This window comes from Pinus tabuliformis, chromosome 8 (genome assembly GCF_031772625.1).
Source record: "Pinus tabuliformis cultivar Carrire ecotype Pingquan chromosome 8, CPIR1, whole genome shotgun sequence".
Classification (NCBI taxonomy): Eukaryota; Viridiplantae; Streptophyta; class Pinopsida; order Pinales; family Pinaceae; genus Pinus; species Pinus tabuliformis.
This window is the reverse complement of record NC_142294.1, coordinates 697,931,621-698,003,709: the sequence shown is the minus strand read 5'-3', so window position 1 is coordinate 698,003,709 and position 72,089 is coordinate 697,931,621. Positions and strand designations below refer to the sequence as shown.

Genomic DNA, 72,089 nt, shown 5'->3' with positions numbered 1-72,089 from the left:
ATTTCTATGTTACGGTTTTTCTTGCCTTTGTGCAGAATTCATCTTTCAAGAGAAGCCTGAGCAAGATGGGAAAGAAATCTAAGAAGACCGCGGGTTCCGCTGCTACATCAGTTACAGGACAAGCTGCCGCAGATAAAAAGAAGGGCTTAATATCAGATACTACATGCACGGGTCTTACCAGAGCTACATGGCAAGGCACGTACAATTTGATTGAAGCCGAACAACCAGAAAAGACAGTGACGGAAGCTACTGCGGATCCTACTCGCAAGTCTGATTGCACTCTCAAAGATTTAGGCGACTCTTTTCTTCACAGGATAGCGGCCAGAGAACAGATTCTCCCCTACACAGACGTTGTGCGATGGGCAATTGAGGAAATTCCAATCCTCGACAGAACTTTTAGCACCAGAGATGGGAGGATTTTTGGATCGTTCAAGCCAGAGCATCTAAGGCAAATGTATCATTTGCCTGAGCCAGAGAAAGTGTATAACAAGACGTTCCTGGAGAAATTTGCAAGTGATAATGAAGTGGAATCCGAACCCATCCGGGATTGGAGGCAGAATCCAGCCAAACACAAGCACGAGTCTTCCGGTAAGTACTCAGTCGATTCTTTGGCTTCCCCCTATTGTTATGCGGGGATAATGATGTGTAGGCTATGGGGATTACATGACTCTGCTAACTTTACCATAGAGATGGTTCCTCTAATGGAAGCAGCAGTAAACAGCATAATTATGGATTGGGCCACTATTCTCTCTGATAAGCTAGCCGTAGCTGTTCGTGATTTTAGAACTAATTCTGTTGTCACTGAAAGGAAAATTCCCCCGTTTTATTACAGTGCATATATTTTAGATACATTATGTTTCAATTCTGAGTTTCCCGTCCTCGGTTGGAGGTGGACTGCCCAAGACCCCTCACCCATTCATATATACCACCAGAAATTGTGGAAATCTTCTTACAAGCACCATTTGTACCAAATCTGCAATGGCTTTATGGTTCCCATTCATTATTCTATTTTTGATAAGCCCATTCCCAAAATCTCCTATCTAGCTTCCTTTGATTTACCGGCGGTAGCGAGTTGGTTTGGAGAAGAGAGATTTACCTACATTAGGGTTTTCGGCAGCCAAGCCAATCCGCATGTTCTCCCTTTGTATATTCCAGATAAACTGCTAGCAAGAGAAATCGCCTATCAAATTATGGCAGAGAGTACTACACAGACTCTCAAAAAAGAAAAGAAGAGGGGTTGGCCCTCTTTTCCCTTGAGAATTGGTGTCTATACTCTGCATGATCTCAAACATGCAGAAAAGGAAGCCACAAAGATTCAGTCCTTAACCCTGGCCACTATCCCAAATAGGCTATATGATCCAAAGCAAACTGCCTATACTGCATTGGAACAGGCCAAATTAACAAAATTTGACCATCAAGAGGATTGGTTTGACGACCTATCCGTTTCAGTCGAAACAATAGGTCAAGCTAAAGAACTTGCTCGATTGAAATATAATGATGAAGGGTTAACTGAGTTCAATAAACTTAGAGAGCAGAGGTTGCAAACTCTGCCTCTAGATTTACTGGCAACAACCCCAGCGAAATCTTCAAGCGAGCCTGGTTGGCAACAGTCAAGCTAGCCTCCTGTTATAACAAAAGATCAAAAGAAGCAACAGGAGGAAAGGCAAAAGAAGCAACAAGCAGAAAGGCAGAGAAAAGAACAAGCGGAAAGGCAAAAGAAAGAACAAGCAGAAAAACATCAGAGAGCACAAATGGAACAAGAGGGAAAAAAGAAAAAAGAACTGGCAGATAGGCAGAAAAGGGAACAAGAAGAAAAACAGAGGGGACAGCAAGAGGAGCAGCAGAGGAAAGAGCAGGAAAAAGAGTGGAGCGAGTCCCAAGCCGAGAAGCAGAAACAAACCACCATTGATCCCGAATTGCTCCAACAGTGGAAGCAATTTGACTCTATTATCAGTGGAATGGAATGTTCCAAAGATACGGACACCTCCAAAACAAATGACACACAGGACATCACTTCTCCTCAGGTTCTAAGCGGAACCAGCAGCCCACCCATTTCTAAGGATGTTGAGGTAATTCCTAAAGACCCTTCCGATCAAATCGTTCTCCAGGTGGAAGATATTCCTCCCTTGGATGTTTTCTACAGCCCAAGGCATAGAGCAGTTGTAAAGCGATCAAGGAAAAGACGAAGGACTGATCAACCTTCTATCTTTCCTGAGCAAACAGTCACGGGTAATGTAGTATGGAAGGAGGAATTGGACCCCTCCGATGACCTAACAAAGCTGTCACAGTATGCAGGTGCCTATTCTGCAGCGACTATTGATAAGGCATCAGAGGTAAGTCTTCTACTGAAGACTAAGGACCAAGAAATTTTTGCACTACAGGCAGAAGTGACCGAGGCAAAGCAGAAGGCAGCACAAGCAGAAGAGCAGTTGCTGGCACAACAGCAAACGAACAATTCATTAACCCAGCAATTGCAAACAGAGAGGCAGAGGATCGACCAAAGCGCGATCCAGAAACAAAAGGAATTGTCGGAAGCATTGGCACAATTGAGAGCAGCAAATGAGCAAATGATGAAAACAAAGGATGAGCAAATCGCTCAATTGTCATCGCAGCTTGAAATAATCAAAGGCGCTCCACAGGTGGATGAGTTCAGAAAGGAAGCATCACTAATAAACAATGCACTGATATCACAAATTAGGCTCCTTTGTCAACAACTCACTGAGGCAGAGCCATTGTGTGAGTTAACTACATCCATTAATCAGCAGGTAGAGAAGGCCAGGAATGAGTTAGACCAGGCCGATGAGATCATAAGTGGATATCTTGACTGGCAAGATTCTGATCAAGGGAGAGAAGCAAATTTGCCCAAGATTTCAGAAACATATAAAGACATACTTTTTACAGAATGGCACACACAGGTAATGAAAGCAGAAAGGGCAGCTTCAAGGTGTAAATCAACCTCCAGCAACCTAGTTGATCTGGTTAACAACACTCTCTACTTGGCAAATATGATCTCCCAATGTACGCCTGGAAAGATAACAACAACAAACCTGCTGGAGCAAACGTGTTATCCTGACTTGGAGGAAAAGGGGAGATTAATCGCTGGGGTTAATAGTTTGACCTTCGATGCATATTGGCTTTTCCTGATTAAGCCGCACACACAGAGAGTCGCCCTTAAGTGTTTAACAGATGCAATCGGGTGTATAATTCCCGACATTCAAGATGCCACCTATGCTGCCCAGCTCAGTTCGCTTCTCAACAAACCACCTGAAGTAGAGCCAATGCTTGCGACAAGTCAGCTCAGGTTTAAAGGCAAGCAGCCTACCTGATGAATCATGTCGCCGATTGCCAGATCGCTCCAGGAAATACGATCAATATTTATTGATGCCAATTATGTAGGATTTCTGTTTATTAGATATTTAGATTAGTTTAGTATTTATAGACCCTTTCATTGTTTTGGAAAGGGTCGTAAAATTTTGTAATAGACTTAAAGACTGAAGTTTGCACTACTGTGCTTCAGCCTATATTCTTTTATGAAACTCGACCAATCGTTCTTAATTTGACAAGGAAGTTTCTTTATGCAATTGCGCACTACTGTCTTTTGTTGGGGATGTTTTCTGAGTCGAAGGAAGAACTGCGACATAGCGATTGATATATGGGAGTGTTAAGCAGCTTATATGGTACTTTTATCTGCGTCTGTATTCATTCCTTTTATATGAATTGTTGTGTAATTATTCTTGCTATTGTTGAATACATGTATGTGCTGTAACAACAAATCTCTATCTCATTCCACTATTGGATGTTTTGCGATATGCCTTTTCCTTTAATCATGCATGTAACAATGATATAAATGATAAAGTGTGGTAATTTCGCTGTTATCGCTTTGCGTAACTATTTATGCACAGCAGTCTTGAATGATTTAATATCTATGTTTTAGAGATGGAGTCATCTATATGCCTGTCTTAAAGCACAGATCATCAAACGCTACACTTTAGAGCTCAATAAGTTCCCGGGATAGATCATAGTTATTATATTCTTGCTGATAGTTTTAGTTATTCGCTCGTCACTAGCGTAGTTTATAATCACCCATCCATCCCATTTATCCACTTCTGGGAAACTGGTCCCATTATCCCCAGTCGGAGCCACTATTCCAAACGGAAAAGGAGCTGTACTAAGGTCCGGACCGGGTGGTTATCCCCGATGTTGTTGCAGTGATTTTCGAGGCATCAACATTTTTGGCGCTAGAAGGAGGGCCATCAACTACGAATGGCACATAAGTCAAAACCTATAAGCCATTCTAAGAGTAATTCTCCCTCCGTATCCCCTCGATCTCCCCATTTACACACTGGTTCGCCGGTATCCAAACAAGGAGAAGGGGAATCAACTACCACTGCTCAAACCCACCATACTCCAGAACAATTGAGTCTTGAATCACCTGAAGTCCAATCTCTAATCCATAAACTTCAGAGCTTCTCGATTTCACCACAGAAATCTGAGGTATCACAAAGCAGTGCGACTTCGCAGTTCAATTTAACTCATCCTCTCACCAGACTTCAGAGCGAAAAACTCGGTATTGAACCCACTGAGTTCCCTTTACCCAAAAGGAAAAAGGCGAAGAAAATTACTGAAGGATCTGATAGTGGAGAGCTTTCATCCACATCTTCCATTGCATCTTCCCCTCTGCAAAGTCAACCATCCACTTCCCCATTACATATTGTCGTTCACCAGGGATTAGAAGCCTCAACATCCCAACCCGCTCACTCCTCAGCATTAATTTCTTCCCAAACATCTGGAATTCCAACAGTAGTATCTACTACTGCTGCTATTATAATGGCAGACCCATGGACCAGGCCAGGTGCAGTCAACATGCCTGCACCATTGCATCCTTTACCAGATGCTCCTGAAAAATGGCTACCTAAATTTAATCCAGATGACGGGACCCAGGCTGAAGAACACATTAATAATTTTATGTTAGCAGTTAACTTGAAAGGAGTGACAGAACAAGATGTTGTTGTAAGACTCTTCCCTTATACCTTGCAAGGATCAGCGGGATCCTGGTATTTTTCCCTACCCTCTGGTTCAATTACCAGTTGGAACACTTGCCAAGAGCAGTTTCTTACCAAATATGGAGATGATAGGTCCTTAGCTACTTTAATAAACGACCTCTCCAATCTGAGAATAGAGCATAGGGAACCAATAAAGGAATTTAACGCTAGATTTAATAAACTCCTGAATAAAATCCCTACAGCTTCCAAACCAAGTGAACAAATTCGAAGCGAATGGTATATTACCGCCCTACCTGCCAATATAGCCATTTTTGTAGACAGGGCTGGGAAACCTACCTTAGCTGAAAACATGAGAGAAGCACTTGCTGTGGAAAAGCGCATCAATGCTCTAGAGAAGAAAGCTGCTTTGGAAGATAGAAAAGCCAAAAAAGTCTCATTTAAAGAGGATTCCAAGAAGAAAACCCCAAAAGACCCATACGACATGGAGGGTTTGCAAAAGGTCCTGAAAACTTTGTCGAACGAAATGGTTGAAATAAAGAAGCAGGTGGCCGAAACCTCAAACAAAAGACCATTTAGGACTTATAAGAAAACTGAAACAAAGCCACCGAATGTTATATCTAACGCAGATTCAGAGCAAGAAGAAGAGGAAGAGGAAACAACCTCACAAACTGATGATGAAGAAGAAGTAGCTGAATGCCACGGAATGTGGGATTTTATACTCCCCAACTCTGATACCGAGAATGAAGAAGAAGCCTTTCCGGTTACTACAAGAAGTAAAAGTACTTCTGAACCTCCCCAGGCAACTTCAAAGAAAAGGAGTGCAAGTGCTACCACAACAAAGGAAAAAGTTCCTCCAAAGAAATCACCTGTGGTAGTTCCCCAAAGCCAGCCTTCAACTTCTAATTCTCCTTCAACATCCAAAACTTTAGTGGTATCCGATTCAATGGAATATAACATTGTTGATGACATGAAGAAAACTAAACCAAACATAACTATGTTTGAACTTAGTAAATTAAAACATCAGCAAAAATTACTTCTTAAAGAATTGAATGTTGTTCCCTCTACACCCCTTCCCAGTGCAAAAGCTGCTAATGATTCAGGCCAACCTCCTCCAGGTATGGTTGAAGCTACCGATTCAGTTCTAATTGGAGATAGATCGAATTCTCATACTCCACCCTTCCTGCTGACCTATGAGATTTATAACAGAAACCTGCACAACTGTTTAATTGACTCAGGGGCATCATCTAACATAATGCCAGCTTCAGTTTGCTCTAAACTGAACATAGAACCCCAGAAGTCTGCTATTCATATTGTACAGTTGGACAGGACCAAAGTGCAGGTTGTGGGAGAAATTAATTCCGTAACTATCAGGTTGTCTGCCGATCCTAGAGTTGTACAGAGGATTGACATCTTAATAGCTGATATACCTGAATTTTACGGTTTAATTCTGAGTAGGGATTGGTCCGAGAAATTGCATGGGTATATTTCCACCGATTGGTCCCATATGTGGCTTCCCTACAAGGGAAAGCCAAATCAAATAAGGATCGATCGAGAGAAGCACATGACCCACACAGTTACTGAATTTGAGCAAGAAAACCAACCTGTAGCATTCAACAACAACATTTTGGGGAATTATTCGTCAGAGTCATTTTTTGGCAACTTTCTTGCCCAACCATCTCCTTTTTCAGTCAATCATTTTACATCTCAGATTGAAATTTTTTCACAAACTGATAAGTCTAGATGTTTTAATGATGCTGAGGAAAATGTAAATAATTTTGTTAATACTTCTTTATTTTGGTCTTTATATTTTGATGGCTCTAATTCTAGCGAGGGCTCAGGAGCAGGTTGCATTTTGGTTAGTCCACAAGGAGAAAAGACAATGCTGTCTTGTAGGCTAGAATTTGAATGCACTAACAACACAGCCGAATATGAAGCTTTAGTCCAGGGATTATATAAAGCAATCGGCCTAAAAGTGCAATATCTAAAAGTATTCGGCGATTCGGAAATTATTGTTAAACAGGTGAGGAATGCAATTCATTGTCTTTCAAATCACCTCAAGCATTATCAATCGCTAGTACAGGATCTTACCTCACACTTTTCAGCATTTAACATTTCCTCCATTCCTAGGTCGCAAAACTCGGCAGCCGACCTACTAGCCAATGTAGCTTCCAAGCTTCTACCTTCTGAAGACTACAGCCCTGATAGATTTTCTGTAGAATTACTTTTTAGGCCTTCAATTCCCGACAATGTCACTAATTGGAGAGTATTTAACCATGATGAAGATATTTTGCAATTTCTAACTTCTGAAAAGTCCTATGACGATCAAATTATTGAGGAAAATGACCATGATCTACAAATGAAAGAAACACCTCAGGAAAATTCAATTCCTAAACCAGTGGTAAAGCTCGAAGATCTTTATGATATCAAAGACAGGTTTAAACCTGTAATCAATGCAAAGCTCCAAAGTTCTACCCTTAGGTTTGAATTGATAAATCTAGGTACTGATCATGCTCCTCAAAACATTAATTTAGGATTAGGACTTTCCTTGGAAGAAAAGGAGGCATTTATTAAACTGTTAAGAAAAAACAAACAGGTCTTTGCTTGGAAGTATGATGATTTGAAGACATATGATACATCCATTATCCAACATACCATTCCTATGCTTCCTGATCAGAAACCGATTCAGCAGAAGTTAAGAAAAATACATCCAAATTTAGAGAGCCAGATAAAGTCGGAACTCAACAAGCTCTTGAAAGCCAAGATTATTTTTCCTGTCCGACACTCAAACTGGGTCTCTAATATGGTGCCAGTCAGAAAGAAAAATGGCGACATTCGAATCTGTATTGATTTCAGAAATTTAAACAAAGCGAGCTTGAAAGATAACTTCCCATTACCTACTATGGAGCAAATACTCCAATCAGTAGCAGGCTCTGAATTGATGTCCTTTCTTGATGGATTTTCAGGATATAACCAAGTTCTGGTTCATCCTGATGACCAACTTAAAACCACATTCAGAACAAAATGGGGAACATATGCGTATCAGAAAATGCCTTTCGGACTTATAAATGCAGGAGCGAAATTCCAGAGAGCTATGGATATAGCCTTTAGAGGGTTGATTAATCGAACAGTAGTCGTCTATTTAGACGATATTACTGTATTCTCTAAGAAGAGGTATAATCATTTGCATGATCTAAATCAAATCTTTCAGCGCTGCAAAAGATATGGTATTTCTCTGAACCCTAAAAAGTCTTTCTTTTCTCTTGATCAAGGAAAACTCTTGGGATTTATTGTGTCTAAAGATGGCATTTATATCGATCCTGATCGGATCAAGGAAATCTCTGAAATCCCTTTCCCACACAATAAAAAGTCGATGCAGTCATTTTTAGGCCAGATCAATTTTGTTAAACGATTTGTTCCAGATTTTTCTCAAATTATATTACCACTTCAGACAATGATCAAGAAGAATTCAATCTTCAAGTGGGGATCAGCAAAAAAGCAAGCTTTTGATATAATCAAGCAATCAATAATCAATGCCCCAGCCTTGAATACTCCAAATTTTTCTAATCATTTTACATTGTATACCATTGCATCCGACGTGTCTTATGCTGCAGTTCTCACGCAGCTAAATGCTCACAATTTGGAAGCACCCATTTCATTCTTTAGCTCAAATCTTCAGGGTGCCGAATTGAATTACTCCGATGTAGAGAAACAAGCCTTTGCTGTATTTAAAGCAGTCAAACATTATAGACCCTTCCTTTTGAAAACCCACACAAAAGTGATAGTTCCTTTCCCGGCAGTTAGGCAACTATTAATCCAAAAAGAGCTGGGTGAAAAAAGGGCAAATTAGGTCACAGCGCTTCAAGAGTATGACTTAGAAATTAGGCCAGCAAAGATTGTTAAAGGCCAAGGTTTTTGCAGGATATTGGCAGGAGCATCCAACATTCCAAAATCAAGCGATACAGATCAAACTCAAGAAATTAATCAGATAAGTGTTACTGATTCTGGATCTCAATATGCAGATTTAATTTTTTATTTAAAGAATGGTTATGCACCTCCGAATTTGTCTTACAAAAACAAAAGGGCCATTAGGTTAAAAGCGAAAAATTTTACAATTATTGATGACGTGCTTTTTAGGCAGAATTATGATTCTATCTTGTTAAGATGCCTTGAGAAACCTGAAGCCCAAAAGGTTTTGCAGGAGTTACATGATGGACCAGCAGGAGGACATTTCGGAGCTGACACAACAGCTCACAAAATTATTCATGCTGGTTACTATTGGCCTACTTTGTTTAAAGATGCCCACGAGTATGTAAGGAAATGTCTCAATTGTCAAACTGCTAGTGGAAGACAACGTAAATCAGCCTTCCCTCTGCAACCAGTCAACATTGAACAACCATTTGAGCAATGGGGATTGGATATCATTGGGGAAATTACTCCACCATCTTCCAAACAACATAGGTATATCCTCACTGCTACTGATTATTTTACTAAGTGGGTGGAGGCTATTCCTTTGAAGACAGCAAATTCAGAGGCAATCATTGAATTCATAGACCAATTCATCATTACCAGGTTTGGTATCCCAAATGCTCTTGTTTTTTATAATGCTTCCTATTTCTCAGGCAATGCTATGTTTGATTTTGCCATTAAAAGAGGATTTAAGTTAAAATATTCTGCTAATTATTATCCCCAAGGTAATGGTTTAGCGGAGTCTACTAATAAGAATCTGATTAAAATCATCAAGCGAACTATCGAACAAAATCAGAGAAATTGGCACAAATCCTTAGTATTTGCATTATGGGCTGATAGGATAACACAGAAAGCTTCTATTGGAACTTCTCCGTTTAATCTTGTATATGGAAAAGAAGCAATCCTACCCACAAATCTTGTTATTCCTTCTTTAGCCCTAGTACAGTTTCTTGAGGAAACTCCTTCCTCTTCTATTCAGTTTAGACATGATCAGATTCTAAAATTAGAGGAGGAAAGAGAAAAAGCCAAGGTTATCCATGCCAAACATCAGCAAGTCATCAAAACAGCTTTTGATTCAGTCTCGTCCGGTTCAAAACAATTCCAAGTCGGTGATTTAGTTCTGAAACGGGACAAAGCCCATGAGGACAAAGGTAAACACTCCAAGTTCCAGAAGTTGTGGCTTGGACCATTTTAGATCTGTGAAAAGATAGGCCATTCAACCTTTATATTGCAAGATTTATCAGGTTTGAGAGATTCTCTCCCTGTTAATGGCCTTATCTTGAAGAAATTCTTCAACTGAGGAGGTAACCCCTTCTCCTTTCATTTCAGTAGGATTTTATAGTTTGTAGGATTTTTTAGAAAATAAGGTTGTGAGATATCTTCCATTGACCTTTTGCTGTGTTTGAAAAGTTGTCCCACAGAACTAGTATGAACATTTGCTTTTAAATAATAGAACTTTTAACCAAAAAGGATAATTTCTAGCAAATTAGATATCATTATATTCTGAAATCACAATTCAAGTTTTGTCAACTCCTCTCAAAGCATAGAAATATTGTAAATCATTTTCTGTTTTCAAAAGGTCTCAAAAGGTTATCAATATCAAAGATAGAAATCAATCCAATTTCAGCATCTTCAACTCTTACCCTGTCATCCATTTACTCGTAAGGAGAAATTTGTTCACCCCATTCACTAAAGTTTATGATTATTCAGAGTGTAATTCTAAAATATAAGATATTAAAGATAAGAGGTCTTATTACAAGCCTACTTACCATGTTCATAGGGAAATAGTTTATCTGACATTACCAATACTGCAAACCAAAACAGGGTAATGGCTTGAAATTACAAGACAAGGGGTCTCATCACGAGCCAGCTTGTTCAGTTAGACTACTACCAAGTGAATGGCATTGTCAATAGCTGGCCACCAAACCAGGACAATGGCTTTTTATCTTATCAACAACAGAAAAGGAAATAAAGTACAAAATATGAAATCATATTTTGAATTCATTCTGTTAATCACACTCTTAATTGGATGGGACAATGGACAATCACATGGTTAAAAGGTATCCCTGTCGAAACTATAGATGTTTGCTGGCAGCAGAGGCTCTACCTATGACAAAGGAGTTCATTTTAAAAGCTGATTTGGAAAGATTTTCTATTTTATCATTATAAACCAATAAAGGCCTATTTTAAACTTAGAATGTATTTATTTTCTTAAAAAGGGAGGAAGTTAACAAAATAATTTTACCTTATTCGGAATGCATAGATATCTAGTTATATTAGAATTTTCCCCTTCTGATTGAGACTCTATTTGAAAAAAGCTTAAATGTTTTTATCAGTTCCAGAGATAACTGGTTCTTCCAGCGAATCGCCAATTGTTGTGCTCTACAACAACCCCCCATTTCATATCATTTTTATTTATAAAGGTTAACATATGGAATGGGTCCCTTTGAAAGTTTAATTGGTATCAATACTTCTATATTTCAAAAGGGTCTGATAATCAAATGAGCTCATTTATTTAAGCCTTTTGAACAACCATTTTTCAACAAATAAAACAATCTTTTATTATTGTGATAAAGCGATCGCAAGATCGCATATCGCAATGACATGGAAAACGCATATAAGTGTCACATTGGTCTCCGCCGATGCGATTTCGCTATCGGCGACCAGCAATACTCCATACACATCTTAAAAACGCACATAACATAAGCTCCGACGCGACGCGATAGCGGGGATCGGCTATCGGCGATACTTTGTATGCGGTCAAAGCATCTTAAGTCATTTACTCCGATCCGATGCAATTGCGCAATCGGCAGTCGACAACATCCCATGCACATTAATAAGGCGCCCAGGTCTTACCCCCGATGCGATGCGATATCGACGATCGGGGAATCGGCAATTCACTCTAAATGCACCTTGTTATATTTCTTCACACTAATCCGATGCGACGTCGCAATCGGCGTTCGGGAGGATCCTATGCTTATGATTATATAATACCTATTCTCCTAAAGCGATGCGATATCGCTATCGGCGATTGGAATTTCAAAAGGCATTGCTTGAAGATCTAAAGTATTATTGATATCCGATCGATAGAGCGCAGATTTCGAAAAAGTCGTTAAATGGAGGGATAAGGTGATGTATTCGTATTTAAAGTTTTTCCCCTTCGATTAACGATCACCTGCGCTCAACCGCCAAAATATCCATTGCACGCTTAAGGGAGTCATTCAGCCAGATAACGGTGTAATAAGCATTTAAGGAGTAGCAGGCCTTAAACGACCATTTAATATATCTGTAATATCTTCTCATTGATTGGATCCGCAGCCATTTTTGAGAGTTAATCTCTCAGCACGCTTCGATTGATATATCTCTCCCACTATAAGTCCTCATTATTATATTTCTATGTTACGGTTTTTCTTGCCTTTGTGCAGAATTCATCTTTCAAGAGAAGCCTGAGCAAGATGGGAAAGAAATCTAAGAAGACCGTGGGTTCCGCTGCTACATCAGTTACAGGACAAGCTGCCGTAGATAAAAAGAAGGGCTTAATATCAGATACTACATGCACGGGTCTTACCAGAGCTACATGGCAAGGCACGTACAATTTGATTGAAGCCGAACAACCAGAAAAGACAGTGACGGAAGCTACTGCGGATCCTACTCGCAAGTCTGATTGCACTCTCAAAGATTTAGCCGACTCTTTCCTTCACAGGATAGCGGCCAGAGAACAGATTCTCCCCTACACAGACGTTGTGCGATGGGCAATTGAGGAAATTCCAATCCTCGACAGAACTTTTAGCACCAGAGATGGGAGGATTTTTGGATCGTTCAAGCCAGAGCATCTAAGGCAAATGTATCATTTGCCTGAGCCAGAGAAAGTGTATAACAAGACGTTCCTGGAGAATTTTGCAAGTGATAATGAAGTGGAATCCGAACCCATCTGGGATTGGAGGCAGAATCCAGCCAAACACAAGCATGAGTCTTCCGGTAAGTACTCAGTCGATTCTTTGGCTTCCCCCTATTGTTATGCGGGGATAATGATGTGTAGGCTATGGGGATTACATGAATATGCTAACTTTACCATAGAGATGGTTCCTCTAATGGTAGCAGCAGTAAACAACATAATTATGGATTGGGCCACTATTCTCTCTGATAAGCTAGCCGTAGCTGTTCGTGATTTTAGAACTAATTCTGTTGTCACTGAAAGGAAAATTCCCCCGTTTTATTACAGTGCATATATTTTAGATACATTATGTTTCAATTCTGAGTTTCCCGTCCTCGGTTGGAGGTGGACTGCCCAAGACCCCTCACCCATTCATATATACCACCAGAAATTGTGGAAATCTTCTTACAAGCACAATTTGTACCAAATCTGCAATGGCTTTATGGTTCCCATTCATTATTCTATTTTTGATAAGCCCATTCCCAAAATCTCCTATCTAGCTTCCTTTGATTTACCGGCGGTAGCGAGTTGGTTTGGAGAAGAGAGATTTACCTACATTAGGGTTTTCGGCAGCCAAGCCAATCCGCATGTTCTCCCTTTGTATATTCCAGATAAACTGCTAGCAAGAGAAATCGCCTATCAAATTATGGCAGAGAGTACTACACAGACTCTCAAGAAAGAAAAGAAGAGGGGCTGGCCCTCTTTTCCCTTGAGAATTGGTGTCTATACTCTGCATGATCTCAAACATGCAGAAAAGGAAGCCACAAAGATTCAGTCCTTAACCCTGGCCACTATCCCAAATAGGCTATATGATCCAAAGCAAACTGCCTATACTGCATTGGAACAGGCCAAATTAACAAAATTTGACCATCAAGAGGATTGGTTTGACGACCTATTCGTTTCAGTCGAAACAATAGGTCAAGCTAAAGAACTTGCTCGATTGAAATATAATGATGAAGGGTTAACTGAGTTCAATAAACTTAGAGAGCAGAGGTTGCAAACTCTGCCTCTAGATTTACTGGCAACAACCCCAGCGACATCTTCAAGCGAGCCTGGTCGGCAACAGTCAAGCCAACCTCCTGTTATAACAAAAGATCAAAAGAAGCAACAGGAGGAAAGGCAAAAGAAGCAACAGGCAGAAAGGCAGAGAAAAGAACAAGCGGAAAGGCAAAAGAAAGAACAAGCAGAAAAACAGCAGAGAGCACAAATGGAACAAGAGGAGAAACAGAAAAAAGAACTGGCAGATAGGCAGAAAAGGGAACAAGAAGAAAAACAGAGGGGAGAGCAAGAGGAGCAGCAGAGGAAAGAGCAGGAAAAAGAGCGGAGCGAGTCCCAAGCCGAGAAGCAGAAACAAACCACCATTGATCCCGAATTGCTCCAACAGTGGAAGCAATTTGACTCTATTATCAGTGGAATGGAATGTTCCAAAGATACAGACACCTCCAAAACAAATGACACACAGGACATCACTTCTCCTCAGGTTCTAAGTGGAACCAGCGGCCCACCCATTTCTAAGGATGTTGAGGTAATTCCTAAAGACCCTTCCGATCAAATCGTTCTCCAGGTGGAAGATATTCCTCCCTTGGATGTTTTCTACAGCCCAAGGCATAGAGCAGTTGTAAAGCGATCAAGGAAAAGACGAAGGACTGATCAACCTTCTATCTTTCCTGAGCAAACAGTCATGGGTAATGTAGTATGGAAGGAGGAATTGGACCCCTCCGATGACCTAACAAAGCTGTCACAGTATGCAGGTGCCTATTCTGCAGTGACTATTGATAAGGCATCAGAGGTAAGTCTTCTACTGAAAACTAAGGACCAAGAAATTTTTGCACTACAGGCAGAAGTGACCGAGGCAAAGCAGAAGGCAGCACAAGCAGAAGAGAAGTTGCTGGCACAACAGCAAACGAACAATTCATTAACCCAAAAATTGCAAACAGAGAGGCAGAGGATCGACCAAAGCGCGATCCAGAAACAAAAGGAATTGTCGGAAGCATTGGCACAATTGAGAGCAGCAAATGAGCAAATGATGAAAAGAAAGGATGAGCAAATCGCTCAATTGTCATCGCAGCTTGAAATAATCAAAGGCGCTCCACAGGTGGATGAGTTCAGAAAGGAAGCATCACTAATAAACAATGCACTGATATCACAAATTAGGCTCCTTTGTCAACAACTCACTGAGGCAGAGCCATTGTGTGAGTTAACTACATCCATTAATCAGCAGGTAGAGAAGGCCATGAATGAGTTAGACTAGGCCGATGAGATCATAAGTGGATATCTTGACTGGAAAGATTCTGATCAAGGGAGAGAAGCAAATTTGCCCAAGATTTCAGAAACATATAAAGACATACTTTTTACAGAATGGCACACACAGGTAATGAAAGCAGAAAGGGCAGCTTCAAGGTGTAAATCAACCTCCAGCAACCTAGTTGATCTGGTTAACAACACTCTCTACTTGGCAAATATGATCTCCCAATGTACGCCTGGAAAGATAACAACAACAAACCTGCTGGAGCAAACGTGTTATCCTGACTTGGAGGAAAAGGGGAGATTAATCGCTGGGGTTAACAGTTTGACCTTCGATGCATATTGGCTTTTCCTGATTAAGCCGCACACACAGAGAGCCGCCCTTAAGTGTTTAACAGATGCAATCGGGTGTATAATTCCCGACATTCAAGATGCCACCTATGCTGCCCAGCTCAGTTCGCTTCTCAACAAACCACCTGAAGTAGAGCCAATGCTTGCGACAAGTCAGCTCAGGTTTAAAGGCAAGCAGCCTACCTGATGAATCATGTCGCCGATTGCCAGATCGCTCCAGGAAATACGATCAATATTTATTGATGCCAATTATGTAGGATTTCTGTTTATTAGATATTTAGATTAGTTTAGTATTTATAGACCCTTTCATTGTTTTGGAAAGGGTCGTAAAATTTTGTAATAGACTTAAAGACTGAAGTTTGCACTACTGTGCTTCAACCTATATTCTTTTATGAAACTCGACCAATCGTTCTTAATTTGACAAGGAAGTTTCTTTATGCAATTGCGCACTACTGTCTTTTGTTGGGGATGTTTTCTGAGTCGAAGGAAGAACTGCGACATAGCGATTGATATATGGGAGTGTTAAGCAGCTTATATGGTACTTTTATCTGCGTATGTATTCATTCATTTTATATGAATTGTTGTGTAATTATTCTTGCTATTGTTGAATACATGTATGTGCTGTAACAGCAAATCTCTATCTCATTTCACTATTGGATGTTTTGCGATATGCCTTTTCCTTTAATCATGCATGTAACAATGATATAAATGATAAAGTGTGGTAATTTCGCTGTTATCGCTTTGCGTAACTATTTATGCACAGCAGTCTTGAATGATTTAATATCTATGTTTTAGAGATGGAGTCATCTATATGCCTGTCTTAAAGCACGGATCATCAAACGCTATACTTTAGAGCTCAATAAGTTCTCGGGATAGATCATAGTTATTATATTCTTGCTGATAGTTTTAGTTATTCGCTCGTCACTAGCGTAGTTTATAATCACCCATCCATCCCATTTATCCACTTCTGGGAAACTGGTCCCATTATCCCCAGTCGGAGCCACTATTCCAAACGGAAAAGGAGCTGTACTAAGGTCCGGACCGGGTGGTTATCCCCGATGTTGTTGCAGCGATTTTCGAGGCATCAACAGGAGGTAATATGCTTCACTAGTTCTGCAAAATTTGGAATAAACCTCCTGACAAAATTAATTTTTCCCAGAAAGGATTAGATGTCCTTCTTTGATCTAGGAACAGACAAGGTCTGTATTGCTTTTATTCTTTCTGGATCAATCTGAACACCTGCAGCAGAGACAATATGTCCTAACAACTTGCCTTCATTTAAAGCAAATTGAGATTTTTTGGGATTGACTGAAATTCCAAACCTCTTGCACTTCAGAAACACTTTTTTCAAATGCTGCAAATGATTTTGATGGATGCTGGAGTAAACTGTTATGTCATCAAGGTAGATAAGGACAAATTTGTCCTTCTCTCCCACAAATGCTATATCCATAGTTCTCTAAAAGGTAGCTCCAGCACTGATCAATCCAAAAGGCATTTTGGCATATATAAAAGTGCCCCAAGGAGTGGTGAATGCAACCTTTTCTTGATCATCTGGGTGCACAACAATCTGATTAAAGCCTAAAAATCCTTCTAAGAAAGACATTACTTTGGCTCCTGAGACCTTCTGCAACAAATGCTCCATCTTTGGTAAAGGATAGTTGTCTTTCTTGGAGCATTTGTTTAAATTTCTGAAATCAACACACAGTCTGATTTCTCCACTCTTCTTCCTCACCACCACTAGATTGGATACCCTTTTAGAATATCTAAGAGGAACTATGATTTTGGCAGCCAGCAACTTTTTAATTTCTTTTTCAATCAGTGGAAGAAGCATAGTGTTTATTGGTCTCAGCTTCTGTTTGAAGGGAATAGTATCTTTCTTCAGAGGAATTCTATGTTGAATTATGTTTTTACCATACGTTTTCAGATCACTATACTCCCAAGCAAACACATCAGCAAATTTCCTCATTAAATTGCAGTGTTCCGCACTTTGATCAGCAGACAAATGAGTGGACAAATTTACATATTTAGGCTGACCTGGACTTCCTATATCATGCTTAGAGACTGCAGATTGGTCTTCTTTTTGGGCAGCTTTGCAAGGCACATCATTCTAGTCAAACAATCTTTCAAGAGGAATTAGACCCTTAGGAATATGGTTACTAGGAAGCTGGACAATGTTGTTTTTATCAATTTTATTTCTAAGCTGGGATTGGGTGCTTTCTTGCAAGGCTTCATTTTCTTGGTCAATTTTCATTTCGAAAAACTCATCAATAACTTGTAGAAACCTATTTATCTCATCATCTTCTTCAAAAACTTTTCAATGGTGGACATTATCAGGTAAGGAAGGTCTGTATTTCATTTGGACTTCATAAACCAATTTGGGAGGCATGGGAGGTATAAATAGACTAGCAGAAACAGCAAGGGAATTAGCAAGCTGATTTTGGGCTCTAGGAATGTATGAAATACAGAAATAATCAAAAGAATATCTGACTCTCCATACCTCATCTTTGTATGCTTTCAGCCTTGGGTGCTTTACTTAAAATGTTTTATTTACTTGCTGGATAATCAGATCAGCATCTCCAAATACCTTTATACTCTTGATTCCTCTGTCTTTTGCTGCATTAAGGCCCAACAACAGAGCTTCATATTCTACTATATTGTTTGTGACTTGAAAAGCCAGCTTAAAAGACAACTGAATGCTTTCTTGTTGTGGAGATACTAGCACCACTCCTGCTCCTGCAGTTTCCCTGGAACATGCTCCATCAAAGAACATTTCCCAAACCTGAATTCCTTGCTCTTCTTCGGCCTGAACTGCTGGTTTCCTGATCTGCATTGAGGCCTTCTGAGATTCTTCTATTTGGAGAATGCATGCTCCAAAATCAGTGTCCACTACATATATAGGATGATTTGTAGGATTCTTCTCATCACTGATGATATATGCCAATTATGCTTCTCTGTACAATCTCCTGCTTTCCCCTCCAAAAACTGGGACAATGGCATAAGATAGATCATTTTGTAGTGTCCCACCTAGTCTCTTAATCCACCCTCTGGACAACAGCATGCCAAACTTAGGAGGGACATCTGCTACCACAATATCCATCATCATACTCTTCATGGGCAGCTGAGTTAAGGTAATGGCCAGGTCTTTGATCAATCCTAGGCACTTCACTTTCCTTGAATCAAAAGAGAATAAATCATGATAGGGTCTAGTGATATCAAGGCCTAACTCTTCCATGACAGCTTTAGGCATTAGATTGTGGCTGGCCCCTGTGTCTAGCAGGCAATTGTGGAGGATTTTGTCATGAATGGTCAATGAGACATAAAAAGATGGAGAATTATTATCAGCAGGTTCAATCATGGGGCTAAGCACAATGGCAGGCTTGTCATCTTGCAAATTAACAGAGTCAGTGGAGGTTTGTTTGGTTTCTAGCTCAAGGGCTTCAAGGATAGGCTTCCTAAATACTTCACTCTTCACCAACTCAACCAGAGGCACAGATATTTTAAATTTCTGAACTTCTGACTCAAAGCTGAAAGAAGAAGATGATTTATCAGAAATTTTTACCTCTTGAACTGGAGCTTTGAGGATGACTGGATGCTGTTGGTCTTCTCCGCTTGATATTCTGTGGTTCTGTTTGGACAACAGCTCTTTGTGCAGGATTCTCTTTGACATTTTTTGCATTTGACCTCAAGTTGTATCTCTGTTGTTTTTCAGCTTGTAGGATAGCTTCTCTATCCCATTCTTGACTGTCTTGTTCCTACAGCAATGATTCTTCATAAGCAGCTAAAGTAAAAAATGCAGCACTGCCTTTATCTTCCATGCAGTGAATTTCATCCTCATCTTCTTCAAATTGTTCCTCCTCCATGACTACATTTTGGAAAGGAGCTTTAACCTTCTGATCTTCTTTTAATTCTTCACCCCTTTGCATAATTTGTAACTACTCATTTTCTCTTCTGAATGGATTCTAATTTCTTGGAGCAAATGTGTTTTGCTGCCTTGTTTTCCCTGAATTCTGCTCAACCTTTAACTTAGAAATTTCGGCAATCAATGATTCTATCATCTTAGTCATTTTGTCTAATTTAGGCTCTGAAGATGATGCAGAAGGTGTAGAAGCCTGACCTCTCTGCCTCCTTCTATCAGCTTGACTCTTTAGTTTCTCTGCAGCCATGATATTAGATTCCACCTCTAGGGTTGCATCCTACATGTCTGCCAGTGTAGCACATCTCATTTCTCTCAACAATAGGCAGAAATCAGAATCAAAAGCATTGGCATAAGTGAGTTTGGCAGAGGTGGGAGTAGGCTTTACCTCAGCTGGTATCTTACTATACATACGATTGAATCTTTTATTGAAATCAGGCAAAGATTCACCATTTTCCCTCTTCAGGTTACCAAACTCAGTATGGTAATACAACAAGTCTTTTTTATCTCCCCAGTGCTTCAAAAATGCATCGTCTAATGCTTCAATATTAGTTATAGATCTTTGGGGTAATTCTCTGAACCACTTCTTAGCCTCTCCATCAAGGCTTTGGACAAAAACTCTCATCCACACATCATTTTCACTTATATCTAAATTATCAGCATAATTGTAAAAAGCTTCAAGATGTTCTTCTGCTGTCACTCCCTCTTTTCCAGAGAATTTAGGCATATATTTTTGATATTCTCCCACAGGCATAGGATTCAAAGGGACAGGCAGGACTAAAGGTCCATATCTAGCAGCAACAATTCTCTCAATCTTCGTGGGTGCTTGCTGGCCTGCCATGACTGGAGTATTTGGAAGAATACTAGCAAATTGAATGGTAGGAAGTAATGTAATGGATGGTAGAGATAAAGGGATGTTTTGGACTGAATGGGAAGCTTTCTTTGGACTGAGATTCAAAGGGGAACTAACTGCACAAGGGGCTGAATTAATCTCTGAAGGAATTTCCTTATTAACAGTGCTGGGTTCTAAATCTTCAAACTGTATATCTTCAACAATAACTTTATCTTTCAGAGATGAATGAGATTTCTTAGGCTTACCTGATCCTGATGCCCCTTTCTGTGAAGCTTTCTTTGATTTGACAGTCCTCTCAGGGTCAGGCACTGATTCAGCTGGTGATTTATGAGGATTTCTTCGAGTATGTCTCACAAACTGAGCCAGAACTTCAATGTGGAGTCGCCAAAGGATGGTCTTCCTTCAATGGAGTCGCCAGATAGATGATTACAACCAGAAACTGTATTCAACCCTTGTCTATCATCAAAGCTTGAAGCAGTGTTGTTTTCCCAGGGAAGCTGAGCTTCAATTCTCCTCTCCGCGGCAATGACACCAATTAATGTTATCACCCCAAGAAACTCTCCTAGTTTGTATCTCAGAGATGCTCGGGAACATTACAAACTCAACAAAAATGTTGGAAAATGGTGGATATATGAAAGAAATGCTGCATATTCAAGCCAGATAACCACTTCTACTATGCTTAACCCCAGACATGGGTGAACACCCCAAACTACAAGGCTTTAGACCACCAATTACTCACAGTTTAAAGGAAAATGTGATGATGGAGAATACTGATCACACCAGCAGATGCACAAGACCCTGTGATGGCCAGCTGCAACCAGTTAAAAGGTCTATAAATCTATTTCTTAATGCACAGACAGGATGACAGCTCTCTGGCACTAAAACAACAAAAACCTGCATACAAATTCAATGATACAACTAGATTCTAACACAAAGGTGGGATGACAGCCCCTCTAATGCTAAACATCAACATCACATGAATAAATACATAACAGGCACAACTTGGAACAAAGAAGAAGAAGTGGAAAGTGAGCAATTAACAACAAAAGAAGCTTGCATTAGTTGAAAATGAAGACCAGAAGCTACAGGTTACATAGTAGTTACAGTCTCCAGAAGTTGAACCTTACATCAGAATAACACTCATCAACCCCATTACATCTTCTTTGTGGGTATATATGGAGGTTGAATACAAAAAATCTCTGCTAACCTATGCATGGAGGGGTCATAACTGACCACCAACCGCATTTACAATCAGATATGGGCTTTGATACAATTTGATTGCTTTAATGGATCAATTTGACATTTACTGGTATATTGTTGTCCTTCTTGAATAGGTGAAGTATTATTTGAATGAATTTCAATAACTGTTGCAGTCATTGAACTGCTCGAGGATCATCCTTCTCGTCCTTGGCCGTGCTGTTCTTTGAATGTGGTAGCTGAAGACTTAACTGTGAAGAGTGTTGGCAGGTGATTTCCTTCTTCCCTCGGATGCATGGCAGAGGTAGTGGGCGCAGTCAGCATGGAGGAAAATCCACCATTAGACAGCGTGGATCGCCGACGGGAAACATTTCGCAATGGTTATCGGGAAGAAACAGAAATCAAATGTGGACTGTTGGATGAATCAGGCGGACAGCGGAGATCAATCTACGAAGGAGATTGGAAGGCAACAGGATCAAACAAATGAGGGCCGTTGGATCACAGTCAAGCAGATCCGACGGCTTTTGGGCGGTGGAGGTGAGCGCGGGTTAACGAGCGGGGAGCCGTACAGGAAGGGCGGTAAGCGGTTTCCCCGCACCGCTTCGGGAGTTGTGGCGGTTTTGGTACAAGGTAGCGCGATCCTGTTAAATTATGACATGTGGTTGGAGGGGATGGCAGGGAAACCGCTTTCCCCGTTGGCTAACAAACGAGCAAGTTACGGTAGCGGGGGTTGCGTAAAACGTTGGATCAAGCGATAGATCATCAGACGGTCACGGTTAATCGCACACACTTATTAAATGATGTGACAGGTCAGGGCCCGTCGAAAATATTTTTATATGCGCGCGATTATATAATCCAAGGTTATAAGTTTCGTTATGCACCCGAGACTAAATGAAGAATGGTTTATATGGGGCTTAAACAGGTTATCAGGGGTTTTAGTATTTAATCAAAAAATGCCCAGGAGTCGGTAAAATAAGGGTTATGCGGGGTTTACAAAGGATAAGAGAGGAAACAAGAATAACAAGATTAAGGAAGGAATAAGGAGAATTAGGGGAAAGAAAGAAACAGGGGGTAGCGGGAGTTATAAGGGAAAAATGTAAATGAAGGAGGAAGGATCAAATAGTCTACTGCGAGCTCTTTTGCAACCAAAATCAGCACTGCCCAACCTGTTTTATCCATCAAATGCTTAATCTTATAGCATAGCTAACATGTGCCATATGTTGTATTCTGCCGGGATGGGAGAGATTTGTGGTTGGCCTTCATCATGTCAGTGTAAGCACTCCAATGCGTCTGAGATGAGGGTATTTCGCTTGGCACGTATATGATTGTTCAAGGTACCCAACTTGGTGTAGAGCCTCACTCGTTCTACGATGTAATGCTTGATAATTTCTCTTAAGATTGGCATATCTCTTATGTGGGTGACTTGTCTATATGTCTCCACGAATGCTTGCACCTCATTGTTGATCTCCTCCTAATTTCTTACCTGTCCAATTTCTCCTATAGAAGGGGACCCATGCAGTTGGATCACTGATTCTAGATTGTTGAACAATTGCCTGTAGGAAGCCAACACCCTCTTTGCATCTTTAGCCAATTTTTCTCTGGACTGCACTTTGATACGAAGTTGGACCCTAGTATTCTGCATAGCAATCCAATCTTTCCTGGGAACTACTTTCGGGGCTTCGGGGTACTTTTCAGACCACTCATATATTTTATCTAAGGTGGTCATGGCCTCATTGAGCATGGTGACCCTTTCTTTTGAGTGAGTTTGAATGGTCACTATGGGAGCTATAGTGTGGTGCAGTTTTGCCATTTCTTCATACACTACTGCCATAGTCTCCCCCAGGATCTCTATTTCTAATGCGACTACCGCTTGGAAATCAGTTGATCCTGTATGTAACAAGCGGAGTGTCGCGTTTTCCTCCTCCATCTTTCTCTTCCCTTGTTCTGCAACGCTAGCCCTTTGCTCAGATGCGTATAACCTATTTTGCAAATCTACAATTTGCTTACTCATCCAGGCTACATTGTGTTCTGTGGCAGCCACGAATGTTGTACCGGTGGAGGCGATCATTTGAGGGTTTGACGTGATATTTGGCACGATATCCATTGTCGTAGTTACCGACAATGGGTTAGTTGGGTTTCGGCTGTAGGATCTCTTCCTCTCCTGTATAATTTTGAGGTTTACTTCATCAAATGTGATTTTAGTCAGATCTAGAACCTCTTCATCTTGATCTTCTGAGATGCCTAGCTCTCGGAGGGGCAGGTGTCCACCAGTGAGGGGAGTAACGGGAGGTACATCCAAAGGAGGAAGCTCACTTTGTCCTGAGCTTGAGTCGACCACCTTGCTCATCTCTCCTTGTTCATTTACTACAACTTCCTTCTCCCTGTTTGCCCTAAGCTCCTCCTCCTGTTGCCTCTTTTCTCTTTTTGCTAGTGCCCGTTGCCTTTCTAGCTCTTCCTCCATCTTCTTCAGTTCCTATTCTAATATTTGTTGTTCCTCCTGTTTTTTCTTCGTAGCTTCTTCTGTTTGTCTCTGCTTTTCGGCCTCTTGTTCCTTCTTTCTCTCTGTCTCATCATGTGCTCTCTTTTCTTCTTCTTGCTGCATTTTCTCATCTTCTTGCCTTTTCTTCTCTATCTCATCCTGGCTTTGGTCATCGGATTCCTGTGATTATTTTCTTTCTAGTTCTCTTCGCCTCTTTCGCTCTTGCTCCTTTCTTTCCATTTTGGCATTTCTTTGTATGAGCATAACTTCCTCTTCCTCGTTGTCGCTTGGAGGGTCTTCCACTTCTTTTCATTTTTGCTTCCCTGATGTCTCGGCTCCCTTCGATGTTCTTTCTTTGAGGCTTACATCATCCTGGAAATCATCAAGGAGCTCATATTCTATGGCCTGCTGCTCACTGGGGTTGATCTCCCTTGTGGAGTTATACCAGTTCCTAATTCTGTCCTCGAGATCCTTCCTAGTGTGGGCGTAAGACCAACTGAATTTCGCCTTCTTACAGTGGGCAGCTACGACCTTCTCGGGGTCATACGTTTTGTAATTCAGGGTCACGAAATGGCTCCCCTCCAGTTCTTCAGCTTCCGCTTCCACCTGTTTGAATTTTTCTACTACGTACACTCCAATAGTGAGAGGGAAAGGCGGCCAAGGTTTCTTCTTACCTTTGTTCAACACCTTCGAGAAACCCTGTGTCATCTGGTAGCATACTTCTCGTAGAAGGGTCCTATCTGTAATGAACTTGGGTAGAGCGTGCAGAGCTTTATGAGTACCAAACACCCTGACGATCGTTCCTTCATCGATAGGGAACCAATGAGCTACTTTAACCACAGTCCTCATGGCTCTCTTTGACATGCAAGGTGGATCTTCCCTGAACAACAGTTGGTATAATGGGATGATAAATGTTTCAGATATTATATCCAACGTGGCTCTATAAGCTGTGTCCCAGAAGACTTTGTAGTGGCAGTGGATGGGTTGGGATATTGATGAGTCCCAATTGCAGCTCCAGTGCTCAAAGTGGCACCTCGAACAGACAACATCAAGGAGGTATGAAGACATATAGAATTTTGGAGGTTGCTTGAGGGGTGGGCTTTGGGCGGTGGCTATGTTGGTCCTCAAGGATGATGACAGGATGCTCACCCAATTAAAAATAATTCCCTGAGTGGCGACAACATACATGAGTGGGACCCACATGCCATAAAACACATCATGGTCTGGCTTGCCATATAGTCGGCACATCATTGCAGCGATTAACTGATATACTTTGTGTAGCCCTTTTGTCTTGTAGGCTTGGTCTGTCCTAACTCGGAATTTCACAGGTTCTTGCCACCAATCCCTCAAGATGTCTTTTGTCGGGGTAGTGAATCCAACGAGCCACTTGGTGTTAAAAATCTGTTGCTTCTCAAGCAATTTGTAGTAGGCGTTGATGTTTGTCGAAGCAATGGTGGCTATGGGTGCTCCATCATGACCCCTAATCATCCAGTCATTTGTACTTGTACATTGAAGACCCATTCGATGATCTCAGCGCACGGGAATACTGGTGGATGAGCTGCTACTTTATGTAATCTTGACCTTTTGACATTGATATATACTTGGAAGTCCTCCTGTGTTTCTGGAATATCCCTCTTAGCGAATTCTTTGTAGATCTCATACCAAGAGAGCCTGGTGGTTTTATTTATGTTGCAAGCCATGTCTCTAAAGATAGGTGGCTGTTCGTCTGGATCGATTTCCCATGCCCCGCTTCCTGAGGTGCCTTGAACTGTTTTAGTAGTCGGGTGACCCATCTCGTCTTCAAAAGAGGAAATGGATATGCACTCGAGCTTGACGTCACCTGGCATGTCAAAAATGTAGTCCCACGATGAGAGAGAGGGCATGACAATAAATTAAAAACACAATAAAAGGAAAACTTAGCCGGTGAAAGGAGGTCGCGGGGATGAGTGAGTCACACGGTATTTGATGTTAAAAATGTGACTGCGCCTGAGGTCAAGGGTTGGGCGGTCGCGATGTGAAAAATTAGGTCGCGGATCGCACAGCGGGTGGTGGTTGCAGGTCGCAAACGATAGGAGGTCGCGGGAAAGAGGAGTCGCGAAGTCGCAAGGGGAAGGGTATAGCGGCCGTGGGGCGTGCGACTATGGCTCATATTGGCTTAGAGAAGGCCCTGAATGACTTTTTGGAGACCGAGGTCACTTTCAGAAGGATGGAGCTTCGGGTTCTTGATCTAATGAGGGGGATCAAATGCAAGGCAAACCTGAAACTCTGAGTGGAGGAACGGGGAAAGGCTAGGGTAATTTATGAAGCACAAATGGAAAGGAAAGCTAAGTAAAGGGCTAAACCCTAGGGTGGGAGGTAAGCCAAAGGTCAGGAGGTGTAGTCAGTGACATTTGGAAGAAAATAATCATTGCAGGAGGGAGGACCGTTACTTACCGGAGTCAGACGTGCGCGTGAAGTCAGGTCAGAGGGATTTCTGGCTTCCAGTGCGACCAATAGAGCCTTGTCAAATGCGACCAGGGTGCCCTCTTATTTATAAAATCATCGCACGTGCGGAGGTCGCGAGGGTCGGGTATGTGGATATTGCGACCTTGCGACTCGCAGGTCGCGAAGTCGCATGAGTCGCAAGGTCGAGTTGTAATGTGTGAATAGGCAGTGCGACCTTGCAAGTCCCGAAGTCGCATAGTCACGTAGTCGCACAAGTGACTGATGGTAATTAAGGCGACTTTGTGACCGGAAGGTCGTGGGGTCGTGGGGTCACGGGGTCGTAGGACAGTTGAGCGGTTGGAAGTGCGACTATGCGACCTTGCGACCCACGAGTCGCCATGGTCGCAAGGGTTGTCGTGGTCGCGGGTACAGAAGATAGTCGCGTTCCGACTATGCGACCCGGTCTATCTCATGAACTGGTAACTTGGCTTGACTTATCCAAAAACTTGGATTTTCTTCAGGTTTACAGACATTGCCGAACCTTCGGGCAGCTTAGGCTTGATGTAGGGGCTCCAAAAATTTAATGGTTACCCAGATTTTTGGAGGTGTTGTCGCAACAGCTACAACAATACTGAAATGTTTTGAAAACTTATTTTTCTCCATATTCGAAGCTTCATGAAACTCAGAACGTACTGAGTCAATTGTAGAAAGTCGCTTTTATATTAATTGTCATTTTTATTTCTATGTGGTTCATGGATCACAAATGGGAGTACTACATCCATGAATATTTGTACCACGTTTATTAATATTTGCAATTATATTGACAAGACAAAAATCTCGAAAGATTATGTCCAACATTCCCCACCTTAAGCCGAAGGGATGTTTGTAAGCCCAAGCATCATTTTGAATTTTTCAAACTTCAAGATCCTCTACAACCTAGTATCTCAAGACAGTTGTATGTCTAGTGTTTCTTATGTAACTTGTGTCATGCTTCCTATGATAATTATTATCTATTATTATGCATGGTATATGTGCTTCTCCTCTTCTCCCCATGACAAGCCAAATATGTTAACTATTAAAATCCATGAAAGTAGTGTCTAAGAAGGAGGAAAGTTATGAATGAAGATGAAATCAAACTCTTTGACATTTTTATAAATGGATAGTGAAATGGCACGATAATGGATGAAGAAAGAAAAGTTGGAAAGTTGGAAAGGCAGTGATGTTGAATGAACTGTGCTCACGACCTTCCTTGATTAAGTCGCCAATGGTCATTGATGCCAAGTGCATCGCTAGAACTATATATGATCCTTCAACAACATGTCCTACCTCTAGGGACATAAACAATTTCTAGTGTATCCACTTGTAATTCCCTTTGAGATTCCCTTTCCCAAGGTATGTTAAGTTTTGTCATTATGGATGAGAGTGTATTTTGGCCTTATTTTAAATCTAATTGCTCTCCACCTCCCTTGGATTGGTAATAAATAAACCAAAACATCCTAAATAGCTTATTTAGTTGTAGTTAAACTTTTATATGTTTTGGCTCTTGTTCAAGCATATTTTCCGATCATTTTTTCTTGAAATCCAATAGAGATTTGTTTGAATCACAACTTTGAGTGTTTAATCTACATAATCCAAGTGTCCAAGGGATTTTTCAGGACATTGAATCTTTATGCATTCAAGAACGCATTTGAAACTATAAAAAATCACAACCTCGCTCAAAATTGTATTGCTTGATTCCAACCAAAATAGGAAAAACTTGGGAGATTTAAACAATGACATTTTTTCAATGTTAACCACATCAAGATGATGGATAGTGCTTTAAACCTCAATCTAAGATACTCTCCTTGCTCAAGAATGATGCAATTTATGTTTATGTCATTCAAAAATGTATCTAAAACTATAAAAAATCACAACCTCACTCAAAATTGTATCGCTTGATTCGAACCAAAATAGGCAAAACTTAGGAGATTTAAACAACATTTTTTCAATGTTAACCACATCAAGATGATGGATATTGCTTTGAACCTCAATCTAAGATACTCTCCTTGCTCAAGAATGATGTGATTTATGTTTCTGTCATTCAAAAATACATTTGAAACTATAAAAAATCACAACCTCGCTCAAAATTGTATCACTTGATTCCAACCAAAATAGACAAAACTTGGGAGATTTAAACGACAACATTTCTTCAATGTTAACCACATCAAGATGATGGATAGTGCTTTGAACCTCAATCTAAGATACTCTCCTCGCTCAAGAATGATGTGATTTATGTTCTTGTCATTCAAAAATTCTTTTGAAACTATAAAAAATCACAACCTCACTCAAAATTGTATTGCTTGATTCCAACCAAAATAGGAAAAACTTTGAAGATTTAAACGTCGACATTTTTTCAATGTTAACCACATCAAGATGATGGATAGTGCTTTGAACCTCAATCTAAGATACTTTGCTCGCTCAAGAATGATGTGATTTATGTTTTTTTTCGATAATGACAAAGATCCAAGATGTTATCCCTTTAAATATCACTCGAGAATAACAAAAACCGCAATCCAAGATGGTTTACCCACACCCATCATTGTTTTGAATCTTTTCACATCGTGCACTCCCTCATGTGGCAGTGTCTGACACAAAACTAATTGTTTCTCTTCAAAATGGCTCCTTCAAATTAACCATACAATATAAAATTGTCTCTTTCAAATTAACCATACAATATAAAGTGATATGAAATAAATCATTTTCTTTTTACTTTTTTCCCAAAAAAAAAAAAAAAAAACTAAAAATTCAAATTACAATTCATTACAGATATTAAACCATAAAATATCTTTTCTTTACAAAGTCAATATCAAACTATCAACAATACCATAACCTTACACTATTATTATTGATATAAAAACATATTTATTTAAATCTTATTAAACAACCTTGATATATAACATTTTTGTTATAAAATCAGAAAACACTTTACATCTTTAATTTTTTATAAAAACACAGAGTAAATTAACATATTTAATTTCTTATAAAAACACATAGACATATAACATTTTTGTTATAAAATCAGAAAAACACTTTTACATCTTTAATCTCTTATAAAAAAACATAGTAAACTAACATATTTAATTTCTTATAAAAACACATATATTGATGAAAGAGTCATTCACGTTGGTTAATACAACTATAATAAAGAAAAAGAAAATGATCCCTTGCCCTGAACTTTAAACATTGTCCCATAATGTGAAGGAGACAACAGACTGACATTATGCTTTTTTGCAGAGGTGGTTATGCTTTTTTTGCATAGGTGGCAGTCAAGTAAAGTGCTTTTCCGCAGAGTTGTCAGTCCAAGAAAAGCAGGACCGTTGAATCCAACCAATATTTATTTGCAACTTTGGTCTGAATCTTTGCCTTTTTCATTCCCTCTCCTCCTCCTCCCATGGTCGCCTATGCTCTATGTGTCGTCTTGTCTGTATGACTCTTGGAGCTCCATGTCATGTCATGTTTGTGTGTGTCTGGTTTGGTCTGTCTGAACTTTGCCTGGTCTGGTTTTGTATGTGTTGTGTTGTGCGGTTTGGTATGTTTTGTATGTGTTGTGTTGTGTGGGAGGTGAAGGCAGATATCACATCAATTCAATTTTTAATTAGCAGGGGCCAAGAGATTCAATTCCAGCTATGTATATACGAGGAGATATCCACCCGCATCAGGCGTGCGCAAGGATTGAATCCCAGGTAGACTAGATAAATTTATTTGCGTCCCTTTGCTTTTCTGGTTATATATGTTCAAATTTATATCAGCCCAATGAGTGAGATGAGCAGGAACAAATTTGATTTGGGATCGGCCTTTTTCAAGTTGTTAACTAGGCTGCATAACCTATGGCTATGGAAAACAGAGACTACCCATGTCTTGGCATGGTGCCATAGGATTATTGCCTCCTGCAACTGCTGCAAACTTCACAAGCCCTGATTGGTACAGAATTAAGAAGGTTGGGATCGGCCTTTTTCAAGTTGTTAATTAGGCTGCATAAGCTATGGCTATGGCAAACAGAGACTACCCATGTCTTGGTATGGCGCCATAGGATTATTGCCTCCTGCAACTGCTGCAAACTTCACAAGCCCTGATTGGTACAGAATTAAGAAGGTGTGTGGTAAAATTCTGTATAGTCTCTGTGTGCCTTCTTTTGTTCTCTTTTTTTTTTATAACAAATTGATTCAATTTTGTTAAATGCATACAACTAGCTATTCAATTTTGCATGAATTCACATGCCTATTTTTTCTAAAGTTGTAGCGCCTGGTTTGTAGATTTTCTCTAATGGAGGAATATTGGTTTATCCCCAATTCGTTTCATAGAAAGAGTTGCCACTGTGTAATAAGATGGAGACTCCACCTCTATGGTCTACAATACCAGACCAGAGGTTTCACAAATACCAGCGTTGTTGCCTCTGTTCTCTATGCTTGCAATATGTTGCGAGGGGAGGGAATGTCGTAAGTATTGGAAGGGAATCTTTCATAATGTTCATTTTCAAACCCAGCAGAATAGAGCAGAATGAATCTTAATCTTATTCGCTGTGTGGTTGCATATATGCAGGTCTCTATGGTGGCTCCCAACGTCCCTGAAATGCATTTCGCAGTTCAACTGGCAGGGGCCGTTATTGTTCTTAACACAATGCCTTCTCTGCTCGATTCAATTCCTGCCTCCAGACGGAACCAACCATAAGCTCAACCTCAGCCTGGTACTCAGAGTTAGATCCATCCGTCAGAAAATCTTGACCTCTGCTCGCTGCTGTGTTGCTGAAAATTGAAACGCTTAAATTCTTTGTTACCCACGCGCGCTTCTGGGCTTCAATTCTCTGTTACCCATGGTTACATGCGCATGGAAATGTACTTTGACTAGCAGCCCACCAAAGGAAAGCTAGACAGGGCATTAAGTTGCTAAGGGTCAAGGATGCGGGTAACATGGGTAGAGATTGGGCGAGGTTATGTTATTCGCAGGTTGTGTTGCTGGTTAATTTGTTAATTTTTTTTTCATATTTTTCTGTGCATGACCATGCATCTTGGCTTTTACAGTCCATTTTCTCTTTTAATTTTGTTTGTAGTTTTGGTGTTGATTTCTTATTTTTATATTTTTGTATGTGCACATTCTTTGGTTTGGTCGAGGATTTAAAGAAATGGACGAGGAGAAGAGAGTCCTCTGGTTCGGATTCTTTTTATGACTAATACTAGAATGGTCAAGCAGGTATGCTTCTTTTATGAATTTTTTTCTCTAATTTGAATATATATATATATATATATATACCTATTTAAATAATTCTTTATTAATAAATATTTGCATAATGGGATGTCTTATGTTTTGATAATAGCTGCTAGAGGGGATTGGATGCATATAGTTCTTTGAAGAGTTTAGCTATGGTTGGGCCTTTCAATAAAATGAAATCTATTCAACTTAAAGTTCACACTAAACGAGCTTATTGATTTAATTTTTTTTGGTCGGCAGTTTTGATTTTGATTATTTAGGGTTTTTTCTATCCAGAGGTTTTTCATCTTTGAAATGGGCATTGGTTTTTCCCAATTTTTTTTCTTTTCATCCATAATTTCATTTCAGCGTGAAGCAGCATTGCAGTGCTCTATGTTCCATTATGAATCCATGTTACATTTATGAATCTTTATGAAAGGAACAAGGCACAATATATAATTATTCTAGATTAAATTGGCGGGTGCAGTAGATTGCAGCGGCTCTGGTTGGTACATCGTCGGCTGCAGCTACAGCCTCAACTTCAACCCAACATTTCGCAGCAGGTACAGCCTCAAATAATATAGGAACAAATAATATTTACATTTTAAATGATATATATGTGGTCTCTTTTCTCAGTTTTTTATTTGGAGAGTTTGAGATCTGTTTGAAGCGGATTTATGTTATTTAAAACAATTTAAATTTACATTTTAAAGGATAATTGTAAGGTAGATGATATGTTTGATTTGATTTGTTATTATTTTAATATTTTTGTTTGTGTTATTTTATTGCTGGTAACTTTGATATTTTTAGGGATTTTTTTTTGATATATTTTTATTTTAATTAAAAAATAAACGTTTTAAAATCCTAGAGTCTTTAAAATTTAGTTATCAACCATGTTTGACAACTTTTCAGAAAATATAACGATATGATTCACACCAGAAATGTATTTACGAGAGGATTTTATATTTGAAACAACTGAAATTATTGAAAATATAACGATATGATTCACACCAAAAGTGTATTTACGAGAGGATTTTATATTTGAAATAACTGAAATTATAGTGTGATGGGAACAATTATATCGTGTCTGATATAAAGGATATCTCAGCACAGAAGACTTATCATTCATTTGTCAGCAGATTAGTTCATTTGTCATTATTTATTTGTATCAACATGAGTGCCCGCCTTCCTTTCTTGTGAAAAGTCCCTTCAAAAAGAGCGTCCTCTAGAGATATTGTGAATGCCCTAATTGGGTTATGGTTTCTCATTTTGATTGTATTCAGCATCATTTTTTTTCAAACCATTGCCTAGATTAAGGTAGCTATGGTAATCCGATCAAGCACTACATGTATTACTTCTTCTGCAGGATGACGTAGAAGAACCTGGGGTTTTCTCCCTTCTTTCTTGGGAAGGTTTGTCTCCATTTCCTCTTTTGATGATTGAGCATATAAATACATCTTATACCAAGGATTTCCTATTACATTAGATGTTCAATCATGAATAGTTTTTCAAGATCAATGTGCATGTTTGGTTACAATGGCATGTTGAGTACTTTGAGCTATCATGTCAGATTCACTAGCTCCATGGCTGGTTGCATTGTCATCTAAGTATATTGATCAGTTTCGGTCATGTTTGGTTAGTTTAGGATCTTAGGTTAGGTCCGGTTTAATATTTGTTAAGTTGTAGTTTTTCCTTTTAGAGTTTTGGTTTTCAACGTGCCTTGGGATACCATAGGTTGATGGGATGAGTCTGAATCATGTGGTTGGAGTTGACCTGGGAACAAGGTTTGTTTTAGGGTTGTGTCATATGTCACTGGTCTTGGAATCCAGAAGTTGTGTTTGATGGGTTGATTTGAGTCATTCACTTGTTTTCAAGTTGTGTTTGATGGGTTGATTTGAGTCATTCACTTGTTTTCAAGTTGCCACTTTTCAAGTTTCTCTAGCATCTGGAGTTCCGGGAATCTCAGCGTCCTGTAGAGGATGCTGCCCCAAGTTGGAGTAATTGTTAACCTTTGAATACACACTTAGAAACAAAGACAAAGCCCAAATTTCCAAATCAGCATTTTAAGATCATATTGGTGGAGATGTTTCAGACTTTTACTGGCTGAATTTTGGTATAGATTTCAAGGTGGCTTCATGCTGACTTTGAGGGCCTTTTCTAGCATTTTGGGTCCTCTATTCAAGGTAGATTTGATGGTATCGTCACAAGAGTGGGTAGCATAGGAGGTGAGCTACAACAACTCTCAAATGTGCACTTTCCAAAGAAATATAAGCAGCTACAACAACTCTCAAATGTGCACTTTCCAAAGAAATATAAGCAACCTCCTTAGGTGAATAATGGATAGAGTAAGGGTGCACTGATGATGGCTGTTACAGGCTACAACCTATTCTGAAAACGGATTTCATAAGTATGTCAGCTTTTATGATAGCACTAGGGTACAGTCTTGTAGCAGTCAGAAAGGCATAGCTTCTGGTAGTTTCTAATCCTATTTTGGGCAGTATCTTAACAAAATTATATGACAATCTGACAGCTGATTTGAAAATCTATTTGAGGTGCTGATTTTAGTAGGTTGTGGCAGCCTGGAGGGTGCCAGTATGATAGCAGTCTAGCAGCAATTTCTTTCAATTTTTCATGTAGCCTTCATGCCGTCATGATGACAGCTAAATGCTTTATGCTTGACTAGATTGGAGGGCGCATTCCTCTAGAGTTATTCACCCTTCACTCACCTATTTTAGGCATTGGCATCCTGTCAGAATTGGCAGAAATATGGCAGCCAGCTGACAGAGCTGATCTGCAATTATTATGACAGCATTCTGCCAGTTAGTGAGTCATTAGACAAGTTACTTTACCTTTTCTGGGCAGAAATAAAGGGCCACCTTTCATCCTTTTGTGGACAGCACTTTCACCTTATTTCCTGGAAACACATTGTTAGCATGAAGGTGAGTGAATGCACCATAGGCACCCCATTCAAGGGAGTTGCTTCATTTTTTCTTAGCATATGTAAGAGCGTCGTGACTAAGTTATTTTCCTATTTTTGAGAGAGAGACATTAATTGTAACTTACCCTTGCTCATTCTATAAGAGGGAAGGATAGTGAGACATTTTTTTCATATTTGCCCTTTGATCTTTTTTTGACATCTTTCAACACTTCTTCCTCTCCACTCATTATTCTAGAGACATTGCATGCAGCATAGGAGAGTGATCTTTTATGAATTTCAAAGAGTTGATGACAAATAGATGTCTATTTTTGGTTGTCATAATTAATCTTCTATGTGGAATTGCTTGATCAATTAAATAGCTTTTCAGTTTTCTAATATTTCTTCCAAGCAATCTGTAATTTTAGGGTGAGAATAGAGAAATGTACAATTAGTATGAAAGCCATAGGTTGCTATAGCCTAATTTGGGTTCTTTGAAATTTTCTTAGCTTTTAAATTTATGTCTCTTTTATTTGGTTTTTCTATTATTATGTTTGAAATGTATTGGATTCAGGTTATTTAAATAATTTAACAATATTTAAAACCAATTAAATTTTTTAGGGTGATAATAGAGAGATACACAAATAGTATGGAAGCCATGGGTTGCTATAGCCTAGTTCGTTACTAGTTCTTGAATTTTTTTTAGCTTTTAAATTCATCTCTCTTTTATTTGGATTTTCTATTGTTATGTTTGAACCTAATGAATTTAGGTTATTTAAAACAAATTAAATTTACATTTTAAAGAATACATTAGATATAGCAAGGCAAATAATACATTTAAATCTTCTTCAATTTTCAGCTCACGTCTTGGTTATCTATTTGTTGCAGACGGTTTGTTTCATTGAGCACCGATAAGTGGAAGAGAAAGTGGATTGTCCGTCTTTATAAAACAAACTCCATCGGAGGTGCTTATTGGTTTTGAAATATATTTATCATTACTATCTTTATCTATGTGTATTTCAACCTAATACTCCCCAATTTCTTTTCCTTGCAGCGAAGAAGAGCACATTACAAGAAAGATGAGTTGTAGAGGGAGCATATGAAATTTTTTGTTTGTTGTTGTCTACATATTTTTGTTTTGTTGAGTTTGAGCATGGCCATGCTTTGTGTTGTTTATTGTGTGTCGTACTTGTGTTCCTTTATTTTTCTTTTTTTCCCTGGTTTTTTAGTTTGGTCTTGGTTTGGAGAGAAATGAAGGCAACATGATGGGGGTTATTGTTCATAAATCAAGGTAATTCACCTTACCTATATGCATTGCATTTTATTTACTTTACTTAAAATAACCTATGATAATTTGTCACTCAATTTCTTTGCTATTTAATTTATTATATGTTTTATTTGTGTTCTCATGCTCAACTATATAGATCTTTTTTGTTGTAGTTACCAACTACAACTCTACAATATAGGAAGGTCAAATGGTGAAGATACCCTTGACAATACAAAGGCGGAACAGGGGATGGTTGAGCAATGCTTTTATCCTACAAAATAATGTTGTCCTTTAATTTCTTGTTGTAATGTTGATTACCATATAATGATTCTGTAAGTTGTAGATTTGAGGCTTCTGCGATCTTCATTTTGTGTAGCGTTATTTTCCAGAGTCATCGCATTCATGATTTTATTGTATCGACGTTTCGAACCAACCTCTGTGGTTCATCATCAAGATCAGATGTGTTGGCACTAGGAAAAGGCGGGCAGGTATGTGTATGGTTAATTCATCACTTTCTTTATTTATTATTTAGTTTTTTCCATGGTTTATTCATGATCTTGTATAAAAATTTAATTTGTGCAGTGAATGACTAAAATGTAGAGTCTAAAAAGGTTAACTGGAGAAGATACCTTAGGCAATGTAGAAGCAACACAGAGGTATGTTTGCTATTATGAATAATTATTGCATTTAATTCTAAAGTTTAACTTTTTATAATGATTCTAATATTTTATTATGCATCTGTTGTAGATGCCTTATTCCGTTGATCATCAATAAGTGGTACAAAGTGGATTGCCCATCTTTATAAAATAAACTGCATGGGAGGTATTTATCGGTTTTGAAATATGTGTATTTCAACATAATTCACTCCATTTTTTTTCCTTTTAACGAAGTAGAGCACACTATAGGAACAATGATGCGTAGAGCGGATGTTTACAATTTTTTGTTTGTTGTTGTCTACATATTTTTGTTTTGAGCATGGTCATACTTTCTATTGTTTGTCGTGTGTCATACTTGTTTTCTTTTGTTTTGCATTTTTCTCATTTTTTGTGATTTGGTCTGAGTTTGGATTGTTGGATGTGAAAGAGGAAAGGAAGATAGCATGCAGAGAAACTGAAAGAGGTGAGATGGAGGTTATTGTTAATAAATGAAGGTGATTCACCTTACCTATATGTAGTGCACTTTACTTAAAATTACATATGGCTATTTTGTGACTCAATTTGTTTGCTTTTTAATTTATTATGTTTTATTTGTGTTCTCATGTTCAATTTTATAGATCTGCGTTGTGTAGTCACCAAATACAACTCTATAGTATAGGAAGGTCAAATGTTGGAGATACTCTAGACACTACAAATGTGGAACATGGCATGGGTGAGCAATGATTTTCCCCTACAAAATAATTCTTTGATTTAATTCCCTATTATATTGTTGATCAAAATATGAATATTCCATAGGAGTTGGCACTGGGCAAGGGCGGGTAGCTATGTGTATGGTTAATTCATCGCTCCTTTTATGTTTTATTTAGTTTCTTCCATCGTTTTTGGATGATCTCATATAAAATATTACTTTATGCAATGAGTGACTGTAGATGTAGTCTAAGAAAGTTGAGTTGAAAAGATACCTTAGGTAATATAGATACAACACAGAGGTATGTTTTCTATTACGAATAATTATTGTGTTTAACACTACGGTTTAACTTTTGTAACAATGCTAATATTTTGTTATGTATTTGTTGCAGATGGGTTGTTCCATTGAGCACTATTAAGTGAAATAAAAAGTGGATTGTTTTATAAAACATACTCCATGGGAGGTACTTATTGGTTTTGACATATGTTTATCATTACTATTACTATCTTTGTGTGTTTCAACCTAATTCTCCCCAATTTCTTTTCCTTGCAGTGAAGGGAAAAAAACAAGGAGAGCACATTGCAGGAAAGATGATTTGTAGAGAGGGTGTTCGCAATTTTTTGTTTGTTGTTATCTACAGTTTTTTGTTTTGTTGAGTTTGAGCATGGCCATGCTTTATGTTGTTTATCGTGTGTTGTACTTGTTTTCCTTTGTTTTGGTTTTTTTGTTCATTTTTTTATTTTTGTCTTGGTTTGGATTGTTGGGTGTGGGAGAGAAAAGGAAGGTAGCATGTAAAGAAATTGAAAGAGATGAGATGGAGGTTCTTGTTCATAAATGAAGGTAATTCACTTGACCTATATGCAATGCACTTTACTTAAAATCACCTATGGCTAATTTTCTATTGAATTTGATCGCTATTTAATTTATTATATGTTTTATTTGTGTTCTCATGCTCAAATATTTAGATCTTCTTTGTGTAGTCACCAATTGCAGCTCTGCAACTCTACAATATAGGAATGCCAAATGGTGAAGATACCCTAGACACTACAAACGTGGAATAGGGGATGGGTGAGCAATGTTTTTGCCCTACAAAATAATGTTGTCATTTAATTCCCTATTATAATGTTTATCAATATATGATGATTCCATGGGAAAGGGCGAACAAGTATGTGTATGGTTAATTCATTGCTCCGTTTATTTTTTATTTAGTTTTTTCCATTATTTATTCATTTCATATAAAATTTTACTGTGTGCATTGAGTGACTGTAGATGTAGTGTCTAGGAAGATTGAGTGGAGAAAATACTTTAAGAGAATGTAGATGTAACACAAAGGTATGTTTGTTATTATGAATAATTATTGTGTTTGATTCAAAAGTTTAACTTTTATAACGATTTTGATGCTTTATTATGTATGTGTTTTAGATAACTTGTTATTGATGGAATACAAAGTAGATTATCTTTTTTTATTTAAAATAAACTCCATGGGAGGTACTTATTGGTTTTGAAATTTATTTATCATTACTATCACTATTTATGTGTATTTCAAACTAATTCACTCTAATTTCTTTTCTCCTTTTAACGAAGGAGAGCACAATGCAGGAACAACGATGCATGGAGCGAACGCTTGCAATTTCTTGTTTGTTGTTGTTTACATATTTTTGTTTTGTTCATTTTGAGCATGACCTTGTTGCGTTGTTTGTCGCGTGTCTTACTTGTTTTCTTTTGTTTTGCATTTTTCCCTCATTTTTTGTAGTTTGGTCTTGGTGGATGTGGGAGAGGGAATGAAGGCAACATGGAGAGAAAATGAAAGAGATGAGATGGGAGTTATTGTTCATAAATGAAGGTGATTCATCTTACTAGTGCACTTTACTTAAAAATACCTATGGCTAATTTGTCACTCAATTTGCATGTTGTAAAATATATTATATGTTTTATTTGTGTTCTCATAGTCAACTCTATATTTGTTTTGTGTAGTCACCAAATACAACTCTACAATATAGGAAAGTCAAATGGTGAAGATACCCTAGACACTACAAATATGGAAGATGAGATGGGTGAGTAATGCATTTCTCCTACAAAATATTGTTGTCCTTTAATTTCATGTTATATTGTAGCTCAGTATATGATGATTCCATAAGAGTTGGCACTAGGCAAGGGCGAGCAGGTATGTGTATGGTTAATTCATTGCTTTGTTTATTTGTTATTTAGTTTCTTCCATCATTTTCATGATTTTATAACTGAGTGATTGTAGATATAAAGTCTAAGAAAGTTGAGTTAAAAAGATACCGTAAGCAATATAGATGCAGCGCAAAGGTATGTTTTCTATTATGAATAATTATTGCGTCTAACTCTAAGATTTAATCTCCATAACAATTCTAATGTTTTATTATGTATCTGTTGCAAATGGCTTATTGCATTTAGCACTGATAAGTGGAATAGAAAGTGGACAATATGTCTTTATAAAAACAAATTCCATGGGAGGTCTTTATTGGTTTTCAAATATGTTTATGCTTACTATCACTATATATGTGTATTTCAACCTAATCCTCTCCAATTTCTTTTGTTTGTAGTGAAGAAGCACAGGAGGAAGGAGAGAACATTGCAAGAAAGATGATTTGTGGAGTGGGCGTTTGCAATTTTTTGTTTGTTGTTGTCTACATATTTTTGTTTTGTTGAGTTTGAGCATGGCCATGCTTTATGTTGTTTGTCGTGTGTCGGATTTATTTTCCTTTGTTTTGCTTCTTTTTTTCCTCCTTTTTTTTAGTTTTGTCTTGGTTTGAATTGTTGGGTGTGGGAGAGGAAAGGAAGGCAACATGTAGAGAAATTGAAAGAGATGAGATGGAGGAGATGGACGTTATTATTCATAAATGAAGGTAATTCACCTTACATATGTGTAGTGCACTTTAGTTAAATTACATATGGCTAATTTGTGACTCAATTTGATTTCTATTTAATATATTATATGTTTTATTTGTGTTATCATGCTCAGTGATATAGATCTGTTTCTTGTAGTCACAAATTACAACTCTATAACTCTACAATATGTTGATTTTTCAAAATTTTCTAGATTGATAATTACTTTCAATGATTTCTTCATTAGTTTAACTTATGTGACATTCATTATTAAGAAATTACACAAATTCTTTAACAATAAAAAAATAAAACTAGTAGGATCCTAATGAGAGCCAAACAAGAGACAAAATGTATCCTGGTAAAACCCTAACAAAGGAAAAACCCAACAACCTTTTCTTAGAGAAATTGTCCAATTCAGCAAGAGATACAATCTGGTTTCCCAATCAAAAGCAAATTCAAACTGACCAGTAACCAAACCCAGGTCAAACTTGGTCAAATAGAGACAAATTTGGCTTCTTGAAATTTTAGCCTCCTGCACTTTCCTTAGAAATTTCGGTCTACTACCTCAAAAATCGTCCTTCTTGATGCCTTAGATTCGTTCTTATTCTACCTTATATGGTGATTTTAATTCCTCTTAAATGGAGACAAATGAGAGCCAAACAAGAGACAAAATTTATCTTGGTAAAACCCTAACCAAGGAAAAACCCAACAACCTTTTCTTAGAGAAATTGTCCAATTCAGCAAGAGATACAATTTGGTTTCCCAATCAAAAGCAAAGTCAAACTGACCAGTAACCAAACCTAGGTCAAACTTGGTCAAATAGAGACAAATTTGGCTTCTTGAAATTTCAGCCTCCTGCACTTTCCTTAGAAATTTCGGTCTACTACCTCAGAAATTGTCCTTCTTGATGCCTTAGATTCGTTCTTATTCTTCCTTTTATGGTGATTTTAATTCCTCTCAAATGGAGACAAATGAGAGCCAAACAAGAGACAAAATTTATCCTGGTAAAACCCTAACCAAGGAAAAACCCAACAACCTTTTCTTAGAGAAATTGTCCAATTCAGCAAGAGATACAATCTGGTTTCCCAATCAAAAGCAAATACAAATTGACGAGTAATCAAACCTAGGTCAAACTTGGTCAAATAGAGACAAATTTGGCTTCTTGAAATTTCAGCCTCCTACACTTTCCTTAGAAATTTTGGTCTACTACCTCATAAATTGTCCTTCTTGATGCCTTAGATTCGTTCTTATTCTGCCTTATATGGTGATTTGAATTCCTCTCCAATGGAGGAGGACGAGTGTGAATTTATAGTGATCAAATATGCCCCTAAGTGGTGTGTCTCTTGGGCTGGGTCGACTTATACATTTGGGGATGACTTGACTTAGAGGAGACAAATAATTTAAATTTCAAAAATTGATTTTCCCTATATTGAAACGGGGACTTTAGATTCAAATTATATTTATCATTTTCCTTCATATGAGCACTGACCATAGCTACAAAAATTCAACACTCCCTCTTAGGGAGGTATTCGTAATGACTTCTTCAAATGTTTTCTTGTTGAAAAATCTCTATACCAAGAAAAGGTTGAATGAGCTCAACTATGTTGATGAATCCATCCACCTCATGTTCTATACTAAAACCATGTGGAAATCATCCCCGCATCAACATCAAATAAATGAATTAGCTACCCACTAGTCCTTAGGTCACCAATCTACCAAGTTGACACTTGGAGTCTTGTGAGGAACCCACTTGACCCATAGTGAAGTCACCAATCTACCAAGTCATCACTTAGAGTCTTGTCAAGAACCCACTTGACCCATGGTGACAACCGGGGCCCATTTACCATTCCCACATGTCACATGCAATTGAATGGTAAAAAAATCACCCGATGTTATAAGGCACAAGCTCAACACACTAGCCAAACCCCATGGCAATATGGTCAGATAACCCTTGACCGAGGGAGTAATCCAGGCCTCTATGCTAACTAGGCCAATCTTCCCAACCATAAACCATGGCTTCCGGGTCAATACCCTTGACCTAAAGGAGATTATGCCCCTTGATGCTACAACATCAACACTCCCTCCAACCAAGGGAAGCATTCTCAATCACTCCAATCTTGTCCCAAAAGTATGCAAACGTCATCCAAGGACAGAGGCTTTGAGAATGTCAGCAACAAGCTCAATTACATAAATACATAGGAGCCTCGTTATTCCTTTTGTATCATGTGCTTTGACCTGTCATCATGGTTGTCTCCCGCATAGTCCTGCGAGTAGCCTCTAAAGCCACATTGCTTCACAACTTGCCCAACAAACTACAATATACTCTGCTTCAGTAGTGCTAACAACTTCCTGTTCATTATAGCAAACCCCAAGCTAAATTTGTCAATCCTTGTAACTATATGAGATATATCTCAATCCATATCCAATTGTACCATGCCCATACCTCAATGAATGTTGTGCCACATGCCTTGGCTCAACCATAAATTGACCAGCTTCAATCCATCACCACGGTTGTTTTCTGATCACTCTGACTGGGTGTTCCCTTTAACACTGAAACAAATTTTGCTGAGACAATCTAGACTGCTCCCTTTGCCACTCAACTTCATCAGATTAGATACCATGGGAATGACCATGGACATGTTGTCCATCATCCTAAATCTTTGAAGGATCATAATAATACAATTCCTTTTGAGCCAGGAAGATCTCATCTGGCTTCTGCCACACTTCTAGTCCCAAGAAGTAATATATCCAACCAAGATCCTTCATCTTGATCCTAGAGATCAACTTCCTTTTTCATGACTTCTCCCTCTATCATGGAAGAAAATCTTCATACAATTGTCGCTCCCTATAACAAGTGAGTCCATCCACTCTCATTAGAAACAAGATCAACCAAGCTTTCTCAAATATCCATACCAAGCTCGAGGTTCGTACAAAGCTTTCTCTAGTTTGCAAACATGTACCTCAAAGTCCAAAGGTTTTTCCTTGTACACTTCTTCTTCCTGACAACTAGAGCAAATGTCTCTTCATAGTCCTCTTCCTCTTCCTAGGAGAATCCTCGGTTTATGCTACCATCTACCAAATGCTTGATCTTATAAATCCACTTTGAACTCATCACTAACTTTCCATAGATCTCGACACAATGACATCCTTCAAACTTGTTGGCCTGCTTGCTCCTTTTGTACTAGTAGCTTCTCTAGTCATCAGGTATGATTATGGATGTCAGTACAATTTCTCCCTCTTGAACATGAATCACTCCAGAGAGAATCCTCTTGCCACAAATCTTGCTTTGTTCTTCAAAAAACTTTACATTTGCTACCAGAGCCTTGGCAGTCTTCACGGTGTACCTTCAATCCTCACTAGGAGGCCATGGAAGAACGATTATAACCCAACAAAAGGAAACAAAGGCAAGAGGCTAACAAAAATAATAAACAAAGCAGAGATATATGAAGTACTTATATTTTGAAGATTGTAGGGAATTCGTTGACTCCCTCTTGATCCTTTCCTTATTGCAAACACCCTTGTCTTCATCATCAGCACGTTGTTTTCCTTTCCTTTCCTTGTGTGAGCTAGGGTTTCTCCATTCAAGGAAATCATCGATCTAGTTCCAACTCTAGGATTTTATCCATAGACCTTAGGGATTTCACATCCAAGACTTTAAGTCTTCTACGGTTTATAAACCCTAGATTTACAATTTTCATTTACACCTTTTGTAAGTCCAACAGACTTTGTCATATGCAATTTTTTTTCCATATCCAAATGTCCAAATTCATAGAGTCCCCATGTCTCAGTATATGTGATAAAATCCATCATGTCATCAAACAATCAACGATGTTCCATCTTGATATCAATATAAGTAAATGTATCAAGATTAATGGTCCATTGTAGTTTTTGTAGGGCTTGTATTCTGCCTCCATCTAACATTGTAAAGAAACAACATCCTCCAACTATCAACAAAGGACAAAATATAGCAGGTCGACTTATAGATACAAATCTCCAAGGAATACTTCATGAAAGTAAGTTTCTTCAACCAACTCTTAATAAATGGGCAAGTAAAAGTCTTCAAATGGTCTAGACTTCCTTTATAGAAGTGTTGTGCTCAGGATAGTACAAACTATTTGGCAGATCTCAGATGATTACTCTCAGTGCTTCCAAATTAAGTTGTTGGATAATGTAACTAGTTTCGGTCTTCACAATGATCTTTGTAAACATGACATTGTATATTTTGTATTTAAAAAGAGAAAAATATTTTTTATTTGTTAAAGCATGGGTTTCATGCTCAATTCTAGGTCAAACCATGTTCTTCATGCTTCTAGGACTTTGTAGGTCAAAGAAGAAGTTTTGTCATGTATTATAGTCCCATTTGGACTCATTGCAACAAAAGAAAATAATTATTTTTTAGTCAAGAAAGCTAATTTATCCTCCAAGACCAAGACGGCCTAGTCATGATGAAGTCAGCCTAAAGAGGGCTATTCAACCCCTCAAGAAGGCTATCAATAAGACGGACTTCGACTCACTTGATATACCAATTCACTCAAGTTTGATTTGCAATAGCGAAGGAAGAAGAAGAGCAAGGAAGACAAGAAGAAGAGGAAGAAGTCGAAGGAAGGTCTCTTAGTGAAACATCTTTTTTTGTCCACACGTGCAAAGTTGTCTAGGGTTTTTGTGTGAGTTTTAGGGGCCGAAATTGCAAATTCAAGTTGCAGGGTCGAGATTCTAAGTTGAAGCTGCTTGGACCGAGCTTGACTTTCGTTGACTTTGGAAGAATTTGGTTCATTTGAAAGAGATCTTGCTAGTGGGCTGACTTGGTGCTTGGGAGGATTTTTGGCTTTGGTCTTTGGGTCTTGGAAGTCTCATTTTGAATTGATTCTATAAGAAGAGAAGTATTCCTTTTGGGTTTTCCCCTCGGAGGGGTTTTGCCCTAGCTTGGAGCCTATATCTTATGTACTCTGTCTCTTTATGATCTTCATTGTTTTGGTAATTGCTTGATGAACAAGCAATAATAAGTAATAAAAGACGAACTAATATCACAAGTAATTATCAAGTAAGATAAGTCAACTATAATCTACAAGTCTCTTGATTTTCCAACAGAAGTAACTACAAATGAGTTTATAATTACTATAGTTTCTCCTACTTCGTCGATAACAAATTTTCTAATTTTGTATAAACCAATTTTCCTTTTAGTGAAAAGAAAATAAGCACAAACACTAAAAGAGAGTTCAAGTTCAACGTAATCATGAGAAATAAGTTGGTAAACATCAACGCGATGTGAAACTCAAATGGAAAATAGCACCTACTCAAAAGATCTCAGTATTGTGATAAACCAATGTATTTGGCATACTAAAACATTGTCTTTGCTTTGATGATGTTTTATGCTCCATTCCAATCAAAACGTGTCAATCTCTTATCATGCAATTGATTTCGCAGTTAGTCAGCAATGTTGTACACAATGACTGAGTTTGGACATACCAGAATGCATTCAAGAATTAATAAGCCTAAGGGAGCAATGAATATAGTGCTTATAAAGGGGAAGAGTCGAAGTGGATTGAATTGATTGATATTAATATATATTATTATTCTCTACAAATCTGGTATTCAAGAAGCACGACCAAATCACAATTCCGCTTTTAATATAGTTTTACAAAACACTATGAGTAGTTTGTAATCCCAGACACATTCTTGAGAGAAAATCTGGTCATATGCCTTTGTTTTTCAAGCTGTTTCGCTCACCTACTTTTTACATTTTTTGGGATATTATTTTAATAAGCTAGAATTCTAACGTTTAGCACATTCTCTTACCAGGAATGGCTTAGCAGAGCCACAAATTGGGCAAAGTTCAGTGCTACCGCTGGTTTAGGTGTCATTCACAGGGGTCACCTTCAGCAAGGTCGATCTTTGATGGCTCCTTATCTTCGTCAAATGGTTCATCTGTGGGTGGAAACCCATATTCGGAAGGTAGAGCTTTGTATGGTTTAGGGCTTATCCATGCAAACCATGGGGAAGGCATTAAAGTGTTTCTTCATGATAGTTTGCACAATACAAGTGTTGAAGTGAGTGTCCACCTAACTTTCAGCCACTGATATCATTTGATGTATAGAACCTTTAATGAAAAATGCGTTGTTCAAATCAATTGTTTGTTTTCAAAGCACTTATAACAAATTTGTGGTGATTGCAAAAGATAATTCAACATGGTGCATGTTTAGGACTGGATTTGGCTGCTTTGGGAACTGCTGATGAAGAGATTTATGAGGATGTCAAGAATGTTCTTTACTTAGATAGTGCAGTTGCTGGAGAGGCTGTTGGAACTGCGAGTGGAAAGGCCAGTGAGATGATTGCATATGCACATGATACTCAACATGAAAAGATTATCAGGTATTGTTGGTTACTTACGTTTGAACTTAAAAAAGTATTTCATGTGAAAATATCATTCGAAGATTTATTTTTCCTTGACTAATTCTAGTCAAGTTGAAACTTTCCACCAGATTTTAATGTCTATTTGTAAACAATTGTGTACAGAGATCTGGTCCTTGAAATATCATTAACTCTCTAGCCCTTGAAATGTCATTAACTCTCTATGGAAGAAGAGACTGATACACTTATAGTGGCCCTTGAAATGTCATTAACTCTCTATGGAAGAGAAGAAGAGACTGATACACTTATAGAGCAAACAACTCATGATTAGGATCCAATTCTATCCTATGGTGGGATTTATGCTCTGGCCCTCGCATACAGGGGCACATCCAATAACAAATTCATTCGTCGTCTATTGCACTTCGTTGTTTCCGATGTTAGTGATGATGTGAGAAGAACTGCGGTGCTAGCACTTGGATTTGTTTTAAACTCCGAACCTGAACAGGTTACAGTGTACCATGTTTTTATTATTAAATCAATTTTGGACTTGATTTGTTATAACTTTTGTGCTACATCTTGATGGAGCATATGGCTCAATATTTTAAGAATAATATCAAGGGGATCAGTGTATGCTGGCTTGGTCCTTTATGCTGGTGCTAAATCAAACTCTGCAAATTTAACGGACCCCACTAATAGTTTCTTTACTTTCCGAATCATATAATCCACATGTCAGACATGGAGCAGCCTTGGCAGTAGGTCTCTTGTACAGGCACAGCATTAAGTGAGGCCATTTTTCTGCTGAAACCATTAACATCAAATGTCGTATATTTTGTTCATCAAGGTGCCCTTATAGCCATGGTTATGGTTCTTGTGCAAACAAATGAGGCATGTGAACCTCGTGGTAGGTAGCTTCAGGTATGCTATTATACAATGTTGTAAGCTTTTATTTAGCAAACAAATGTTCATTGTTGCCATTGTAGTTGCACTTCTATTGTTAATTTTTAATGCAAAGTTTCCAATTGAAATAATAACTTCTAAATGTTGGCATTTAAAGGTAGAATTATATCCTATATAGACTGATGGTGCTATTATATTGCATTCAAACTCCAGGTTTTGCCGCAATAGATCTTTTTATCACCTTGACATCGTTTTTATTTCATACTTCAGGCGTCAACTTGAGAAGATCATTCTTGACAAGCATGAAGACACCATGAGCAAGATGGGTGCAATTTTAGCTTTTGGTATTTTAGATGCAGGTGGGCAGAATGTCTCAATTAATTTTTCATCGAGGACTAAGCATGACAACATCACTGTTGTTGGTATGGAAGTATTTAGTCAATTTTGGTATTGGTATCCACTTGTTAATTTTTCTGAGCCTCCCTTTTGCACCTACTGCTTTGATTGGGCTCAATTATAAACTGAAGGTCCCAAAATTAGACTTTCTTTCACATGCCAAGCCCTCATTATTTGAGTATCCACGTCCTACAACACCTCCAACAACAACTTCTGCAATAAAATTGCCAACTGTTGTTTTTTCTACATCAGCAAGGGCTAAAGTGAGAGCAAAGAAGGAAACAGATCAGAAAACTGCTATGGATGAGGGAAACATTTTTGGTGAAGCAGGGCCCATAAAAGGCCCAAAATCTAGTGATAAGGAGGGGGAAGCAATGCAGGTAATTGCCACCTGCAACAAAGTAGATCTTTGATGACTCCTTATCTTCCTTAGAATGGTTCATCTGGTGGTGGAAGCCCATATTCGGAAGGTGGAGCTTTGTATGTTTTAGGGCTTATCCATGCAAACCATGGGGAAGGCATTAAAGAGTTTCTTCGTGAAAGCTTGCACAGTACAAGTGTTGAAGTGAGTGTCCACCTAACTTTCAGCCACTGGTGTCATTTGATGTATAGAATTTTTAATGAAAATTGTGTTGTTCAAATCAGATATTTGTTTTTAAAGCACTTATAACAAATGTGGTGATTACAAAAGATAATTCAACACGGTGCATGTTTGGCACTGGATTTGGCTGCTTTGGCAACTGTTGATGAAGAGATTTATGAGAATGTCAAGACATTCTTTACTTAGTGCAGTTGTTGGAGAGGCTTTAGGCATAAGTATGGGCTTGCTTATGGTTGGAACTGCAAGTGAAAAGGCCAGTGAGATGCTTGCATATGCACATGATACTCACCATGAAAAGGTTATCAGGTATTGTTGGTTACTTACGTTTGAACTTTGAAAAGTATTTCATGTGATATGAAAATATCATTCGAAGATTTATTTTTCCTCGACTAATTCTACTCAAGTTTAAACTTTCCACCAGATTTTAATATGTCTATTTGTAAAAAATATGTCTGGCACTTGAAATAGCATCAATTGTCTATGGAAGAGAAAAATAGGTTGACACACTTACAGAGAAAATGACTCGTGATCGGGATCCAATTCTATGCTATGGTGGGATGTAAGCTCTGGCCCTCGCATACAGGGGCACATCCAATAACAAAGCCATTCGTCGTCTGTTGCATTGTGTTGTTTCCGTTGTTAGTGATGACCTGAGAAGAACCGCAGTGCTAGCACTTGGATTTATTTTGTTGGTGGAACCATTAACATCAAATGTGGTAGATTTTGTTCGTCAATGTGCCCTTATAGCCATGGTTATGGTTCTTGTGCAAACAAATGAGGCACGTGAACCTCGTGTAAAGGTGAAATTATATCCTATAGAGACTTATGGTGCTATTATATTGCATTCAAACTCCAGGTTTTGCCGCAATAGACTTTTTATGATCCTCACATTGTTTTTATTTCTTACTTCAGGCGTCACTTGAAAAGATCATTCTTGACAAGCATGAAGACACCATGAACAAGATGGGTGCAATTTTAGCTTCTGGTATTTTAGATGCAGGTGGTCGAAATGTCTCAATTAAGTTGTCATCCAGGACTAAGCATGACAGAATTACTATTCAGGACTAAGCATGACAGAATTACTGTTGTCATTGTTATGGCAGTATTTAGTCAATTTTGGTATTGGCATCCACTAGTATATTTTTCTGAGCTTCTCTTTTGAACCCACTGCTTTGATTGGGCTCAATTATGAACTGAAGGTCCCAAATTTTGAGTTTCTTCGACATGCCAAACCCACATTATTCGAGTATCCTCGTCCTACAACACCTCCAACAACTTCTGCAGTAAAATTGCCAATTGTTGTTTTGTCTACATCAGCAAAGGCTAAAGTAGCAAAGAAAGAAACATACAGAAAACTGCTATGGATGAGGGAAACATTTCTGGTGAGGCAGGACCCATGAAAGGCCCAAAATCTAGTGATAAGGAGGAGAAGCAATGCAGGTAATTGCCACCGCAACTTTATTCCATACTTTGAGTATTTCAGAGTTTAGACTTCAACAACTTCTGCAGTATGTTTTGTCTACATCAGCAAAGGCTAAAGTAGCAAAGAAAGAAACATACAGAAAACTGCTATGGATGAGGGAAACATGGATGAGGGAAACATTTATGGTGAGGCAGGACCCATGAAAGGCCCAAAATCTAGTGATAAGGAGGGGAAGCAATGCAGGTAATTGCCACTGCAACTTTATTCCATACTTTGAGTATTTCAGAGTTTAGACTTTTGTGATGTGAATTATTTAGCTTAAACAGAGTTTAGACTTCTGTGATGTGAATTATTTAGCTTAAACATTTTCTGGATTCCAAAATTTTGTGTGATGGATCCGGAAATGTTTAATCCAAGTAAATGGAGGTATTTTAATTAAAAGGTCGTTCTTGAGTCAACATCTCTTCTTGGCTTTTGTAGAGCTCCTCTCTTATTATAGTTAAGAAGGTTATTTGTCAGATTTCATATCATAGCTATTTTGGTCTTGCCACCCCTTATTGGTTATTTTCCATTCCATATCTATGATATCTATGTCTTATTGCCACATTATATGTAATAATTTTCTCCAGTGAAAATGGGCACAAAGGTTCTGTAGGGAATATTGTAGTTGAAATCTTGGAATGGAGTGTATGTCTTATTGCCACCTTATTATATGTAACAAAGGTTCTGTAGGGAATATTGTAGGAATATTGTAGTTGAAATCTAGGAATGGAGTGTATGTCTTATTGCCACCTTATTATATATAATTTTTCCCAGTGAAAATGGGCACAAAGGTTCTGTAGGGAATATTGTAGTTGAAATCTAGGAATGGAGTGTATCACACGAGTGTTGTTTATGGTCATGGTTGTAATGAGAAAATCAGGGTCCTTTAGCACAAAGGTTCTGTAGGGAATATTGTAGTTTAAAAGGTTCTGCAGGGAATATTGTAGTTGAAATCTAGGAATGGAGTGTATGTCTTATTGCCACCTTATTATATGTAATAATTTTCTCTAGTGGAAATGGGCACAAAGGTTCTGTAGGGGAATATTGTACTTGAAATCTAGGAATGGAGTGTATCACACGAGTGTTGTTTATGGTCATGGTTGTAATGAGAAAATCAGGGTCCTTTAACACTGTTGTTTAATGCTTTTTGTTGCTTAACTTTATGATCTTGGGCTTCTTTTGGATTTGTCCATCTACATAACCTACTCTGCCTTTATTCTTATTCAAGTTAATTTCAGTTTTGCAGGTGGGTAATGCATCTAAATTTGTCCATCTACATAACCTACTCTGCCTTTATTCTTATTCAGGTTAATTTCAGTTTTGCAGGTGGGTAATGCATCTGTCCATCTACATAACCTACTCTGCCTTTATTCTTATTCAGGTTAATTTCAGTTTTGCAGGTGGGTAATGCATCTGAAAAGAAAGTTGAAGCCATGCCATCTTGTGAAATTCTCTCAAATCCTGCTCGAGTTGTTCCAGCGCAGGAAAAGTATATTCAGTTTTTTGAAAAAAGTAGATATGTGCCCATTAAATTAATGCCTTCAGGGTTTGTTTTACAGAAGCGTTTGTTTTGACTGATGCATCATTAGCGTCATCTGGGAATTCGTCAATGTCCCAAACACCTGCACTGTCTGATGAAGGATGGAGAAACTCAACCACCACGACCTTTCGAATATACACATGATCCAACTGATGGGACAGTTTTTTCACTGGAAGAAATCGTTCCTTGAAAGAATGACAGGCCTTCCAAAAGGTCCTCTTTCTTTTTATTTTTCAGAAGTCATTACGTGGCTTTGTTTAGTTTTAGCCATGTCATTTTGTAAGATCTGCACCTCTTGCTTTCCACAGGTTGAAAATCTCCTCAAGACAAGTGAAGGGAGCTCTTAGCCGTCAAGCCCATTCCATACAAGATTGTGTTTGGGATATTGTATTTCATATGAATTGAAACTAATTTTTCTTTAAACTTTCCAAAAAAGGCATTTAATAACCTTGTTGGCAGAACTTCTATTGATATTATGGTCTTTGTATCTGATCCGATGAATCATAAATTAGTGAGTTTGGAGTGTAATCAGATTGTGTTTGGGATATTATATTTCATATGAATTGAAACTAATTTTTTTTAAACTTTCCAAAGAAGGCATTTAATAACCTTGTTGGCAGAACTTCTATTGATATTATGGTCTATGTATCTGATCCGATGAATCATAAATTAGTGAGTTTGAAGTGTAATAAGATTGTGTTTGGGATTGATATTATGGTCATTGTATCTGATCCGATGAATCATAAATTAGTGAGTTTGGAGTGTAATAAGATTGTGTTTAGGATATTGTATTTCATATGAATTGAAACTAATTTTTTTTAAAACTTTCTAAAAAGGGCATTTAATAACCTTGTTGGCAGAATCTTTGTATCTGATCCGATGAATCATAAATTAGCGAGTTTTGTGTGTAGTTTTTATGGTGGTTTTGCATATTATTTTTTCACGGGCATTATTATTTTATATGTGGGTGAGCAATTGTGGGTTTGATTGAGGGATTTTACCCTTGAAGTCCTTGATCAACTACATTTGAATTGTAAATTAGTGAATTTGGAGTGTAATTTTTGATTGAGGGATTTTACCCTTGAAGTCCTTGATCAGCTATATCTGAATCGTAAATTAGTGAGTTTGGAATGTCATTTTTATGATGGCTTTGCATATTATTTTTTTCCAGCTACATTTGAATCATAAATTAGTGAGTTTGGAATGTAATTTTTATGATGGCTTTGCATATTATTTTTTTTATGGGCATTATTGCTCGGATATGTGGGTGAGCAATTATGTAGGTTTGATTGAGGGATTTTACCCTTGAAGTCCTTGATCAGCTACATCTGAATCGTAAATTAGTGAGTTTGGAGTGTAATTTTTGATTGAGGGATTTTACCCTTGAAGTCATTGATCAGCTACATCTGAATCGTAAATTAATGAGTTAGGAGTGTAATTTTTGATTGAGGGATTTTACCCTTGAAGTCCTTGATCAGCTACATCTGAATCGTAAATTAGTGAGTTTGGAGTGTAATTTTTGATTGAGGGATTTTACCCTTGAAGTCCTTGATCAGCTACATTTGAATTATAAATTAGTGAGTTTGGAGTGTAATTTTTATGATGGCTTTGCATATTATTTTTTTCATGGGCATTATTGCTCTGATATGTGGATGAGAAATTATGTAGGTTTGATTGAGGGATTTTACCCTTGAAGTCCTTGATCAGCTACATCTTGTTATTTTTGGAGTTGGTTAGTTGTTAAATGGATATTATGGGCTTTCTATTTTGAATTGTTTCATCTTCAAAAAGACTATTCTAACATATAGTAACACTAGATATTTGTCACTGCAATATGGAACACAAAAACTACAATAAGGCAAAAGGCAACCCACTGGGAACACAAAGTTAAACTACATTCAAGGCAAACAAAGTTAAACTACACAGTCAACTGGCTCATAACATGTCACCCACCCTTACTATGTGGCTTTGACTAATGCCAATAGTGTGCCCAAGGGTCTTTTATATTATACCTAAGGGCCTCTCATATTATTAACATACACTCAGTCTCTCATATTATCATATTATTAAGAGACTATTATTGTTACTCAGGTTCATGCTTGAGGTATACAAGCATGAAATAGTTTATTTAAAGAAAAAAATACACCCCAAAAATCAACAATGAAATAGTTCTTATTTTCTACTAAAGAGTTGAGTATTAAGCTTGAGGTAATTTTGAGGTAGACAAGCATTAACTTTTATATGAAGTTGAAGATGTAGCAAGATCAATAGCTACCAATGTTCTCAATAAAGATGATAATTGAGTATTGAGCTTAAAGTAATTTTGAGATAGACAAGCATGAGCTTTAACATTCAATCTCTCATATTATTAACAACATATTCACCTTTTATATATATATATATATATATATATATATATATATATAACAAAATCACAAGATGATAATTAAGTATTGAGCTTAAAGTAATTTTGAGATAAACAAGCATGAGCTTTAACATTCAATCTCTCATATTATTAACATATTCACCTTTTATATATATATATATATATATAACAATCACAAAATATAACATTAAAGTCAGAAAAATATTACTCTTTTAACATTAAAAATAAACAATAAATAAATAAATTATAATATCAAAAATTATAAAAATAGTATTTTTAAAGTGAAATATTTTTTCAATTAGGTTAAATTTTAGTGAGTTAGACTATGTGTTAAAATTATTTTTACTTGACATAAAGCTCATCTTCATCTTATCTAAGCAAATGAATTAATGAGCCAAGACCTAGAGATATCTAAATAAAGTAATTCTAAGCACCAATAATTCTGAGGAACATGGTTTTCCTTGAAAATTTGTGATAAATCAACCTATATCACCTCACAATAATATTAATATTAAGTTTTTCCTAAAATAACTAAACATAAAACATGACAGATTCACTAACAATGATATTTAAATTAAATTTTCCAATAAAGAATTTCAAATTGACTTGGCATTATTAGTCCCTGCATTATAGGCTACAATAAGATGAATATTAAATTTTCCTACAACTCCAGACTGGCTTGGCTTTTGGCTTTATTAGTCCCTGCATTTCTGGCTTGGCTTTGGCTTTATTTGTCCCTGCATTTCAGGCTGCAGGGACTGTAGTTTGTTTAGTTTCCATAATAACTGAAGCTTTGCCTTTATTTGTCCCTGCATTTCAGGCTGCAGGCAGGGTTGGAATTTGGATTTCTCTTTACCCGTCATACAATTTTTTTTTGACGTTTTGGGTCCTTATGCTTCCCGTCAAGAAACGTTATATTAAAAATTTTGCCCTTCAAGAGTGATGTTCTCGTAATAAATTAACCCTTCACTAATAAAGTTTTGATTAAAAAATTACCATTCAATAAATAATTATGTTGAAAGTTTTCATATATTTATCGTAGGGAAAAAAAACCAAAATTTGAAAAAACTCAATAGGGAGGTTTCAATAAAAAGTGTTGAACATTTGAAATTTGCTCATTTAAAGTAAAGACAAGGGTAATCAAATTAAGGAAGTTGCTATATATTGAAATCCTCATATCTATATTAATATTTATTTGAAGAAGAAGTAAAGACAAAAGCATATCAAATTAAGGAAGTTGTTATATGTTGAAATCCTCATATCTCATCTCTTTCCTCATATCAAATTAAGGAAGTTGTTATATGTTGAATCTCATATCAAATTAAGGAAGTTGTTATATGTTGAATATGATATGAGGATTTCAACATATATCTCATCGTTTGCTGAGTGCGCACTGAACGATGACAGGATTGGAATTTGAACGCTGATCCGAGTTTTTCCGACTACTGAAATCATTCACTTAAATCTCAAGTTATTGCAATGTATTATGCCATAACTCCGAGTTCGGTGAGCCGCTATGAAAGTCGAGATACATAGACTAGTTGAGACGTGCAAAATTTATGCTCGTCAACCTGTGGAGCATACTCGGCGCATCGAATATATTTTTTTTGCAGAAACTTTAGATTTCAAGTGATTCGATTTGTCCATTCCGTTTGGCCGATTTGTTCTTATTAACTGTATAAATTACCTTCTTCCGTCGGTCTAGACTCCATTCCCTTATCCAGTAATTACGCTAATTGTGAAGAAATTTGTGTAGCGTCTTGCATGTAGAAGCAGAGTGTGTTACTCAGCCAAGAATGACTTGCCCGCATACTGTTGTGGATACCCATTACAGTCTTGTGGGCAAGTTGTTCTTGGCAAAGCATCCCTCGCTTCTTTTCACGCCAGACTCCGCACGAGCCCTGCGTCGCATCAACGGGTCAGATCTTGATCACGGTGTTCATCATGGTTGTGGAAACGAATTTTTTTCTGAACAAGCTCTCTATATTGCCCACTGTTCGCTCTGGGAATTACTCCACTCTCTTGTTCAGGAAATCCAATGTTTGCGTCTATTTACTAATCGAAAAAGTAGTTTTTGTTGCTGTTCAAAAGCTCTGTTTTCCTCCCAATAGGTCTTTGAATCTAGGCTCTAGGCCAACATCAATTACAATGTTAGATTAAAAAACAAATATTAATAGGTGGAATGGTATCAGGTTTGGATATAGTTTGGTTTATATGTACTTGAAAGCTCATCTAACATTTTCCATCACAGTATATGGATGTACAGGGCTACATTACATATTCCATTAGTAAGCATGTATCGTGCGATGTTGCATATTCCATCTAATTGAATAGGTATTTTTCAAACTATCCATATCAACACTCATTTGTTCTAATAAATTTTCAGATGCCTTTCCATATTTACATACCTATCTTACTGATAAGAGTGTTGTTAAGAGTTGTGAGCAGTTACACATACAAATCTCTTGTGAAATAAAAAACTAAATTACTTATTAAATCAAAAATTAAAAAGTAGCAGCAATCAGACCTACAGTGTTTGAAGAATAAAAAATCAATCACTAACCTGAAGCACCAATTTGTAATTTCCTCCCAGTTTCCTTGGAGCCAATCTTGAGCTGGGCGACGGGCGTAAGTTTGAATGGGCCTTGGAGCCAATCTTGAGCTGGAGCCTGGGGGACAGGCGTAAGTTTGAATGGGCAATGCCTTGAGAGAGAGTGTGAATCATGAACTCGATTGTACAAAGAAAACAAGAATGGGCAATGCGCAATGCGTTGGGTTTGCTACGGTTGGAACTTGGAAATTGCATGCAAGATCCCCGAAATCGTCCAGGGAAAGATTCCAACATTTGGGCAAGATTCACAATTCAATGAGCTACTTGCCTCATGCAGCAGCGAGTACATAGGAAAAGGCAATTTTCCTCTGATCTTTTCAGATTGGTTGTTACGATGCCATTGGTTGTCACTGTGATTTATAATGCCTAGCTGTCTATTTCAACATAACTTATTTACATATGTCGATAACCTTTCTGACTTAAATATTAAGTCGTAAAAATTTAAATCATTATAAACGTTATTTTATTTTATTTTTAAAAGTTTCTGAAGTTTCTGACGCTCTGCATGTGCAATTACCCGCCGACATCATTCGAATAGCCAATAATAGCGAAATATTCTAACCTTGGGTCGGGCGTAAGAACGTTTTGGGAAAATTTCCAAACGTCAAAAATACTTTTTTAATTCTTTAGGGCACGTCACTCAAAACGGGCATGGACAAATTCCAGCCGTCAAATACGTTCAAAAAGCCTTATGACGGGCAAAATGCCCGTCAAATTCCATCCCTGGCTGCAGGGACTAGTTTTTTGAGTTTTCATAATAACTGAATTCCCTTTCCCTTTTCCAAGCTTGGCTTGGCCTTTATTTGTCCCTGCATTTCAAGCTGCAGGGACTGTAGTTTGTTGAGTTTCCATAATAACTGAATTCCCTTTTTCGAGCATGGCTTTGCCTTTATTTGTCCCTGCATTTCAGGCTGCAGGGACTGTTGTTTGTTGAGTTTCCATAATAACCGAATTCCCTTTTTTAAGTTCCCGTGATATAAAGCTAGTCAATTTTCTACCTTGCTAATAAAATTTAGGATTTCATTGCCAGATTGGATTGGCTTGGCGTGGTTGGGTGTTCCATGATTTGAACTTTAAGTTTCCAAAGCGTGGTAGCTTTCTGCCAGAACGCAGACGTTCAAATTTCCAAAATTTTGTAGTTTCTTGCCATAACACCGAACGTTCAAGTTTCCCAAATTTCCAAAAATTTGATGAATTCCATAGGTTCCTAACCCACATTCTAACCCTAAAACAGAATTGGCCATCAAATATAAAACGCTTTCTGAAAGAAACGCATTGCATAAATTCTTTTCCTGTAGCTCCGCCGATTGACCTTGAATTAGGGTTAAAAAATCTTCAAATTGACACCAATTTCATCAAATTTAACAGAGAAAATAGCACTCTACCCAAAATGGTTCCCACAGAGGGCACGAGCGCGAATCGCTCTCTGCGTTGCGAGGATTCGCCTCTATTACCCAGTTCGTCACAGTCGGAGAAGTCAGGGTCGCGGCCCCTTTCTTCAGTAGTATATAAATATTTCAGCAATATCTCGATCGCCATTGTTGGAGCACGCGTCGATTGCCTGTAGCTCTGCGTTACAGTTTCATGAAAACGGGATATTTCAGCAATATCTCGATCGCCATTGTTGGAGCACGCGTCGATTGCCTGTAGCTCTGCGTTACAGTTTCATGAAAACGGGATGGCTTGCAGGAATCATAACGCTGGGAATGGTGGAAGGGATTAGTGCATGATGCTGCTGGTCTGGACCAGGAGGAAGCTCGATATTGCAGAATATCTCGACCGTCTCGCCAGATCTCATCCGTCGGATCTTGGGCAATCTGGACCATCAGATCTGACATATTTCGGCCGTAGGATCTAGCAAATATGGGCCGTCTGATCTTCATGGATCTGGACCGTCGGATAGCACAAAGTTGGGCCGTCAGATATCGCTAATCTAGGCCGTTAGATCTCGAAGATCTAGGCCGTCGAATCTAACAAATATGGACCGTCGGATCTCTGGCGATCTTGGCCGTCGGATCTCGATAGATCTGGACCGTCGAATAGCACAAATTTGGGCCGTTAGATATCAACCAATCTAGGCCGTTAGATTTAGAAGATCTGGGCCGTTGGATCTCAGGCGATCTTGGCCGTCAGATCTCCGGTGATCTAGGCCGTCAGATTTCGATAGATATGGACCGTCGGATTGCACAAATTTGGGCGGTTGGATATAAGCCAATCTAGGCCGTTAGATCAGGAAGATCTAGACCGTCAAATATCAAACGATCTTGGCCGTCGTTTATCAATAGATTTGGACCGTCAGATCGCGAGTGATTTGGCCCGTCGGATCTTAGGAAATCTCAGCCGTCCGATATGAAAAATCTGGACCGTCGGATATCTGACAATCTAGGCCGTCAATTCTGGAAGATCTGGACCGTCGGATATAGAGCGATCTTGGCCATCAGATCTGACGTATCTTGGCCGTTGGATCTAGAAAATCTGGTTCGTCGGATCTCTAGTGATCTGGACCGTCGGATCTAACAAATTTAGGCCGTCGGATATCAGCTAATCTAGGCCGTCAGATCTCGGGCGATCTGGGTCGTCGGATCTTCCCAGATCTGGGCCGTCGGATCTGACATATCTCAACCGTCAGATTTGGAAGATCTGGGCCATTGGATTTCTGTCGGTCCTGGCCGTCAGATCTAAGCAGATAAACCGATAACAGAAGAGGTTATTTGCCCGTGGTTTTATCGGGTTATAATTGATAGCCTATAAAATGATAAGTTTACCTGGTTATAAATTGAGAAGCGCATCTGGTTATAAATGGATAGCTTATAAACCGATAGGTCTTTACGCTTATAAAATTATAAGCCACTCGGGTTATAAATTGATAGCTTATAAACCGATAGGTCCTCGCGCTTATAAAAATATAAGCTTATCTGGTTATAAATTGATAGCTTATACACCGATAGGTCCTTTCGCTTATAAAATTATAAGCTTATCTGATTATAAATTAATAGCTTATAAACCGATAGGTCCTCGCACTTATAAAATTATAAGCTTATCTGATTATAAATTGATAGCTTATTAACCAATAGGTCCCCGCGCTTATAAAATTATAAGCTTTTGTAATTATAATTTGATAGCTTATGAACCGATAGGTCCTCACGCTTATAAAATTATAAGCTTATCTGATTATAAATTGCTAGCTTATAAACCGAGAGGTCCTTGCGCTTATAAAATTATAAGCTCAGCGGATTATAAACTGATAAATTTCAATGCTTATAATTCCATAAGCTATCCGGTTATAATTAATAAGCCCTAGGACTTATACGCTGATATTCTGAACTGCTTATAAGAAGATAAGCCTATCTGGTTATAAGCTAATAAGCGTATCTGGTTATAAAATAATAAGCTTATCTAGTTATTAGACGTAAGCCTCTCTGGTTATCAACTTATAGGCAGACACACACATAAGCTAATAAATGAGGCTTTAAGTTTATAAGCCGATAGCCAACCAAATTTTCTAAGCCGTTATTGGCCGTCCGATCTCGGGCAATCTGGGTCGTCGGATCTTCCCAGATCTGTGCGGATCTGACATATTTCGACCATCAGATCTGGAATATCTGGGCCGTTGGATTTCGATAAATCCTGACCGTCGAATCTCCCCAGACCGAGGCCGTCAGATCTGGAATATCTGGGCCGCTGGATTTCGGTCGATCCTGGCCGTTGGATTTCGGTCAATCCTGGCCGTCAGATTTCGGTCAATCCTGGCCGTCAGATCTGGAATATCTGGGCCGTTGGATTTAGGTCAATCCTGGCCGTCGAATCTCGCCAGATCGAGGCCGTCAGATCTGGAATATCTGGGCCGTTGGATTTCGGTCGATCCTGGCCGTTGGATTTCGGTCAATCCTGACCGTCGGATTTCCGTCAATCCTCGCCGTCAGAACTGGAATATCTGGGCCGTTGGATTTCAGTCGATCCTGGCCGTTGGATTTCAGTCAATCCTGGCCGTCGGATTTCGGTCAATTCTGGCCGTCAGATCTCGCCAGTCGTGGCCGTCAGATCTGGAATATCTGGGCCGTTGGATTTCGGTCAATCCTGGCCGTCAGATCTGGAATATCTGCGCCGTTGGATTTCGGTCGATCCTGGCCGTTGGATCTCGCCAGATCCGGACCATTAGATCTAGAATATCTGGGCCGTTGGATTTCGGTCAATCCTGGCCGTTGGATCTCGCCAGATCCAGGCCGTCAGATCTGGAATATCTGGGCCGTTGGATTTCGGTCGATCCTGGCCGTCGGATCTCGCCAGATCGAGGCCGTCAGATCTGGAATATCTGGGCCGTTGGATTTCGGTCGATCCTGGCCGTTGGATCTCGCCAGATCGGGGCCGTCAGATTTGAGCAGATTTGGACCGTCGAATCTCGCCACATCTGGGCGGTCAGATTTAGCTACGGTTGCTGCCATTGGCAGTCTGTATTTTACTGGACTCACGGCACCATTGTAGGGTAAATAATAGAATCTGTTCCTCTGTTTATCGCGGATTTAACCACTGTTGCTGCCATTGGCAGTCTGTATTTTCCTCTGTTTATTGCGGATTTAGCTACCGCTTGCCGCCATTGGCAGTCTGTATTTTACTGGACTCACGGCACCATTGTAGGGTAAGTAATAGAATCTGTTCCTCTGTTTATTGCGGATTTAGCTACGGTTGCTGCCATTGGCCCTCTGTATTTTACTAGACTCACGGCACCATTATTCCTTATTGGTATGGACGGTGCTATTCGGGGATATTCTCATCATTTGGAGACTAAAATATTATTCTCTTTGGTGGTACAGTATGGAAGATGTGCAATCAAAATATAGTTTTGTTCTGCCAGTTACCCATAGAGTCGGTGTTTTAAAATCTGGGAGAGGGTTTAAATTTGTGATTTAAATGTTTATTAAAAATATTTTCAAGTAATTTGAAATTTATATTGTAATTTGATTTGATAATAATTTAGTTTGATTTCCATTTCCAAAAGAAATTTTGCCGGTGTAACAAGTCGATGTAAATTATGTAAATTTACCTTAATATGAATAGTCGATGTAAATTTACTTTAATATGAATTAATAAGATTTTTTTTAATTATTAATTTTAAACCTTGATTAATTAAATAAATAAATAAGGAATGGTTAAATCATATTTAATAAAGCAAAATTTTTCACTAGAAATCACATAAGAGAAATAACCGTGATGAAGAAGCATGATGAAGAAGCATGACACGGCAAAACTTTAACAGTTTATCACCAGGATTAAATGAAAAGGCTTAAATAGAGAGCAACGACCAAAATTTATCTTATGTGATTTCTATCATAAGACTTTGCTTAATTCATTATGGATCAAGAAAGTACACGATAATTGGAAACAAAGAAAAAGAGTTGGAAAGAAGTACAAGACTTTATTTAAAGGGAAAAAGATACCTCCAAAAATATTCTATATAATAAACTTTTAATGAATAAAAGTTTAAACAATTTGGAATTTACAATGAGTGATGAGTAACCTGTAAATAATGAATAGTACTTTATTTATAAAAAAAAATATAAACAATTTTGGAATTGAAAGCCAATAAAAAGAATTGAAACTAAACATAAGAGATTATTTATAAATTAAAAAAAAATACTCTAAAAAAAAATAATTAAATAGTTTTTATATCCCAGCCAAACAATTGAGTATTGAGCTTGAGGTAATTTTGAGTTTTTATAAAGGAAAAAAAATGCACTCCAAAAATCAATAATGAAATAGATCCTATGTTCTACCTAAACAATTAAATATTGAGCTTGAGGTAATTTTGAAGTAGACAAGCATGAGCTTTTATATAAACTTGAAGAAGTGATTAATAATATGAGTGACAGATGATAAGTAACAATACAATAATAGTTATTAATAATATGAGAGACTCTTGGGTATAATATTAAAAACCCTAAAGCATTTATTGGCAAATGATTTTTTTTCAAAATTATTAATTAGAACTTTCTCAAAAGATGATTTTTTTTCAAAATCATTAATTAGAACTTTCTCAAAAGTAAAAATTCAAAATCATTAATTAGAACTTTCTCAAATTTTTACTTATTGCTTCGTATTGCATTGTCTTTTTTAAATGTAGTTTTACTTAGTGTTCAATTTCATTTTTAAAAAATAGTATTTCATTTATTTTAGGGAAAAACTTTCATATGCAAATAAGTAAGCCTCTTGTTTACCAATGCGTATTAAGTCAAAGCTTCAATGAACAACAATAAAATATGCTACATTACACATTCTTAAAACAAGGTCTATAATTCTATCAAACTAAAAAAAAAAAAAAAACCTCTTATGCTATATTAGATATTCTTAAAACAAGGTCTGAAATTCTATCAAACTTCAAAACTTCAATGAACAACAATAAAATATGCTATATATGTTATATTAGACATTCTTCAAACAAGGTTTGATAACCGTGATGAAGAAGCATGACACGGCAAAACTTTAACAGTTTATCATCAGGATTAAATGAAAAGGCTTAAATAGAGAGCAACTACCAAAATTTATCTTATGTGATTTCTATCATAAGACTTTGCTTAATTCATTATGGATCAAGAAAGTACACGATAATTGGAAACAAAGAAAAAGAGTTGGAAAGAAGTACAAGACTTTATTTAAAGGGAAAAAGATACCTCCAAAAATATTCTATATAATAAACTTTTAATGAATAAAAGTTTAAACAATTTGGAATTTACAATGAGTGATGAGTAACCTGTAAATAATGAATAGTACTTTATTTATAAAAAAAAATATAAACAATTTTGGAATTGAAAGCCAATAAAAAGAATTGAAACTAAACATAAGAGATTATTTATAAATTAAAAAAAAATACTCTAAAAAAAAATAATTAAATAGTTTTTATATCCCAGCCAAACAATTGAGTATTGAGCTTGAGGTAATTTTGAGTTTTTATAAAGGAAAAAAAATGCACTCCAAAAATCAATAATGAAATAGATCCTATGTTCTACCTAAACAATTAAATATTGAGCTTGAGGTAATTTTGAAGTAGACAAGCATGAGCTTTTATATAAACTTGAAGAAGTGATTAATAATATGAGTGACAGATGATAAGTAACAATACAATAATAGTTATTAATAATATGAGAGACTCTTGGGTATAATATTAAAAACCCTAAAGCATTTATTGGCAAATGATTTTTTTTCAAAATTATTAATTAGAACTTTCTCAAAAGATGATTTTTTTTCAAAATCATTAATTAGAACTTTCTCAAAAGTAAAAATTCAAAATCATTAATTAGAACTTTCTCAAATTTTTACTTATTGCTTCGTATTGCATTGTCTTTTTTAAATGTAGTTTTACTTAGTGTTCAATTTCATTTTTTAAAAATAGTATTTCATTTATTTTAGGGAAAAACTTTCATATGCAAATAAGCAAGCCTCTTGTTTACCAATGCGTATTAAGTCAAAGCTTCAATGAACAACAATAAAATATGCTACATTACACATTCTTAAAACAAGGTCTATAATTCTATCAAACTAAAAAAAAAAAAAAAAAAAAACCTCTTATGCTATATTAGATATTCTTAAAACAAGGTCTGAAATTCTATCAAACTTCAAAACTTCAATGAACAACAATAAAATATGCTATATATGTTATATTAGACATTCTTCAAACAAGGTTTGATAACCGTGATGAAGAAGCATGACACTGCAAAACTTTAACAGTTTATCATCAGGATTAAATGAAAAGGCTTAAATAGAGAGCAACGACCAAAATTTATCTTATGTGATTTCTATCATAAGACTTTGCTTAATTCATTATGGATCAAGTGATTTCTATCATAAGACTTTGCTTAATTCATTATGGATCAAGAAAGTACACGATAATTGGAAACAAAGAAAAAGAGTTGGAAAGAAGTACAAGACTTTATTTAAAGGGAAAAAGATACCTCCAAAAATATTCTATATAATAAACTTTTAATGAATAAAAGTTTAAACAATTTGGAATTTACAATGAGTGATGAGTAACCTGTAAATAATGAATAGTACTTTATTTATAAAAAAAAATATAAACAATTTTGGAATTGAAAGCCAATAAAAAGAATTGAAACTAAACATAAGAGATTATTTATAAATTAAAAAAAAATACTCTAAAAAAAAATAATTAAATAGTTTTTATATCCCAGCCAAACAATTGAGTATTGAGCTTGAGGTAATTTTGAGTTTTTATAAAGGAAAAAAAATGCACTCCAAAAATCAATAATGAAATAGATCCTATGTTCTACCTAAACAATTAAATATTGAGCTTGAGGTAATTTTGAAGTAGACAAGCATGAGCTTTTATATAAACTTGAAGAAGTGATTAATAATATGAGTGACAGATGATAAGTAACAATACAATAATAGTTATTAATAATATGAGAGACTCTTGGGTATAATATTAAAAACCCTAAAGCATTTATTGGCAAATGATTTTTTTTCAAAATTATTAATTAGAACTTTCTCAAAAGATGATTTTTTTTCAAAATCATTAATTAGAACTTTCTCAAATTTTTACTTATTGCTTCGTATTGCATTGTCTTTTTTAAATGTAGTTTTACTTAGTGTTCAATTTCATTTTTTAAAAATAGTATTTCATTTATTGCCTCTTGTTTACCAATGCGTATTAAGTCAAAGCTTCAATGAACAACAATAAAATATGCTATATTAGACATTCTTAAAGCAAGGTCTAAAAAGTTTTAAAAAACCTCTTATGCTATATTAGATATTCTTAAAACAAGGTCTGAAATTCTATCAAACTTCAAAACTTCAATGAACAACAATAAAATATGCTATATATGTTATATTAGACATTCTTCAAACAAGGTTTGAAATTCTATCAAACTTCAAAAAAAAAAAAAAAAGCCTTTGTTTACCAATGTGTATTAAGTCAAAGCTTCAATGAACAACAATAAAATAAGCTATATTAGACATTCTTAAAACAAGGTCTGAAATTCTATCTTGTTTAAGCTGCTTAGTTTTACTTAGTGTTTAATTTGGTTATTTAAAAATAGTATTTCATTTATATGAGGGCAAAACTTTCATATGGAGATAAGTAAGCCTCTTATTTACCAATGTGTATTAAGTCAAAGCTTCAATGAACAACAATAAAATATGATATATTAGACATTCTTAAAACTTGATCAAACTTAAAAAAAAATCTCTAGTGCTGCTATATGTTATATATGTTATAACAAATCTCTAGTATTACTATATGTTATATGTTAGAATGGTCTTTTACATGATTTTGAAAGCACAAAGCTAATAAATTAGTTTTCTTTTTGAAAGAATGTTAGAATGGTATTTTTAAGATTAAAAAAGTCAAATGGTACACTCATGATTATGAAAGCACGAAGCTAATAAATTACCCTTCCTTTCGAAGGTTACAAGTCTTCTCGAGGTGGGATTCTACCCATGCTATTTGTTGAGAGTACGATCACATTATTCGAAGATGAATGCCCTTAGTCGTGCACTTGGCTAATGGAAAATACCATCCCCCTACAACTACTACTTCCATCTAGCCATCTATCCACTAATCTTTATAGCAAATACTCACGCCTACACTAATCTAAACTTTATAGCAAATATTTTTAAAATAAAAAAGCTATAATATCCCTTAACAGCTAACCAACTCCAAAAATATAATTCCCCTACACCCTTCGCCTTTCCCCTACGCCCTTTCGCCTCTCCACCCAACACTAAGTAGATTACACTAAGTCCATATATAACTCCATATACTTATAGCTTTGTAACTATTTCCCTATGAACTAGATTCCACATCAACCTAAACCAAAGAAAAATGCCACCACACTCATGCATCTATTTCCCTATAAATTAAATTCCACATCAACATATAACAAAGAAAGATGTCACCACACTCATGTAACTATTTCCCTAAAATTTAGATTCCACATCAACATATAACAAAGAAAGATGTCACCACACTCATGTAACGATTTCCCTAAAATTTAGATTCCACATCACCATATAACAAAGAAATATTTCTCTAAAATTTAGATTCCACATCAACATATAACAAAAAAAAATGCCCCCACATTCATCTAATTTATGATAAGTCTATAAAAATTAAAAATTTAAATCTTTATACAATAATAAAATATAACAGAATCTCAACAAAAACCTGAAAAATTATCCTATTCTAAACAAAATATGATATTATAACTCACATTTTCAACTGAATATGAAAAATATGAATAATTATAACTATATTATAAATTAATATCATATTACAATTCATATTCTCATATAGTGAAAATTGGTATTTCTTTTCCGTCTTTATATGTTTGAAATAATATATAAATTAATAGGATATTCTAAACGAAATATGAATTTATATGTTTGAAATATTAAAATATAAATTAATAGGATATTCTAAACGAAATATGAATTTATATGTTTGAAATATTAATATATAAATTAATATGATGTTACAATTCATATTCTATGAAAAATAGTGAAAATTGCTTTTTCTTTTCCAATATTAAGAATTTAAATCTTATACAAAATGTCGCTCATCAAGGAATTTAGGGTAGACTCCTTGTGCTGGTGAAATTTCAAGAATTTAAATCTTATACAAAATGTCGCTCATCAAGGAATTTAGGGTAGACTCCTTGTGCTGGTGAAATTTCAAGGGTAAAATTCTAGACTCCGTGCTGGTGAAATTTCAAGGGTAAATTTCAAGGGTAAAATTCTTTGGTGAAATTTCAAGGGTAAAATTCTTCAATCAAACCCAGATGTCAGAGAATTGTTGAGTTTCAAGGGTAGAAACTCTTAATCAAACCCACATATCATAATCATAGCACTGATGCTGGTGAACTTCAAGGGTAGAATCCTTCAATCAAACCCAGATATCAGAGAATTGTTGTTCTTGAAAAATAATACAGGCAAAGTCTAACATCAAGAATTGTTGTTGTGAAAAAAGATATCAGAGAACTGTTGGTGAAATATTGTTGTTGTGAAAAAAGATATCAGAGAACTGTTGGTGAAAAAATAATACAGGCAAAGTTTACCATATCAGAGAACAACAATTGTTGTTGGTGAAAAAAGAGGTGAAAAATAATAAAGGCAAAGTCGAACATATCAGAGAATTGTTGTTGGTGAAAAAAAATATCAGAGAATTGTTGTTGGTGAAAAATAATACAGGCGAAGTCTAACAAATCAGAGAATCAGAGAATTGTTGTTCGTAAAAGTCTAACATAAAAGGACACCATAAAATTTATGGTCCAAACTCACTAATTATGATTTATCTTCTGAGAATTGTTGTTGGTAAAAGTCTAACATAAAAGGACACCATAAAATTTATGGTCCAAACTCACTAATTTATGATTTATCTTCTGAGAATTGTTGTTGGTAAAAGTCTAACTTAAAAGGACACCATAAAATTTATGGTCCAACCTCACTAATTTATGATTTATCTTCTGAGAATTGTTGTTGGTAAAAGTCTAACATAAAAGACACCATAAAATTTATGGTCCAAACTCACTAATTTATGATTTATCTTCTGAGAATTGTTGTTGGTAAAAGTCTAACATAATAGGACACCATAAAATTTATGGTCCAAACTCACTAATTTATGATTTATCTTCTGAGAATTGTTGTTGGTGAAAAAAGATATCAGAGAACTGTTGGTGAAAAATAATACAGGCAAAGTCTATATCAGAGAACTGTTGGTGAAAAATAATACAGGCAAAGTCTAACATATCAGAGAATTGTTGTTGGTGAAAAATAATACAGGCGAAGTCTAACAAATCAGAGAATCAGAGAATTGTTGGTAAAAGTCTAACATAAAAGGACACCATAAAATTTATGGTCGAAACTCACACTAATTTATGATGTATCTTCTCAGATACAAGTTTCTAAGCTTCAGAGGCAAATACAAACTTCAAATGTATTCATGACCATCATAACAACATAATTTATGATTTATCTGCTCAGATACAAGTTTCCATACTTCATCATAACAATATAATTTATAATTTATCTGCTCAGATACAAGTTTCCATACTTCAGAGGTAAATATAAACTTCAAATGTATTCATGACCATCATAACAATACGAGTTTCCAAGCTTCAGAGGCAAACTTCAAATGTATTCATGACCATCATAACAATATAAATTATAATTTAATTTATGATTTATCTGCTCAGATACAAGTTTCTGAGCTTCAGAGGTACATACAAACTTCAAATGTATTCATGACCATCATAACAATATAAGTTCTGCCAACAAGATTATTATAAGTTCTGCCAACAAGATTATTAAGTGCCATTATGGTCCAAACTCACACTAATCCATCTGCTCAGATACAAACTTCTGAGCGTCAGAGGCACATACAAACTTCAAATGTATTCATGATCATCATAACAATATAAGTTCTGCCCACAAGATTATTAATTCATCTGGCTCAGATACAAACTTCCATACTTCAGAGGCACATACAAACTTCAAATGTATTCATGATCATCATAACAATATAAGTTCTGCCCACAAGATTATTAAGTGCCTCTTTTTGGACTAATTTATGATTCATCTGCCCAGATACAAACTTCAAACTTCCATACTTCAGAGGCACATACAAACTTCAAATGTATTTAAATGTTTTCATGACCATCATAACAATATAAGTTCTGCCAACAAGATTATTAAGTGCCTCTTTTTGGACAAGATAAAGAGATGGGTAAAATTAAACAAAGCCGCATAATGACTTCTGAAAAATTATGAAAAATGGAAATAAAGAGGACCTTTTGGAAGGTACGTCGTTTCGAAAGACTTTCAATAAACGATTTCTTCCCTCCCGTAAAAAACTGTCCAATCAGTTGGATCATGTGTTATATTCAAAAGATTGTGGTGGTTGAGGTATCCATCCTCAACAGACAGCCGATGTCCAATCAGTTGGATCATGTGTTATATTCAAAAGATTGTGGTGGTTGAGGTTATCCATCCTCAACAGACAGCCGATGCAAGTGCTTGGGGGTCAATATTGGATCATGTGTTATATTCAAAAGATTGTGGTGGTTGAGGTTATCCATCCTCAACAGACACAGCCGATGCAAGTGCTTGGGGGATTGACAAATTTCCCGATGACGCTAATGATGAAGGTGACGAATCAGTGAAAATACACTTCTGGTTCTGAGTGCTTGGTGGATTGACGAATTTCCCGATGACGCTAATGATGAAGGTGACGAATCAGTGAAAATACACTTCTGGTTCTGAGGGCTTGGTGACCCTTAGTATGAAGGTGATGAATCAGTCAAAATACACTTCTGGTTCTGATGGCTTGGTGACCCTTAGTAAAACAAATCATGAAGGCATTAATTAAATGGGCACATATCTACTCTCTTCATTAAATTTTATATACTTTTCCCGCGCTGGAAAAACTCAAACAGGATTTGAGAGCATTTCACAATATGGCTCGGCTTCAGCTTTCTTTTCAGGTGCATTATCCCCCTGAAAAAATGAAATTAACCTGAATAAGAATAAAGGTAGAAGAAGCCCAAGATCGTAAGATCATAAAGTTAAAGCAGCAAAAAATCGTAAGATCATAAAGTTAAAGCAGCAAAAAACTTTAAACAACAGTGTTAAATTGACCATGACCATAAACAATGGTGTGATACACTCCATTCCTAGATCTCTAGGACAATATTCCCTAAAGGCCCATTTTAACTTTAGAAAAAAATCATTAAATATCATAAGGTTGCAATAAGACTGAGATATCATAGCTAAGCTATGAAATGGAAAACAACAAATAAGTGGTAAAAATATGGCACCATTTTCATTGAAGAAAAAATCATTACATATCATAAGGTTGCAATAAGACAGATATTATAGCTATGAAATGGAAAAGAACAAATAAGTGGTAAAAATATGGAATCAAACTGCAGGTGGCAATTACCTGCATTGCTTCCCCTCCTTGTCACTAGATTTTGGGCCTTTCATGGGTCCAGCTTCACCAGAAATGTTTCCCTCATTCATAGCAGTTTGTATGAGCAGTTTCTTGATCTGTTTCTTTCTTTGCTCTAGCTTTAACCTTCGCTCCTGTAGACAAAACAGCAGTTGGCAATTTTACTGCACAAGTTGTTGTTGGAGGTGTTGTAGGATGAGGGTACTCAAATAATGAGGGCATGGCATGTGAAAGAAACTCAAATTTTGGGACCTTCAGTTCATAATTGAGTCCGACCACCTGCATCTAAAATACCAGAAGCTAAAATTGCACCCAAATTGCTCATGGTGTCTTCATGTTTGTCGAGAATGATCTTCTCAGGTTGAGGCCTGAAGTAAGAAATAAAAACATTGTGAGGATGATAAAAAGATCTACTACGGCAAAACCTGGAAAACCTGGAGTTTTGAATGCGATATAATAGCACCATCAGTCTCTATAGGATATAGATATAATTCTACCTTGAAATGCCAAAATTTAGAAGTTAATATTTCAACGGGAAACATTGCATTAAAAATTCACAATATAAGTGCAACCACAATGGCAACAATGAACATTTGTTTGCTAAAAGCTTACAACATTATATGATAGCATACCTGAAGCTACCTACACGAGGTTCACGTGCCTCATTTGTTTCAACAAGAAACATAGCCATGGCTATAAGAGCACCTTGACGAACAAAATCTACCACATCTGATGTTAATGGTCCCAGCAGCGAAATGGCCTCGATGCTGTGCCTGCACAAGAGATCTCAGATACCCATGCCAAGGCTGCTCCATTTCTGACATTTGGATTATATGACTCGGACAACAAAGAAACTATTCGTGGGGTCTGTAAAATTTGTAGAGTTTGATTTAGCACCGGCATAAAGGATCAAGACAGAATAGACTGACCCCCTTGATATTATTCTTAAAATAATGAGCCAAATGCTCCATCAAGATGTAGCACAAAAGTTATAAGAAATCAAGTCTAAATTGATCAAATAATAAAAACATGGTACACTGTAGGATAGCATATAAACCTGCTAAGGTTTGGAATATAAAACAAATCCAAGTGCCAGCACCGCAGTTCTTCTCACATCATCATTAACATCGGAAACAGGAAACAGCAAAGTGCAATAGACGACGAATGGCTTTGTTATTATTGGATGTGCCCCTCTATGCGAAGGGCAGAGCATACATCCCACCATAGCGTAGAATTGGATCCTAATCACGAGTCATTTGCTCTATAAGTGTATCAGCCTCTTCTTCTCTTCCACACAGAGTGCTATTCCAAGGGCCAGACCTCTGTACACAATTGTTTACAAATAAACATATTAAAAAAATGTGGAAAGTTTAAACTTGAGTAGACTTAGTCAAGGAAAAATAATTCTTCGAATGGTATTTTCAAGTGAAAGACTTTTCAAAGTTCAAAAGTAACCAACAATACCTGATAATCTTTTCATGATGAGTATCATGTCCATATGCAAGCACTTCACTGGCCTTTCCACTTGCAGTTCGAACCATAAGCAAGCAAGCCAGCCCATACTTATGCCCGCAGCCTCTTCAACAACTGCACTATCTAAGAAAAAAACGCTCTTGACATGCTCATAAATCTCTTCATCGGTATTTCCCAAAGCAGCCAAACATGCACCATATTGAATTATCTTTTGCAATCACCACAAATTTGTCAAAGTGCTTTGAAAACAAATATTTAATTTGAACAACGCATTTTCCGTTCAAGGTTCTATGCATCAAATGATACCAGTGGCTGAAAGTTAGGTGGACACTACAACACTTCTACTGTGAAAGCTTTCACGAAGAAACTCTTTAATGCCTTCCCCATGGTTTGCATGGATAAGCCCTAAAGCATATAAGGCTCCACCTTCCGAATATGGGCTTCTACCCCAAA

At 37.2% G+C, this 72,089-nt stretch overlaps 1 protein-coding gene and 2 pseudogenes across 3 annotated transcripts; 2 read left to right on the top strand and 1 right to left on the bottom strand.

Annotated features, from left to right (window-relative positions):
• The first annotated feature begins 30,660 nt into the window (after positions 1 to 30,660).
• LOC149237528 (trans-cinnamate:CoA ligase, peroxisomal-like) lies at positions 30,661 to 35,466 on the top strand. Of its 2 annotated transcripts, XR_016246299.1 has the most exons (4): positions 30,661 to 30,839; positions 30,943 to 31,590; positions 32,078 to 32,150; positions 35,390 to 35,466. XR_016246299.1 is itself a non-coding variant. In XM_089372677.1 (2 exons), exons 1-2 carry the CDS (start codon positions 30,729 to 30,731, stop codon positions 31,069 to 31,071), a joined length of 240 nt encoding a protein of 79 aa, XP_089228803.1. In that variant the 5' UTR covers positions 30,661 to 30,728; the 3' UTR covers positions 31,072 to 31,228. The 2 variants fall into 2 exon arrangements, 1 of the variants encoding a protein (XP_089228803.1); XM_089372677.1 differs by lacking the exons at positions 32,078 to 32,150; positions 35,390 to 35,466 and having other exon boundaries at positions 30,943 to 31,228.
• Positions 35,467 to 35,535: 69 nt separating this feature from the next.
• On the top strand, positions 35,536 to 49,872 carry LOC149237527 (26S proteasome non-ATPase regulatory subunit 1 homolog A-like; annotated as a pseudogene). The gene is made up of 13 exons (XR_016246300.1): positions 35,536 to 35,792; positions 35,942 to 36,256; positions 36,351 to 36,424; positions 36,516 to 37,575; positions 37,665 to 37,952; positions 38,093 to 38,955; positions 39,087 to 39,985; positions 45,765 to 46,012; positions 46,141 to 46,339; positions 46,565 to 46,817; positions 46,996 to 47,228; positions 47,481 to 49,007; positions 49,120 to 49,872. The product of XR_016246300.1 is annotated as a 26S proteasome non-ATPase regulatory subunit 1 homolog A-like (transcript).
• A 19,768-nt stretch (positions 49,873 to 69,640) lies between these two features.
• LOC149237526 (26S proteasome non-ATPase regulatory subunit 1 homolog A-like) lies at positions 69,641 to 71,853 on the bottom strand (annotated as a pseudogene).
• Between the last annotated feature and the right edge of the window lie 236 nt (positions 71,854 to 72,089).

Coding starts and splice junctions, on each gene's coding strand:
- LOC149237528 (XM_089372677.1), top strand. CDS start 30,729: ATGGAGACTCCACCTCTATGGTCTACAATACCAGACCAGAGGTTTCAC. Junction 30,840..30,942: donor TTGCGAGGGGAGGGAATGTC/GTAAGTATTGGA, acceptor GCATATATGCAG/GTCTCTATGGTGGCTCCCAA.